A 72089-nucleotide genomic window follows, 5' to 3' on the forward strand; every position below is an offset into this window, starting at 1 on the left:
ATAATATTCTATAAAATGGAATAGAATTTTAATAATCACTAATTGTAAGTTAATATCCCGTAAAATTCTACCTATAAGAAAAGCTGATTTAAATTTAAAAAAAAATTCTCCCCTAAATTTAAATGTTTTAAATAATCAATGATTTAAATACATCCTGTGAGCTCATAATTGATACTAAATATATACTTTTAAAATAATTATATCGTCGATGAAAAAGTACATTTAGTACAATTTAAATAGTTAAATATTCTTATAATTTCTACTAATATACTTTTTCGAAAAGCTCAAAAAGATACAAGGCTATACTTGAGCCGTAAAAATATATGATTTTAAATGTTTTAATTCTTAAATCTACCTAGCACACCAATATAACAAGGTATAAATAACTTTTTTTTAGACATTTTGTAGAAAAAAAATTATACATTTATTGACCAGGTGAAACGATGATAGATACAAACAAAAAGGCATTTTATATGGCGGTAATAATTTAAAATAAATAATAATTCATATTAATATTGTCGATTTTTTTACTTTCACGTATAATTGTTACGTAATATGACAGAGGCTGTATATATCAGTCACCATAAAAAAAATTCTTTTCATTTATTTACATAAAGTGATTATATTTTTTCATAAAATTAATTTTTTCGCGAAAAGCATTATAATAGTCGCAAGAAGGCGTGGCGTAATTTTGTGCCTTTTCTCTCAAATTCGGATTTCCGTAAAATTCGGCTTGCCTCATCAAAAAAGATTCTGAAAGTATTTTGATATATCAAAAAATAATTATATAAATAAATGCTTATAAAATATGGCCATATTGTATGTTATATCCAGAGTTATTAAAGTAGCGAGCTATGGCGCTATTTTATGATAACTATTGCTAATAGCGCGCTACTATTTTTGAAAATTTAAATATAATATCATAATTAATTATAATTTTTATTATTTATAATTTAATTTTGAAATTGAAATATATTTTCAATTTGTATATTTTGAATTTGTATTATGAACCTAGATCACGTGTAAATTATTTAAAATGTCATCGAAAATGGATATCCAAATCGTTAAAAGCGAGTCAGGCGATAATGAAATGTAAGATATTCGAGAAGAAAATTTTCTTAATAACAATAATACAAATTTCCCATTTCCAAAATTTAAAAATATTTTGATATTAATATAAAAACCAAACCTGGCTATAAATTTATTTGTTTAAAATGTAAAAAAAATATACCTCAAATCAATCCAGTAGCTATAACCTTAAAAAACACCTAAAGGTAATTGTCATTTTTAAATTTTAATAGTATTTATTTTATAAAAATGTTCATACCAACAGTTAAGGAAATAGAAAAACATCTAAATAATTTTCGTATAGGCGACTCTACACCCAAAGACCAATTCAATTCAAACCAAATATTAATAATGCACATGCCAATATTTCTCAGAAACTAGCTAATAAAGTTATTGCTGATTTTATAATTGATATCAGCCAATGTCCTTGATTGATAATCCATCATTTACCATGAAGATTAAAACTCTATCCCCTGTTACAACAATTTTATGTCGCCAGACACTAATGAATAAGATAGCAAATAACTTTGAAGTGATGAAAAATAGTCTAATGTCTAGTCATCAGAGATGAAGAGGCCATAATCTAAATTTGATAGCAACAGTGGATGATAAAGGAGCCCTAAGAAATGAAGATTTTAAAAGGGTATCAAGATCCACTTTTTATAAATGTATGGAATATGCAGAACAAATCTTCTACAGGCTCAGACATATTTTAAAAAAAATTAGGCAGGTATTTATTAACTCCTCACCCCACTAAATGGAACTCAGTATACCACGCAATCAAATTAATAGCATTTTAAGATTAGTAATGAATTTTCTCTGTGATCATGTTGGAATTCAATATATTAACGATGAAGAGCATACTTTTATAAAAGAGTATACAGAAGTAATTCTAATTAATTTATTCAATTTCATATTATTTTAATTTTTTAGGCTATGTAATATGTGGCTCTTTCCCTTGAAATTTTGGCTGGTGAGGATAATATGGAGATGGGGTATTATGTTCCCACGTTAAGTATCCTAATTACAAAATTACAGAGATTGAATAATATAATTTTTGCCAGCCCCTAGTAGACTCTATGTTAAAAGGCATTGTGAGAAGTTAAATAAAATTAATTTATTCTAACTTAAAGTTAAAAGATAAAAATTTATAAAATTTTATGATTAAGATATATTTTAAATACACTAATTTTGTAACTTTTAGATTCCCCAACCTATACAATGATGATAATGTATTAGCGGCGGTTACATGTCAATATCGTAAAAATTTTAGAGCAAAATGAATTATCGCGAATGCATTATAGCGAATGTCGATTCCCGCGAGATAATATTATAAAGAATTTAATACAGCAAAAATATTATAGCGAATGTAATACCGCGAAAGTGTTATCGCGAATATATTAAAGCGAATAAATTTGCGCGAATATATTACCGCGAATGCATTATCGCAAAAATATTAAAGCGAATATATTATAACGAATGAATTATCGCGAAGGCATTATAGTGAATGCAATAAAGTAAATGTATGATCGCGAATGCTTTATTGCTAATACATTATCTTAAATGAATTACATCAGTTGCAATATAGTGAATGGAGTTTGATGAAAATTACAATTTTATAATTATAGGTCTTTAGACAAACTTAGTTGAACATGGAAATTAAGTTAAAGTTGGGTTTGGGTCTATAAACATTTTTTTTGAAAATATGGCTAAGGCTTTTGATTCAAAATATATAAAAAAGATTCTAAGCAACATAGATTTCTCTAGGATTAGGGTAAAGGAATTAAATTTTTATATTAATTGATTGTTAAATAGGCGCTTAGTTTATTTTTCAATTAAATTTGGGACAGGACAGGTTCAGGCCTAAAATTTAAAATAATAGCTAGGCTCGGGCCTAAAAATAAATAAAGATTTTGGATAGAGCTTTGGCGGAAAAAAATTAAATTTGCAAGAAGCTAAGAAAAATCTCATTTAAAACATTGAGCCAAACAGATAATTAATCCTAAGAAATCATTTATATTATTCTTAAACAAAATATGCTTTAATTAGTGAGGGATTTAGTATTTACTTGATAAGCATTTTTTGATAATAAATTTGTATAAAGTTCTCTTATTGCTTAATCAAAAAGACAAAGCCACAATTTTGAGAATAAAGTAAACTATATTAAATTTTGTCGATGTATAATTTATAGGTAAGGGTTTGAACTATCATTTAGTATTTTGTAAATTCAGATACAATTTATTTCGGACCTATGATGATTGTGACAAAAATTGATCGAACCATCACTTGTTTTCCCTGCCTACCCTGTGAATATTAGTAATCTAGTGATCTTTCTACTAAACTTGATTTTGGTAAGGCGATAGTTTTATGGGTATTGTTTTATTTTTTGTTATTATTTGCATTTAAAATCATTAGTTGAGTGAGTTTTATTAAATTTAAAAATCTGATTTTTCCAAAAATGCACTTCAATAAGTGTAGAATTACCCTTAATGTTGCGTAATCGGTTAAGCCGAGTTTTTAGAACTAAGCCTAATTAGGCTTAGCATAAAAATAGTGCTAATTAATCAAAAATTAGGCATTGGCTAAGGAGCTTGGCTAATTGTCCGTCATTAATATATCGTTACATAATAAATATATATAAAATAATTATATATAAATAATTTTAATAAATATGAATAAATAATAATTAAGGCTAGTGTTGCGTAACGCTGATGGGCGATTAGCCGAGCTCTCAATCCCCACCTTTTTTTTAATTTTTAGGCGATTTTTAGGTTAAGCCTAATTAATTTTTTTATTAAGCTAATAACACTACTTATAAATTTCAGACAATTTTATGACAAACTTATGAAGAAACTTTAATTCATATTAATTTTTTCATAAATTTTTCAAAATATTTTTAATTTAAATTAAAATTTATTCATAAGTTCAATATAAAATCTTCTGAAATTTATAGAGTGGGTATTCTACACATTTTGGAATGCATTTCCGGCAAAATCAGATTTAAAATTTAATAAAACGCGCTCAATTAATAATTTAAAATGCAAAGAATAGAACAAAATACCCATCAAGCTATCGACTTACCTTAATTAAGTTTTATTAATTTTTTATATATAGATTTTCATTATAAATTATTAAATACAATTTTTTTTGGTAAAATCAGATTTATCAAAGAAATTAAAAAAGCGCACTATAAATCAGATCAGAGACCTACAGACCTGGCCTTAAACCAGGTCCGGGTACAGGAACCAGGCCGTATTTTAATTTTTTTAAATATACTCGGGTCAAAATTTTATTTTTTTTAAAGGCTGGGCCAAAAAATTTTTTTTTTAAATACCCGGGCCGGGCCATATATTTTAAATCACTATTATTATCTATGCAAATTAAAAATTTATAATATAGGGCCTGGCCTTGCAGATTAAAATAAAGCATTAAAGCACTAAATATTGATAAAATTTTCTAAAAAAATTGACGTAAGGCTGGCTTTGTTGCTAATAGTTTTTTTTTAAACTGGTTACTCTACTAGTTAAAGCAAGGCACTAATAGAAACTGATAAAGAAGGAAACATTTTCATAATTTAACATTACTACTTCTAATTTTTCAGCGTAAAAAAATAACAATGGGAAACTCAAAAATATTATCAGTTATTTATAAGCAAGCCTCGGCCGAGAAAATGAGAATTTGATGTCAAGGTTCATAAAAATTTTGTTTTAAAAATACATTTATTACAAAAACAATGTTACCTCTAATCACCTTAAATTCGCGAAACCTTTAAAATATAATTTATCAATGAAAGTTGTCCAGATTAGCTAAAAATTTATCTATCATAAAACAAATACAAATCAGGATTTATTTGGTCAAGGAAAAACCTTTTTTCATTTTAAAAAATTTTATCATGGCCAGTTCGGCGATCACTGATCAATAATTCTATATCCAAGCCCCATGATTACTTATTTTGTTAATAATTATGATTAAAAGTTATAAAGGTTTAGTTATAGGGCCATTCCATGTCAAATCGATCACGATTCGGCCGACCTCTTTTAAAATTGTTAAAAATTTCTGAAATTAAATAGATAGATAGGTAAAAAATGAGAAAGCCGTTTATTTTAGCTCGTTAGCACACCTGGTTCTCGAGATATAGGGTCTCATAGGTACAAAAAGAGCAACTTTGGAATCTGTAAAATTTTTAAATTATATCTCAAAAACTATTTATAGTAAAAAAAATAAATAATATATCATATAATAGGTATAAAAAATTCCTAAAGGTCTATTTAAAAAAAATAAAATAATGGGGTCAATTTGAGTCTTTAACTTCCGGTTAACTTATATTGATTTACCTGTATTTTTAAGCAAAAGGGAAAGTTTGTCTTGGAAATTTTTTTTTGCTTATTTAGACACCTTTTATAAATTTGGCGATGCTATCGACTCTTCCAAAATATACATTTTACCAAAAATTGAAAATTATATAGATGGAGCTTTATGAAATTCCTGATTATGTAAAAATTTTGCTATCTTACCAATAACAGGATATTTTCATTTTTTATACTAAGCGAATTACTATTAAATATACTAAATAAACTGAGGGGCAGTGTAGGCAAATGCCCATTAGACACTTAATATAATGTAACAAATTTTCTAATAAATATCCTTTTTATAATTTTTTATTATTAGTTTTTATTAATAATATAAATATAGATAGATAATCATATTCATTGAATAATTTAAAATATATTTGAAACAAAATTTAGTTTTAGTTAGTCCAATTTAATATTTGAATGAATATCTTTAATTTAAGATATAGCTCTCGTAAAATAATTAAAATTAATCTTTTTGGGACTTAAATATTTTAACCATTTTTTATTATAAAAACAAAATCCCTTTTCCCAGGCATCGATCTACTATATTCATCATTGTTAATAAAAAGTTTTGACAATAGCAAAGGTGACGGCATCTATTGTTTTACCTGGTTTAGGATTCGGTGTAGAAAAAACCCCTTTTCTTTTATTTGATTTTAACGTTATATGATATATTTTTTTACTTTAAATAGTTATTGAGATATAAGCATTTTAAAAATTTTATAAATTCCAAAGTGGCTCTTTTTTGCACCTACGAGCTCCTATATTTCGGGAACCCGGTGTGCTAGTGAGCTAAAATAAACGGCTTTCTCATTTTTTACCTATCTAAATAATTCCAGAAATTTTTAACAATTTTAAAAGGGGTCGGCCGAAAATGTGCCTTTTTTGATCGATTTGACATGGAATGGCCCTCTAGAGATCTATGATAACTTTTTATACAGACTTGATAAATAAAGTGCCTCTTACCTACTACTATAGGTGCGTAGAGAGAGTGATACTCACAAGTGTATGGTTAAATATGACATTTATTATTTTTAAACTTCGCAATGTTAAATTTTAAAAGCTATAAAATTTATAATTTTGAAGATTACAACAGATTTAATAAGATGGAAGTCTAATCAATGCACTGTTCTCCTTCATCTAATAGTATTTAAAAATTTATATGCCTCCAGATATGGCTGTATGGGGGGAGGGGTTGTATTTTTTAAAATATCTTTGAAAAATTTAACTAATATTATATTTATAGGTAAAAATAAAACTTTTTACTATAATAATAAGAAAAAATTATCAAAATGTTTTTTTTTGCGCCGGAAAGGGTTAATCCTATAAGTAACTAGGAGCTAGTAGAATCAGGACTAGTCGAATCAATTAAATTATGCTTAAAAATATGATATAATAAATATTAATTTGCTACTAATATAGTTTTAAATTAATTTTATATGATGATCAATAGAATTAGAAAAAAATAAAAAAATTTAAACATTTTTTTGAAATTAATAAAATGTCAAATTTTGACATTTTTATATGAATTATTTATATGCAAATGATGTATTATATCAATAAAACATAGTCCATAAAAAATGGAAGAATAATAATAATAATCATCCTATGGGAGAAACCAATTGAATCTACAAGCCCCGGGTCTGAGTCTTGTTGGGGAAAAAAATTAACTTTCATAGAATCAATCTTGAAAAAAATATAAAATATTTATTAATGTATAACTCTAGGTAAATGTTTATTGCATGGTATTTTATAAATTCAAATACAACAATTATTTTCAGGCTAATGATGATTTTGGCAAAAACACCGAAGCCTTAGTGCCTACTAATGTAAGAAAGTTGATCATGAGATCAAAAATTTAGATTATTCACCGAATGACTGAAAAAAGTCGCGTTTTGAAATCTTAATAACTCTGAAACGCGTCATTCATTTTTTAAATGAAATTTTCTATTTTATTGTGTCTTAGTAATCTCATATTATTTTAAATTTTATAAAGTCGGTTTTTAGAAAGTAAAGATAAATAAATTTAATCGGACACTCATCTTTTTAAAAATTTATCCTAAATCATAAACTATAACACAAAATATTTCGGTATTATCAAACAAATCTCATTATTAAATGCACAATATAAAACTACGATAAATTAAGTATTTTATCATGAGAAGATCTGATAATGATAAAATTATATCATGAGAAGAAAAATTGGAATGAAGTTAATTTCTGAATTCTCTAGGAAAAAGTGGAATATTAGTCCAGTTCAAAAAGCTTTATAGAGACCTCAAAATACGGGTTTCATATACCGAAAAATTATCAAGTAATAGGCCACAATCTTTTGAATCTTACAACTTGAAAGAAATTGGTAAAATATGGCCATTAATTTCGCAAGATATAATCAAATTGACGTATATTGCTAGGTGTTATACAAGAAAAAAAAGGATAGATTAATTACATTAATTATAATTTAATTACATTAATTATAATTATTATTTTAATAATTTTATGGATCACAAAGTATATTTTGTGTTTTGCATTATAATTTATAATTACGAAAACAATTAAAAAAAAGGAGAGCGTGCGGCTATAGATCAACATAATTAGGATATGTCTAGCCCATTTTTAAATAAATAAAAATAAAGGAGGATCTTAAGTTATTTTAGATCAAATTTTCTAAAAAAAGACTTAACCTAATTATCAGAGACCTGCAGGCCCGGGCCGTATTTAAATTTTTTAAAATATACCTGGGCCGGGCCTGAAATTTTTTTTTTTTAATAACCCGGGCCGGTCTGTATTTTTTTTTAAAATTTATACAACATGAATTATTATATTCGTCAATTAGATATGGTTATAATGATTATATATAGTTATGATTAATATAATGTTTGGTGAAAGTTAACACTCATAGTATCTATTACATAATAAAATTATAGTTTTCCTGCCATGGAATAAATACGCAAAGGATTAAATACATTATTATATAATATATAATATATGTTATATTTTTTATTAATTAAAATGTCATTTTTATTTTTTTTATAAATACAAGTATATCCTCAAAATATTATTTTTTTTATAGTATCAATTTGTAATATACTAAATATCTGTTTAGAATAAAAAAAAATAAAATATGTAAAACGGCTCATTTTGAGCCGATTTTTAAAAACGGATAATGCAGTATTTTACCCAGAAAAATATTATGCAAGCCTGAAAATTTTGCTCATAGAAGGAGCAAAGGTCTAGACATGTAGTATCGAAATTTTGAGGCTTAGTCAATATTTTTCTGGCGAAAATATTGAGTTAGCCGTCTTTAAAAATCGGCTCAAAACGAGCCGTTTAACAACATTAGCTAATATGCTTGCTTATAATGTTAATACTCGCCGAAAAATATGATAAAATACGAAATAGATACATTTTTTCTATATACCAGGTCGAAATTTTAAAAAAATTCAGGCCGAGTCTAAAAAATTTTTTTTTAAAAAAATCCAGGCCGTGCCTGGCCCCTTAAATTTTTTTTTTTGATATCCGAGCCGGGTCGGGCCTAAAATTTTTAAACCCGGGCCGGGCCGTAAAAAATTTTTGAAAAAAATCCGGGCCGGGCCGAATCTGGGCCGGGTCGTACAAATGGTACCTCTGCAGATCTCTGCTGATTATTAAAAAAAATTGAGGATACTAAATTCCATATTTTTTTAATAAAATACGAAATTTCATAAATAGCAAAGTGTTTTAGCGTTATAAAAATTTAAAAGCGTGACGTTAAATATATATATAGAAACATCAATTAGGCTGGTTCGCTAGTTTTTTGAAAAATGTCTGAACTTGCTAAATTAGTTACAATATAATTAAAGTCTAAAGAATTTCCTTAGAGAAAAAGAGATCCGGTGGAAAAATATTATCGGCCAGGAACTTTCAAAAAGTAACAAATTTATGGTTTCCGATATATTTAAAAAATAAAAACATATTAATGATGAACTCCTTATTAGAAAGTAAGTGGAGTAGCAAAGAATTTTAATACTTTATATTAATTATATCAACCATTTGTCAAATATAAATCACTATTGCATACGTGAAGTATAATACATTCGCGATATTGAATTCACGATAATGCATTCGCGATTATACATGCTGTAATGCATTCCAATAATAATTTTGCTGTAATGCATTTGCGATAATAATTTTGCGGTGATGCATTTGCTCTAATGTATTCGCATGCTATGATGCATTCACAATAATACATTCGCGGTAATATATTATCTGTAATAAGAGTTGTTGGAGCGGCGCTACATTTTTCAAAAACTAATCCTTGAAATAAAATCTTTTTAAAAAATAAACGCTTAAACTAAAATCCCCTAAAAAACTAATCCTTAAAAATCCTTTCAAAAATAACAGCCAATCAAAGAAATGCAAGATTTCTGGAAAATTCTTTTATTTATTAATTTGAATAGATATTGGCGGAGTTGTTAAGGAGCGGCGCTTCTGGAGCGCCGCTACATTTTTTCAAAAACACCTGGAGTCCTTATAAAAATTGAGGAGTGGGAGCGGGAGCTAGCTCCTTTTAGGGCTGGAGTGGAGGAGCGCCGCTCCACCACTCCTTTAAATTTAATATATAAATAAAATTATTTAATAAATATTAATAATATTTGTTAATTAAAATTTAATAAAAATGAAATTGTATTTTATTTAAATTTATTATATTAGTTTTTCATCTAATCATTTTAAATATTAAACATCAAGTTTTCCCTTTTTATATTGAAATTTTTTGGAAAATCTTGTAAGTCATATTAATATTCATTTTATAGATATATAACAAAAAATAGTTTTAGATATTATGGATTTAGAGATCATAGATGAAGAAATCGAATTTCCATTTTCATCATACAAAAAATATTTTAAACTTCTAGATGTTAATCCAAATCAAACAAATTTAAGGGCAAAATGCCTTTTGTGTTTAAATAAAACTATTTAATTTTCAAAAGTGAGCAGCTTCAATCTAAAAAAGCATCTAATATAAAAATCTTTCTTTTAAATAAAAAATGATTTGGAAGATTTTTTTAGATTCCATGAAATTGATCACCAGGAAGATAATATATTGGACAAATATTTTTTTAAATAATGATACCAAAATTACTATTTTTGAGAAATTCCCTTATAAAAAATATCTTTATAAAATACAGTACCTAACTTTCTCTAGTGCTCCTGAGGAGCGCCTATTTAGTATTGTAAAAGAGGTCTTAGGGGAGAGGCGTGGATGTTTGTTAGATTCTAATTTAGAAAATTTATTACTTTTATATGCTAATAAAAGGTTATAAATATTTTGAAAGATCATTTAATATAAATAAACTTTTTTATAAAAAAATATGATTTTGTTTCGTATACCTTCTAAAAAATGAAAATAAAAAGAGCGATTATGGAGTGGCACTCCATTACTTGGAGTGGGAGCTAGCTCCTTTTAAAAATGTAGTAGCGGGAGTGGGGGCTAGCTTCTCTTGAGAAGGTAGGGACGAGAGCGGGAGCTACTTTTAAAAAGGAGCGTTAACAACTCTGGCTGTAATGCATTCGCGATAATGTTTTCGCGGTAATGCATTAGCGATATTGTTTTCCCTATGACGCATTTTCGCTATAATTTCTTTTCGCGGTATAGTACCTTAAAATTAGTAGCTATTAGCGCTACATTTTTTTGATGGGTAACGATAGTGGTAGCGTGCTACTTTTTTGACAATTAGCGGTAGCGGTAACGCGCTACTTTAAAAGTAGTGTTTAACAACTCTGGTTAAATCTTATTAAATCAATAACTAGGTTATTAAACGGCTCGTTTTGAGCCGATTTTTAAAAACGGCTAACTCAATATTTCATCTATAAAAATATTACGCAAGCATGAAGATTTTTTTCATGAAGGAACAAAAGACTATACATATATTATCGAAATCTCCAGGATTAGGCAATATTTTTCTAGCTAAAATATTGAGTTAGCCGTTTTAAAAAATAGGCTCAAAACGAGCCGTTTAACAACACTATCAATAACTAATGTGTTTTGAAACAAAGATTATTACTCTAAAGTAGACATAAGAAACACTGTAAATGATCATTTTTTAAAGAAAGGATTAACCAATGGCATTATATGATAGCCTAAAGTAACGATTCATTTATTTATTAAAAGTGTACACACACAGTAATCAGCCATAGCCGCCATTTTATAAATAATATTTTAAATTTATAAAAAATATACTAAGAATATAATTATTTTTAAAAAAAATGTAGTCATTTAGTCAACGTGTAGACAGAATGAACAAATTTTTTTTAAAAAATGTATTCAAATATAAATATAAACACACTTTAAAACAGGTATTTGAAAAAATGTATTTAAATTCTTATAAAAAAATTTCGAAAAAAGTATTAAATATTTTTTGGAAATCAAATTTTACATTACTAATAACCTTTTTAAAATATAAATGGACCTGTACGGGTGGCCAGCGGTAAATTAAATCGGCGGGCCTGGGGCCGTCTTTTAGCCACCGTTATCATATTTAAAATATAGATCAAATTATAAATTTCTAATATAACTTTATAAGAAGCAATAAAAAAGCATGACTGAATTCATCAACCTAATGATCGAAATAATCTTTCAGAAGGCATGCTAGTTCTGCAATACAAATAATTTTATTGTCCAGCATCGAAAGGAGGAAGCTAGATCCTCTTTTCTTTCAAAGTTTTTAGATCATCTATATCCTGCGAATGATGTCTTCCGATAAGAATATGGCATTCTTGTTCCAGGTAAAAGTGAAATCATAATTTGTGTTTGTGGTGAATTTTTACTTTGTTATTGTTTAATTTTTAGTTATGCACAGATTGCAATGCACTTTATACTTTATTATTGTTTTTAGAAGATACTTAGAAGAACATTATGCCTAATATGGTTAACCTGTAGAGAATATTCGAGATCGAGACACTCTGCTAAAAATGTTTTAAAACAATTATCTTAATATATAAAAAAATACTTAGTGGAAATGTATTCCATATATTTTATTTCTAAATTTAATTCTTCAGTTTCACTGTCAACATACAAGTAGCTCATTTTAATAAAATAGGATGAAACAGATAAGAAAGATCTTGATTTTTTTCTCTAACTCAAATCACAAATAATTAAATAAATCAATTGTAAATTTTACATTTATAATAAAAAAAAGAAAAAATATTTGTATTTTTAGCATTTAAATAAAAGTATTTGAGATACTGCCAAATTCTACATGCAGACTATAAAATAACGTCTACAGCCGACTCCTATGTATGTACTGTATACTTTTAATGCATTTTAATAAAAAATCGACACTATATTAAAATATTATTAATGCCAATTGAGTTCGATACTAATAGAATATTATAGAATAGATTACTTTGGGCCATCTGATCGTAGCACTCTTTTTCAAGCTGCACGTAATACGCTCTTTCGACCTCTTTCTCGACTTGATGCATTTTATTAACGTGTGATTCTTCGAAATTATCTTTGACGTAATATTTGACGTGCAAGTCGCTTGTTTCTCTCAAATTAACGTACCTCCTAACAAAATATTTTTTTAAAGTAAAGAAAATAAAGCATGGAAATAAAAAATATATGAATAGGCGCCCATTTATTAAACGACTTAAAAGGTGTAAAAATGAGAAAATAAATTCTCAAAAAAAGATCTAAATAAAACAATGATTTAAATGCCTCTTTTTTAACTTTAAATATGGTTTAAAAGCTTGATTATTTAAAGACTATTATTATATCAGGAATTTTTTATTACTAATTCTATATATGTTTAAGATATAAGCAGGGGCGGATTGGCGATGCCACAACCTGGGTAAATGTTTTCTAGACCTCGGCCGGGACCACTTTAATGGCTTGATATACATGTTTTTATTATTTCTTGTAAAAATGTCTGAAACTATGGGGTAAACACAATATTATAGTTATCACATTTTTAATCCCATATTTTATTTTAAGAATTGCACATATAAAATCATAAAATTGAGGTTTGTAATGGGTGTGTTATTGGCCAGCCAGGGTTAAATATTTTCAACATTGGACGGGTGGGTTAAAAATAATTTTTAAAAATGAGCGGGCGTGGGTGGTGAATTTTTAATATTTCCGTCAAAATGAGCAGAACAGACTTCAATTTATTTAAAATAATAGTTTTATTTCATAATAATGCATATTATATATATTTAATTAAAATAATTTTTAAGCATTAGGTTGGCGGGCGGGTTAAACAAAATTTATAGATAAATGGACGGACGGGCGGATAAATTTTAAAATAAGTAGGTGGGCTAAAAAATTTCAAAACAAAGAGTGGGAGGGCTTTTTGGCTAAAACCTAACCATTGCAGACCTCTAATTTAAATACATACCTATTGCAAATATTCATATAATAAAATATAAACTACACTTGTATATTAATTGCACTATAAAACTATTAATTATTGCACTAAAATCTATACTATATATCACATTGAACAGAGTATAAGACATTGTATATTACATAGTTTCCCAAATTAAATTTAACTAATGAATTAAACGAATGTATAATTTTTAGCTAATCAATCTAGCATTAACTCTCAACTATGGCACAAATAAACACATATTCGAATTCTAATTGCATCAACAATTCTTTTTCAACGGGCATCAATAAAAATACCCAATTAATAGTATCCATATTTGCCCTCAGCTTATTTTTTATAATTTTGAATTTACTAAATGTTCTTTCACAATTTACTAATATGTTAGCAAAAAATAATTAATATATGTAATTGTGTGCAGATTTGGGCAGAATATTACAATAGCGTTGCGTTACATAACATATCTCTCATTTAGAAAATAAAACCAAGAGGTTCTGTAACCATTATATTTGTTTGTGCATCTGAAGTATAACTTTTATTTTTCGTTACTTTTAAAACAAACGATTTTTTAATATAAAAATATATTTTTTATAAATAATATTAACGTTAAAATAGAATGTCTGATTGTATTGGTTAACAAAAAACATGCGAATCCATGCGAATAGGATTTCTTCAATTTCAAATATTTTCATTGTGGGATTTAGTAATGTATTGTTTTTTTATCTTAAATAATGACAGCCAATGAATTTTAGCATAGGATGATTATAGTATTTTGGTAAAAGGGCCATTCCACGTCAAATCGATCACGATTCGGCCGGCCTCTTTTAAAATTGTTAAAATTTTCTAGAATTATTTAGATAGTTAAGAAAATGAGAGAGCCGTTTATTTTAGCTAGACTCAAAGATGCAAAAAAGAGCCACTTTGGAATCTGTAAAATTTTTAAAATGCTTATATCTCAAAAACTATTTATAGTAAAATAATATATAATATATAAAAATGTAGGTAAAAAAATCTCCAAAGAGCTATCAAAAAAAAAAATTGGTGCCAATTTGAGCCGTTAACCTCCGGTTTACCTATTAGGCTTTACCTGTGTTTTTAAGCAAAAACGGGAGTTTGTTTTCGAAATTTTTTTTATTGCTTTTTATTTAGACACCTTTGCTAAATATATATGCGATATCAAAACTTTTTTGGCGACGCTATCGACTCCAAAAATTGATGAAAAAAATAGATGGCGTTTTATGAAATTACAGATTATGGTTAACATTTTGCTGCTAACTTATCAATAACTGGATATTTTTACTTTTTATACTAAAATATTTTGAATTTCTATTAAATATACTAATTAAACTGAGGAGCAGAGTGGGCAAATGCCCATTAGACACTTACTAATGTAACAAATTTCCAATAATAAATATCTTTCATATAATTTTTTAATTTTTAAGATATCTAGAATTTCATCGAATTTTTCATCATTTGATGAAGAAAATTGTATAATTTCGTTAAAACTTTTTTTTACTCTAGATATTTTTTTCTTCTAATATTTCTTTTCACATAAGCGTTTTCTTTTAATGAGAGATTCCCCATTTGATTGTAGGGATATATTAATGTTATCAATAGCCTCTTGATTAATTATATGATGGGGAGAATCAATATCTACATTGTCATTTGAAGTATAAGGAATGTTTGCTAATTTTTGTTGGCATGAAGAGCATATTAACATATCTAAATTGAATGGCAAATTTTTTTGGGTCATCCAAAGTAAAATCTTTCTTAGATTCTCGCGATAATAAGCATATCTCTGTAGATTGCAACATTTTAATATTTGGTACGTCCATCTGTGTTATAGAATAAAATTTTAATTGATCTGTACCTAGAAAATATGTTTTTGCACTCTCTAAATCCATGTTATTGGTAGACAAACGATAGAATAATAAGCTGCAGACGGGTTGAATTATTTAAAATTAATGAACGGACAAGTTAAAAATATTACGCAGAAAGAGAGATTGTTTTAAACAGTTTATTTTGTAAAATATAATCGATAATATGCTTAATAAAATATTCGTTTTTACTGCAGCTGTTATACATTATCGAGCTAATAAGTCATTCGCTATAGTAGCAAAGTAGAGATCTAAAAAATGTAAAACATTTTAAGGATGGTGGGGGGGGGAAGGCAGAACTGGGAAATTTTATCACATTTCTTATAAAAGTATCAATATTTTCATTTTCCTTAAGAATAATATTTTTCAACCATTAGCGCCATCTACTTTTTTTCAATTTTTGGTAAAAATGTAAATTTCGGAAAAGTCGATGGCGTCGCCAAGGTTTTGACATCGTATATATATTTATAAAAGGTGTCTAAATAAAAAGCAAAAAATAAATTTCGAAAACAAACTCCCCTTTTTGCTTAAAAATACAGGTGAAGCAAGATAGGTAAACCGGAAGTTAAAGACTCAAATTGGCGCCAATTTCTATTGTTTTTTATATTGTACATTTTTTTACTGTAAATAGTTTTTGAGATATAAGCATTTTAAAAATTTTACAGATTCCAAAATAGCTCTTTTTTGCACTTTTGGTATATCACGGGAACCAGGTGTGCTAGCGAGCTAAAATAAACGGCTTTCTCATTTATATATCTATCTAAATAATTCCAGAAATTTTTAACAATTTTAAAAGGGGTCGGCCGAAAATGATCGATTTGACATGGAATGGCCCAAAAACGAAGTTTGTTTTGTACTAAATATTGTGAAAAATATTATTTAGAGTTTCATTTAAAAACATTATCAATTTTTTAATATAACATTATATTAAATTACAAGATAGAATCTACAAAAATGATTTTTTTTTATTTTGGCAGTATATAAAAGATAAATTGAATCCTATATCACAACCCATCATTATAAATATATAGCATAAAGATCCAATAATATAAATATTTATTCATTACAATACATATTAGCCCGATTTATTTTAAAAAACGGGTAAGATCCAAAATAATATTATGTAAGCCTTGAGATTGGGGAACTGGAAGTCAAAACCTTTCTACAATCTATGTACAAAATCTCCAGGCCTATCCGTTTTTAAAAATAAGCCTGAGTCGAACTTTTTAGCAATTTTTGATTTGCAAATCTGAAAGATCAAACAGGAGACAAAAATAATTTTATTTGAAAAATTAGCCCTTTGTAGAATCAATGCTTTAAATTGATAATCTTTGATTTTATTAAATTTGTCAATAAAATATTAATAAATGAGTCTTTGTTTCTGTTAATTAGTCAAATGATCCTATCTTAAAATCATTTGTTATTTTGAAAGAACTTGTTAAGTTTCTTTTACTTAAAATAATATATTTTTAAAGGTTAAATTGTTATTTTTAGTTAAAGAATTAAACAGATTTTATTTTATACCGAAAGGTCAATTATATTTCTTTTTGTATTTTTTTCATTAAATGTACATATGTAAATTGATAATTAAAATAATGTATATATATAGTGGACGATTTTGTAATAAAAAAAAAGATAAAATGTTTTGAAAATAAATTTTTAAAATATAAAGTCAAAAAATAAAATAATTTGTAAATTAAACTTAAAAATTTTTAAGTTAATACAATGCCTTCCATAATTTAATAGTTTCTTTATTATACTGCTTTTTAATTTAAATTACAGATAAATGAATCAATAAAATTTTTTATCGCATTTTTTTATTTTCTTTATTTTTAATTATATAACGAAGAACTTTTTTGTAACTGTTACATGTTCTAAATAAAGATAACATAACCGTTATTTAAGTGACGATGGTAACTTAGCCTTATATTTCATAACGATAACCTTAAACTTTTATTAAGTAACATGCCCAAATCTCGTTGTGTGCTTATGAATCTCATAGATACATATTATTAAGCATTGATTACTTGGTTGGATTTACTATTATCCTGTAATATTTTAATGTTTATCAGAATTCTCACTATCACAAATTATATCATCAATATTTTCATTAACCTGACTATTAAATCTTTGTAAATACGGGCAAATTAAGACAATATGTCTTAATTCTAATTGTGAAACTTTCTTCAAGGTCAGAAACCTTAAATATTTATTTCATCAAAATTCTTCGATATTGCACATTCGTTTTAATATCTCTCTTCACGAAAAATCTTATGGTTGTTAGATTAAACTATTTATAACTTGAGCTTGTAGGGCAAAATGCTCTAAAAATATAGAGTAATCGGATCTTCGACTGTTCATCACTATACATCCTCCTTATTAGACTTATTCGAGTTTTTAGCATTTTATTTTGTATCCAGGTGTTATCTGGCAGCTTTAAATCAGGAATATTTTATTTGTCATTTTTATAGCTCTATTTCGAATGGAGGTGAAGGTTATAAAAGATATAGAAGACTTGGCATCTTCAATCATTTTCCAAGCCAATAAATCTTCTTTTTTGTTAGAAGATATAATGAAAGCTGCCCCATTATTTTAAAAAAATATAAGCAGATTAAACGCTTTAAATTTGGTTAACTTCTCAATTAATGATTTAGCCACAGATAAAGTTGGTTTTAGCCTTATAGAGGTAGGGATAAGATCCCTTTATCTACGGTCTTTATCACGTGCTCACCACCTTGTTTTACCTACTTTCTTTGGAGACTTAGCAGCCTCCATTAGCCATATAAATCATTTACGCCAAGATCAGCTGCTGTCTTGTACTCTCTATTTACAAACTAGTAGTTTGTGACCTATCTTCATTTTTTAATATTAATTGCTAATTTTAAATAGAACATCATTAATAACTTATTAACGGTTGTCTTTGACATAAAATTATTAGAGAGCTTACTCCCTTGGATTTTGATTTATCGGAAAGTTTCAGCTTGCCTTTTCTACTTTTGCTCCTGAAAATAGTCTTTTCTAAATGGTGTCGAAATATTTAATCATTTTTTTACTGTATTATATCAAGGAAATTCCCATTTTTACATTTTCAATTTCAAATTTGATAAGTGTTTCATTGTGTGATCCTCTGTATGATTTGTTTACCTAATCTCAAATATGCATATTGTTACATGGATATTATTGCATTTATTATTTTAAAGCTAAATAAATCCTATTTAAATAATAAATAAAAAATAATGTATATAAATATAAATATAAATCAAATAAAACTTGACTTTCATTTAAATGGATACGCATTTTTTTTGAAAAAAACTCATAAAATAACAATATCTAAATGATAATCCTCAAAAATTATATGAATATAATTCTAAATGCTAAAAAAAGATATGATAACTTGAACGGCCTCTTTTTTTCATTTTTATAGTGATCGGCCTCAAAAATCGAAATTTTCTCTCGTGAGCAAAATGCCCACTTGGTCTTATGGCCAGTCCACCTTTGGATATTAGACATGCCTCTAACCCTTGAGTGGTTGATGAAGTGGAAAAAAATAAAAAAGTGATTGGGAAGAGGATTGGCCAAAAAAACAAGCGGGCATTATGCCCACGAGGCAGCTAGAAGAAAAAAGAAGTCAATCAGATAAAAGAGGAGTATAGTAATTAATGTCTACTAAACTTTTTATAAAAATTGAAGGTGGTATTAATTCCAAAAAATTGTTTATTTTTATCTAAAAGTATAATCTTTGTACGTGTATAATGAAGGCCGATAAAGTTAAAAATACGTTATTTTTGCCTTTGACCCTTTATATCTCCAAAAATTTATATGTTATGGAGGTTAAATTTCGGTCTTGGTTATATTAACCTTAAAAATAATGTGGGTCAGCCGATGAATTGAGAATACTGAGGATATGAGGACTGGGGAGATTAATAATATAAAAGAAATACTAGTAATAAATTCATGATTATGTGTCAAAGCTAGAAAGCGCTGACACGTTTACACTGGCCTCTATGTTCAGTATGTATAATTTTATATGCGTAATGAGTACGATTTTATATGTGTAAATATTGACATGCTTTAGACAAAGGTATAAGAAAAAATAAAACCATGTTAAGGTCATTTATAGAAAAATCGACTAAAAATGAAATTTTTGATCACAATAAAAAAGAAGTATGAAGGTTATATAGAGTCGTAAATAATTATCAAATTTTAAAGTTCTAGCTCAAACGGATGGAGTTATGAGCTTACAAAGTAAAATACAGTTGCAATCTAGAGTATAATATCAAATTCAAATTAGTGTTACTTGATTTGAGGATTTTTAAAAACGGCTTACTCAATATTTTATCCAGGAAAATATTATGAAAGCCTGAAGATTTTGTCACACAAAGGTTTGGACATCTATTAGCGAAATCTCGAAACTTGGGCAATATTTTTCAGGTTAAAAGCCGCTTTTAAAAATCGGCTCAAATCGACGTATAATAACACTAGTCCAAATGTATGATGTCGTCGGTATAGAATTGGAGTGCTCCACTCGACATTTTCAAAATTTTTGAGTTAGAAGTGGATAATAACTTATTTATTCCCAATATATATAAAAATAAAAACTAGATTAAGAATATTAATTTTTGCCAAAGTTATTGTCAAAATTGATCAATAACTTTTTCCTATTTTATTTTAAACTTTATGTTGATTTTCTCATTTTAAATATTCAAATTTTTTGAGTTAGAGGCGGATAATAACTTATTTATTCCCAGTATATATAAAAATAAAAACTAGATTAAAAAATATTAATTTTTGCCTTTCCTATATTTTATTTTAAACTTTAATGTTGATTTTCTCATTTTAAATATTTGTGCAAGTGAAGCACTCCAATTCTAGACCGACGATATATAATTTTGTAGCCCTTAAAATTCTCTTTAAAAAAATTTTAAAAAAAATTATTTAGTGTCGATGTATATTCAGTATAACAAAAATTAGAATAAAAATATTTAAGTAAGAATTGTTATATTTGAATATTTATATATTGTAAAGGTTAATATTTTAAAAGGTTACGTTATTTGAATAATATATTATTATAACTTTCTTACATTTCATATTATCTTATGGAGGTCAGTGTAATTGCATATTAGTAGAAGTTAAATGACATAATTATAAAATACTATATATATTTAGGAAACAATTTTAAAATAAATAATCTATTGTTTTGACTAAAAAATGGCGACGAGGTAAAAAAAAAATATAAGTCGCGCGGTTTCGGTCTTCGGTCAAGTTTAATAATATATAGAAATATAAAATTTTTTCTGTTTATAAAAAAAATAATAATATATTTTAGAAATTATAGATAAAATAATTTTACAGGACTTTGAAAAAGAAGATTGTTCCATCGATGATTACATTGATTATATAAAATACATACTGAATGTGAAAATAATTCCTCAAACTGACGCCACTTTAAAAAAATTATTTATAGCTTATGGAGGAATAAACATTATAACTGATATCAAAAAATTATTCTTTCCTAGGAAAATAGAGGAGGTAGGATGGATTGACATATACAAAATTGCTACAACTGTATAAAAATGAAAGAACTATCTTGGCATCTAGAATTGAGTTCATTAGATAAGTCGCGGGCCTACTGAATCCGTAATGAGCTATTTAAAAAATATAAAGAAGCTAGCCCGAAGATGCGAATTTGAAGATAATGTAAAACTAAGAATTCGTGATCAATTAATCGCCGGACTAAAGATGTAACAACTAGATAAAGAACTACGTTTAAGATATCCTGACACTAAAGACGAAGACCAACAGTTGTAGAATTGGTTTTAGCGATGGAACGGGCTGACTTAGAAATATAATACTACTGAAATGGTATATAAAATCAAAGAGACGAATAAACATAATGATGATAATAATCGGATAAATCAACATGATAAAAATAATCGGCAGTATAATAATGATGATAAACGGCACTATCAAAAGGATAATAAAGCATATGTAAAAAGAGAACTAGTGCCAGGATATAATAACTACCACATCTGTAATCAGTTTCATGCTATTAGAAATTGTCCCGCCTACGGAAAATTGTGCAGCAAATGTAGGAAACCAAACCTATGTTGTAGAGCTAAAGAAAAGATTTACGGTACAAATTATTAAAATGGAATATGATACGGGTTCGGCAGTAACAATTATTAATGAAATAAAATCAAGGCCAAAACTTAGAAGGGCTAAAGCACCAACTAATGATAATGGTAACGTGAATATTGACAAACTATATAAAGAATTTGCTACGGTGTTTGATAATAAATTAGGATTAATAAAAAATGCCGAACCAGTAAAACTACAATTAGAAGAAAATACAAAACCAATGCACTGTCAGCTAGAAGAGTACCGTTGCCTTTAAAATTAGAAATTGAAAATGAACTGAAACGTTTGGAAGAGAGAGATTTCCAAGAAAAATATTTCTTACCCTGTCCTCACAAGGATTGATTTTGATTAAAATGTGAATTTTTGCTCTAAAAAATGAACAAAATTTTGCATAAAAGTGTTATATAATTTATACATGTAGGCCTAATATTTATCAAGTAATTACACCGAGATTGCACCTTTAATATACGTTGAGAGGCCATAACTCCGGATCCATTTAAGCTAAGAGTTTTAAAATTTTGATTTATATTAATATTTGTACAACATAATCAATGTACCAAATTTCATTAATTTAATAAAGGTCTTTAAAGAAAACCCGTCGAAGGCTGGGTAAAATAAGTAATATAAACGAGAATCCCCCCCCCCCATAAAAATGAAGCCGCTAGAAAAATTTGCCCAAGAGGCCAAAGCATGCCGCCCCCCCCCCCAGGAGGAGCATAACTCATCTTAAATTTTTGTATTAAACAAAAAAACTTATGAGAATTTTTGTAAAGAATGTCAAAAATGCCTTAAAAATATTCTATTTCATATTTTTGCTTTATAAATCTAAACAAAAATTTTATTTATTATATTTGAATATTAGAAATTTGTTTACAAATAATGTATTTTTTTTAAAAAAATTTGAAAATTAAAATGTGCGTTTTGCCTCAAAAAATTAACAAAATTTTGCATAAACATAGTTAGAATAAAATAGGCGGTTAATGAAAAAACTTGGTCAAAATATCGACAAGCTTTTTTGAGGTAATAATTTAAAAATTTAAGATGTTGATTAGTATGCCTCGTATACCACTCAATAGTTATAAAAAATTAGCGAGTATTTAATTGGGACCAAATTGATCGTTATTTATGCTAGTTTTTTTAAGGATTATATCTGGAAAATAAAAAAAATTCTCTAAAAATTACCCAACCCTTTCGAATTTGTATGACGGCTCTGATATAAAAAAATTGCTGAAGAAGGATAGAAGTATCAATACGATTATCGGAAGCATCTGAAGGAATATTGTATGGCTGGGCTAAAAAAATATTCATATATTAGAAAAATTTAATGCATAGCATAGAATTTATTATGGAGTGTAAGAAAATGTGATTTTGTTATTTTTTGTAATGGCAGCCCTTCCTAACTAGCGCAATAAAGCTTATATAAATATTTATAATTTTAAACATGCAATCAAGTGTTAAAAATTAAATAAAAAATTATTATAAATAATCGGAATCAGCGACAAATGTAATATGATTGGTATTAAATCACATTTATTGAATCTTACAATAATTTTGAAGTTAAAATTTTCTTGAAATAAAAAAAAATAACTTCTTCTCGCGATCTAGAGGGTGGTTGAGAATTTTGACCTTGTCCAGTCCTGACTCTAGTATGTGATGGACCATTACGATAAAACCCTATAAATTTCAAAATAAATGCATTTACAAATCATATAAATTTTATATTATATATTTATTAAAATAAAAAATTATAATTAACCTCTGTTTTGTAAACCGCCTCCAAAGAATAAATTGAAAATGTCTTCTCCACTCATCTCGGCTATAAACAATAATATATTAAATAAAATTGTTTGAAAATCCAAAGCTGAAAATATTACTTTCAAAAATAAAATTATAAATATATAATGCTAAAATTAAGAAATAAACAAATTATACATCTATAAAAACCCAAATCCAACAAGAAACCCCAACCCTTAGTTGGATTGGGAAATCGTTATATTTTCTTATTTTTGAGGTGGGTTAAGTCGAGATTTTTTTTCGATGGATCTGGAAATATTTTTTTTTACAATTTTAAATAGGATATTAATAATAGTGTTGTTAAAAAGCCGAATTTTATCGGCTACAACCTCGAGGTAGGTGCCGAAAATTTGGCTTAAACCTCGAGGTCGGAGCTGAAAATTTGGCTCAAGCTCAAGCCGGCTCGAGTCTAATTTTGAGCCAAAATTTATTTTATTTATATATTTTAAAAGAATATTTAAATTGTTTTAAGTTCTAACCACCATCTTTCAATCGTTTTAGTTGATTATCTATATTTACCTATTAGTTTACATTTTATTGTAAAGATCACTTTATCATTTTTAAAAACATTTGTTAGGTTAATTTATGCTTTAATAAGAATAAAAAAATAGAAAATATATAGTAAAATTTAATCAGATTAACACTATCAGAGGTGATACTCTTCTTCAAATAAAATATATAATTTTAAATAAAATTTTCTAAATTATATCTGAATAATTCACATTACTATAGAATTTGTTTATTCACTGTATTGGATTTATGTAAATTTCTATCTTCAATCAACAAGGATTTAACCATATAATATATATATTCTGTCCCTTGTGAGAAAATCCTTTAGTTGAGCCACATCAGGGGTTCCAGAACTCTTAGGTAGCTTACGTGCTTATTTTTAAGTACAAATATAAATATATTTTAAAATTCTTCCACTCAGTCTAATACTTGGTTTTGGATAATTTTATGAATAATATTTTAATTTTTAAAATAACTTATATATTTTAAGAAAATATTAAAAGCACAAAAGCATCGAAGATTAATTTTTCTTTAGTGCCGTTTCATCTATTTCTTTAATATATTTTACATAATAATTGAATCAGGTAAAGAATGCTTGTTTATAAATTATAAATATAATACGAAAGTAGCAGGGATATTACCTCAATTCATACATAATTAGTCACATAATAATAAAAATAGGAGGCGCTAATGTGAATTATTTAGATGTAATTATGAAAATTTTAATATATATTTTATTTGAATAAAAGTATCACCTCTGATAGTGTTAATCTGATTAAATTTTACTATATATTTTCTATTTTTTTATTCTTATTAAAGTATAAATTAACCTATCAAATGTTTTTAAAAATGATAAAGTGATCTTTACAATAAAATGTAAACTAATAGAGAAATATAGATAATCAACTAAAACGATTGAAAGATGGTAGTTAGAACTTAAAACAACAATTTAAAAATACCGGGCCGGTACTGAATATATAAAGCACGGATTAAATATGTTAGAGATATTTATTTTTGTCCATTTATTTAAAAAAAATTCAAAATATTTTAAAAATAACTATTATGACAATTGTCACTTATCTAGGTTACATCTTCACTAAAGTTTTAATTAAACATGTTAGAAATATTTATTTTTGTCCATTTACGTCAAAAAATTCAAAAAACTTTAAAAATAACTATTATGACAATTGTCACATAACTAGGGTACATCTTCACTAAAGTTTTAATTAAACATGTTAGAAATATTTATTTTTGTCCATTTACGTCAAAAAAATTCAAAAAACTTTAAAAATAAATTATGACAATTGTCACTTATCTAGGGTACATCTTCACTAAAGTTCTAATTAAACATGTTAGAAATATATATTTTTACCCATAAGTCAAAAAAATTCAAAAAATTTTAAAAATAACGATAATGATAATTGTCACTTATCTAGGGTACATCTTCACTAAATTTTTAATTAAACATGTTTGCAATACTTATTTTTGTCACTTAGCGTCAAAAAAATTAAATACGTTTAAAAATACCGATATAATTATCATATTTCCAAAGAACATCTTCATTTAAATTATAATCATATATTACACTCTTATGAAAAAAAATTTCAAAAATGTTAAAAAAATGAACATGACATCTATCACATTAAAATTTAACCTTAAAACGATCGTATAAAATAACATAAAAAAGTTTAATATAAATATTTAAATTATTTAGAAAAAACTACCTCATTTAACAGCCTTAAAAATTAGATAATTTTATAAAAATGATAAAAATAAATAAAAGATTTCACCTAAAAGATTGTTTATTTATAATAAAATGCAAGAGATTTAAATTCAATCAAAAATTATTTTCATAAATATTTTGAAAATCTTTAATGTTATTGTAGTCATTTTTATTTATTAAAAACATCATATCATTTTTTTCATAATATAATATAAATTTCATTTCATATAAATAAAAAATATTAAATCAAATCATATGCTTTTTTGTTGATAATAAAATATTATAAAAAAGTGATTTTACTAAAATAACACGAATTTGAGATTTTTATTATATTCTTTTAAAATATATAAATAAAATAAATTTTGGCTCAAAATTAGACTCGAGCCAACTCCTGAGCCGGCTTGAACTTGAGCCAAATTTTCAGCTCCGACCTCAAGATTTAAGCCAAATTTTCAGCTCCGACCTCGAGGTTTAAGCCAAAATTTTCGGCTCCGACCTCGAGGTTTGAGCCAATTGTTCGCCTCAAAAACTGGCTGAGTTTACGGCTAAGCCGGCTTGGTTCAGCCGTTTAACAACACTAATTAATAAATCATAATTTGAAGGTTTATTATTCTAGAATACCATTTTTTTATATTAGATTTTTGGGTCAGTTACGAATTTAGGACAATTTTATCTTAAAAGTTTGGTTACCTTTAATGAATATGTTAAAAAAACTGTGTTGAATAAATTTCGAAATATATTTTAAATATTATACATGGAATTTGTAATTTAAACAGTGAAATCAGGGAAATTTTGAAAAAAAAAAAGAATACAAATACGTTTTCAAAAAATGAATTTTAAATATAAATCTAAATATACCTAAAAATATTTCAAAAAAAGTATTTAAACAAAAATACTTTGGCTTATACTTTTTACAAGTCAATATTTAGTATACCACTCAATTTTTTTTTACCTAAAGATATTTTTACTAAAAACCATTTTTTGAAATTATCGAATATTTATAGTAGTAAAAACATTAGAAATAATATATTTATTGTTGCAGCAGTGGAATATCACACCACAAGTTGTTATGTAATAATTGCAACCAGAGTTGGGTATTACCGCAAATACTTGTCTCTAAGTTTTATATCTTGTACTCAGTATTTTCTTGATAATTTTATATAAATATATATGCATTTAAGATACATTATTCCCAATGGAATCTTGTATCTTATTCATTTTCTTGACATAAGATACAAATATTTTTTTAATATTCTTCTTGAAAAATTTAATAATATAAATATAACCTTTTTTTGTGGGTTTTTTATTTTCATTATTATTCTTTCCTATCGTCAAATTTTTAAAATTTCTTTAAAAATTATAGTACAACAAAAATTAACTTAAAAATCTACAATTTAATCAAGATAGATAAATAACAACAAAACAAAAAATGAACATCAGATTAGTGTGATATCGGATTGGTAATTAGCCGATATCAATTTAATATTAGCAAAATTGGATTGGCCTACAAAAAATGGTATCGGTATTACCCCTAGATATTTTATAAATAAAATTTTTTTAATATATTAACTAATATATTTTTTTTAAATAGAGGCCCGGGAAATATTTTGGGGACCATTTGTGAGGTCAAAAATTATATTCGAGAAGCCAGGTTTGGGGTCTATTTAAGGAGGGGGTCCTCCTGGGGCTTGGAAAGCCTAAATCATCAGAAATGTTATGGGAGGCAGTAGGTAATAAGTTGAAGGTTTCATGCAAAACGTGGAATAGCCTATAAGATTGCGTGATTACAATGCTTAAATATAAACCACATTTAAATGTGTTATCTGGAAAAAATGTAGCAACTTAGGGAGGTATAGATATTATTTACATTTATGGATGTACCGATATTTTTTATTGGATCGGTTCGATATCTCACTCATTTTAAAATATTGGTTATCGGCCAATATTATAAAATTATCCGATCCGATAAAATATGGCATTTTTAGCAAAAATAAAATGTTATAAATATTTTTAAAAAAGTTTTATCTAAAATTTATTTTTATAAATAAAATCGAAATCCATTTTTATGTTTATTTTTCTAATAATAATAATTAATTAATAAACATTCTGAACAAAGAGGTAAATCTGGCACTATCAATTCAAAGCATCAATAAAGAAATAAATGGAGAAAATTATCCATTAGAATAGTAATTCAATTTGTAGAATTACTTAAAAAGAGCATGCTAGTCATGGTGAGTATGATAAAGGTGTCCAAACTATGAAAGATGCTATGCACAATCATCTTACTAAACGTTTTTCGTATATTTATAATCAAAAAAATACTTCATAGCAACAATTTTGGATCCCCAATTTACAATCTTTTTTTCAATTCAATCAAAGACAAAAGCTACTTCCAAAATGCTTTGACAGTAATCCCTGTGAGAAAATTGAATTATCCAGCCTAGGTAAAGAATTAAATCTATTTAATAAATTTTTTAAATTTTAATTTAAACAATTTAGAAAATGATAATTAAAATATGGAGATAGAAAAAATTCCCAACATCAGCAATAGATTCAAATCATATTTAGTTTGTGAAAACTATCTCAATGAACCAGTATTCAAAGCATTAAATGATAATACCCCTGCTGATCCATTGAAATATTGGGCTGTGACTTGCCATATAAAACCAACTCTATCTAAATTTGCTCGTCAATATTAAGCAATATTGCCAAGCATCTCTTCAGAATCTGTTTTTAGTGAAGCTGGTGATATTGACAGTTATCAGCGCCTTAACCATTGATAAATTGGAAATTTTGGTATTTTTAAAAAGAAATCTTCGATATATTAATTTTAAATATTATTTCAAATTCATTATATATTTGTTTATTTATTATGTAAATAGATTAATCTTATTACTTTTTATATAAATTGATTTATCAAAAAATATTTTATATACTTTTAGAATTAGAAATCCGGCCCGAACGGGCTTCGGGCCGGGCCTAACATTTTTTAAGAAAATTCGGGCCGGGCAGGGTCGGGCTTTAATATTTTTTAAAATTAGTCTAAATTTATCAATTTTATGTTGAATTTTTTATGTAAAATAAAAATATGTGATTTTATTTATAGAAAGTAGACGCCATATAACATATATCGTTTATTTTTAGTAATTATAAGAATTAATTTCTATATTTAAATAAATTCGGGCTGGGCCGGCAAAATTTTTTAAAAAAATTTCGGGTTCGGGCCGGGCAAAACTTTATAAAAAAAATTCGGGCTGGGCCGGGCTTGAAAAATTAGGCCCGATGCAGATCACTATTTAGAATTGCAATTATGACAGCTCATTATAATATATTTAAATGACATATGTTATGGTATAGTTAAATTATAGAACTAATACCAATAAAAAGTATATTAAAAATTAAAACCATTGGTATCTATATAGAATACAAAATTAGATATGATATCGGATAGGTAATCGGCCGATATCAATTTAATATAGGGAATATCGGATCGGCCTCCTATTGGTATACCCAAACTTAAATTGATGAGTACTGTAAGTTTTAAGCCAGGTAGAAATCCCATAGACAATTATGAGGACAAAGTACATTTTATAGAAGATTAATGCCCATAATTTGTGGCTAAGAGCAGTGTTGTTAAAATAGCGCGCTACATAGCGTGCTACTTTTTTTAGAAAATAGCGATAGCGGTAGCTCGCTACTAATTTAGAAAGTTTTCAATTTTACATAATAAATACATCTAAAAATTATTAAAATATATTTTTTATTAAATCTAAAATTATAATTCTTTTATTTAATTTAATTTTGAAATTTATATTTAAAAATATACGTTATAAATCTAGTTATTAAAAATGTGTGAGATTGTTGAAGATGCGAAATTTCTTTGGAAAATGAGAAAAATATAGATTATCCTTTCCCAAAATTCAAAAAATACTTTAACCTTGAAGATAAAATTACTACTGGATATCGGGTTCGATGCAAGATGTGTCGCAAAATTTTATCCTCAAATCATACAAGCAGCTTTAATTTGAAAAAACATTTAAAGGTAATATATTAAACAAATTTTAACAATGTGTAGGCTAATCCTTAATTTTTAAAATAAATTATCAAAGACCAATCATTTTTTTTTATATATTCATAAATTTTATCTAAATTATTTAAAACATTTTAAAATAGTTATTTCAATCATTTTTATATACTTATCTCCTACATAATTTTTATTCTAAGTATTACTGTTATAATTTTAGATGTTCATACCTCAAATTATAAAGAGATTGAAAAATTTCTCAAAGGTTTTGAGGTAATGGAAGAAGATACATCCACTTCCAAATCAAATTTAATTCAAACAAAATTAAGCAATTTGGATTCATCAACACCAGGTGTATCTCAAAAATGACTGACAAAGTCATAATAAACTTTATAATAGATACTCAACCATTTTCCTTGGTGGATAATGGTTCTTTTATAAAGATGATAAACATTTCTTCTCCACGTACCAAGATATTTTGCCGGCAGACATTGATGGCAAGAATTTTGGATAACTTTAAAATGAAAGAATCTTTAATATTAAATCTATCAGATGTCTCCTACATCTGTACAACAGCAGATTGCTGGACGCACAATAGAAGGTAAAAATGTTTATTTTCTGATTTATATGATATTCATATTTTTAGAGCTTATTTAGGAGTGACCGCACATTGGATTGATCTAAAAAATCTTAAACGAAAATCTATAGCATTAGCTCTAAAAAGAATAATTGGCTATCAGACTTATGACATTCTAGCATATATTATTTCAGAAATAGAACAAGGTATGTAAGATGATTACAGATAATGGGTCTAATTTCGTGAAGGCTTTCAGGTTTTAAATTTATTATAATTATTTTATAATATGATATAAATATAGAATATTTGGTGAAGATAATAACAATACTTGTAAATGACAACGAAATGTTATTATTATTAAAGTGCAATAATAAATAAATTATATATATATATGTAACAAATTATAATCATTTTATACCAATATTTTATTTGTGGAAATAAAGTTACGTAAAAAATATTTTAAAAAAAAATCAAAATAGCTTAAAAAGTAGCTAATAGCGCGCTACTCATTTGAAAAAAATAGCGGTAGCGATAGCGAGCTATTTTTTTATAAAAAGCGGTAGCGATAGTGCGCTACTTTTAAAAGTAGCGTTTAACAACACTGGTTAAGAGGGAGTTAAATAACAAAATCCAAGTGTGCAATATTGTCTAACTTTATTAAAAGCTATATATGATAGTATGAGTAAAAGAATAGGGAAATTTTTTCCTGATGATGAATATATGGGCATTTTTGTCAACCTAATCATATCCATATTTTATGAACTTGTGATTGAGTCGAATGATTAAAAAATATATATATTCAAAATATATTATTAAGAGACGCCTAAATCTTATACGTTAAAAACTTAATTAATATGCTTCCATTTTCATCAGTTCGAGTTAAAAGGTATTCAGTTTAAGTATAAAATTGGGATGAACTGGGATGAGAATGGTCAGGTGGCTGTGTGGGGTATCTATTAGAAAGAGAAAAACAAGCAACGATTTGCGGGAAAGGATTGGTATAAAAGCAATTGAAGTAGTAATTAGAAGAAATAGACTGAGGTGGTATGGGATTGTTGAACGAAAGATGATTTGGTTAAGAGATGCATTTCGATGGAAGTAATGGGATCAAGGTCTCGAGGACATGAGAATAATGCCCCCTATATATAATGACACCCAAGACCGTAAAAAGGGATCAGAGGTAAAACTGGTACCTGGGTAACCCTGAAAAACCGCTTATAAAGAATAAGTTAATGCTCTAAAACAACCATGGCTTCATGATTATTTGAAAAATAGATTATTAAAAAAATAATAATTAATCCTCTTTAATGTAAATTAATATTTCAACTCCTCTGCCTTGCCTGTCTAATGTTAAGAATGAGCTTAAAAAATGTTAACTATGTAATCTAACTCATCGTTAAATAAGATAAAACGAAATATTTAATCAATTGTAAATATTCACTTTTATTCTAAAATGAACTTCATTAATATTCAATTCACATATACAAAGTTCAAATAATCTCTTCTCAAGATATATACTTTGTTATGTTCTTCACAAATTATTAATGCTGTGAAGTAATGTCAAAAAGTAACGTCGTTACTTTTTTTGAAGAAAAGGAACGTCATTTGTTGCCTTCTTCTTATTGTATTATAAAATTACTTTTATTTATTTTTTAATTATTAATATAAATAATTTAATCCGAATTTTAATTCATATCAACATTTGCCTTCATTTTTATTTTAAATTCTGGTTGTTAAATTTTCTGTCAAAATTAATATTCAATCAAAATTAAAAGTAAATGTTAATAATGATATTATTATTCTTATAATTTATTTTAAGAATATTATGTCCATTACTTACTTCTTCAGATGAAGATGATTTAACCCTTCCCTGGCCACAATTTGAAATATATTTTAAACCAATAAAGAAAATTAATGGTACTAAGTCTACACTTTGGAAATGTAAATTATATACCAACACAAATATTTTAACCTCAATGTCCAGCAGTTCAAACTTAAAAAAGCATTTGAAGGTAAAAAGATAAATTATTATATCATTATTTTAAATATTACTTTAATAATAGAATAATATTTTGAAAGCTTAATCATGGAATTAAAATATAAGTAGGGCTGTGTCGATATAAAATATCGGATCGGCACCGATATTTAGAATTTTCCAAAAATATCGGATCGGGCCGATACCTGTAAAAACAGATACGATCTTTTTACTTTTTTTTGTTATTTTATTTTATGTTATGTATATATTTTACATTATTATAATATTTTCTTAATAATTTTTTTTAAACAATGCAAATGCACAACATCTAAATTTTATTCTTTTTTAAAATAGATTTATAGTATTTTAAAAGTTTTTTTTATTAAAATAGAAAGGAACACCCAAAGTTTTAATTATTTAAAACTTTTTAAATAATTACGCTAATTTTATTAATTATACTTTAAATAAAAGAATATTTTTAAATATGGTATTTGAATTGTGGAAATATTTTACAAAAGACAAAGATAATTTTGCAAAATGCGTTATCTGTGGAATCATCTGAGTTTACCTTCAGTACGGCAGGGGATATAGATACTTCATATCGTAGAAGCTTATCGCCAGAAAATCTAGAAGCTCTCATATTTATTTAAAAAAATCTAATATAGTATAATTTTATATATTAAATACATTTTATAATTCATACCAACTTAAAATGGATATATTATCAAATATATGTTTTTTAAATTATAGTCTTAATTGTAGAAATAAAAAATTAAATTAAATGCATAATTTGATTTTTTGCATGAAAATTATTGATTTCTTAATTACATTTGGTCAGTATCGCATCAATTTTGGAGCAATATCGGATCGGATAGGTGAAAATATGTGGATCGGCACAGCCCTAAATATAAGCAATTAAATTATACTACAGTATTGGGCTGGAAACCAACTTTAAAAACCCAAAATTAACAAAATATTGGTGTTGGTTCAAAGTATTATATTGAGTTTTAATATCTTCTATTTCTTGTTTTAGTATTGCTATTGGTTTGACTATAAATGTTAATAAATTTAAAGAATAAAAAATAGTGATTTTAAAAAACTTTGTTATAATAAATAAATATGAAAGAGTGGTGTAGCCAGGATTTATCCAATAACAAAATTTTACAGAGAATTTCATTATAAATTTTATTTATTATTAAAATACTATATATAACATCCAATTATTTAAAGCTGTGTTGAGCACTAAGCGCTCTTGTTTGTCTGATCAAAATTTTGAAATCAATTGTTGCTAAAAATAAATAAAAAATTGTTACATAAAGATGTTATCTTATAATATATTATTTTTGTATAATTTTATTTATATTATAATTAAATATATGAATATTTTTTTTATAAAACGATCTTATATATTCTTTTTGTATAGTTTTATTTTATTATATATTGTCAGAAAAAAATAAATATTATTTTTGTATATTTAATTTTTTTAAGTAACGAGTAGCCCGTTACTTTTTCGAAAAGTCAGTAATGCGCGTTCCTTTTTGAAAAGATAACGAGTAACGGTAACGTGTTCCTTTTTTCAGATGTAACGAGTAACGGTAACGCGTTTCTTTTTTGTAGTAACGTTTACAGCACTACAAATTATTAATTTAAATGTTATTTTATAGTGACTTGGCTATTCTAATTTAATAGGTAATGATCATCTTATTTAAAGTATCCTATAATTAATATACTCTCATTTAGAAAAATATACTATCTTTTATCTTTTTGAAATTTTTTAGTATCTAAGGATTCATTTTTCTATAAGGAATCTATCTATATATAGATGACTTCTTTTTATGGACCTGCCTAACTCTGATTGCAACTATAAATAATATCACCGTTTTATAGAGCATATAATAAATTGCTGTAGGATAAAATCACTCTATTTAGGATTTTGATTTTTTTTTAGTTGAGCAGATATATCACTTTTTGATGATATTTTGATAAAATTTCCATTCAAAATTGTAAAATTACATTTAGAGGATGTTGACATTGTCATAGATCCTATCAGATATCTTATAAATATAACAATACAACATAAACTCCTTTTTTTAATTTCAAAAAAAAATTGTATTATCATTTATACTTTCAAAATAAATACTCATTCTAAAATTAAAATAGGGTTTAAAAAATGTTATGTCTCAAAATATTATAAATAGTAAATAAAAGTAGGCATGTTACTACCCAATCCTGAGTGGAATATGTTATTTTTTTGATATATTTTCTATATAATTATGAAATAATTACCTTTTTTATATTATAGTAAAATTAACACTAAAATTATATTTTGGTGTAAAATTATTTAAATAAAAGATATATATTTAACTTCATAACTTTTCAGTCAATTAAGTGAATTTATAGTTCAGATGGAAAATTAATAAAATGATTTAAAATTTTATAGCAAATTGTATATTTATAGCAGCAAAATCAAGTCTTAAAAATTAAAAAAAATGCACTATAAATGATTTAAATGTTAAAAATTCCAATCTCTACAATGTATACATAACAAAATATATTTAATGGTTGACCTTTTTTTCATACTAGCATATTATACAATATTTTATATTATAATCTTGTAATATAATTAATTATAAGGTTTTATTATTACCTTTAAAGATGTTACTCATTTTATCATAAAATTTAATAAAAAAGTTAGAATTTTATTAACTGTCAAATCCTCTGGCATAGTCATATTCAAAAAAATCTTCCTGAGCATGTCTATGAGATATTCTTTCAACTTCAGTTCCTCTTAAATCATATAATTTACGTTTTTGGGGGTCACTGAGAGTTGTGAAAGCATTGCCTATTGCTATAAAATAGTAAAAAATATTTTAAATTTTCAGATGATTTTTTAAAAGAGAGCAATATATTTTATAGTAATTTTTTATCATTGCAAATGCATAAATTCAAACATATGTACCCTTGAAGGCTTCAGCTGAACCTGGGGCCTTATTTTTATCAGGATGAAATTGAAGGGCTAATTTCTTGTAGGATTTTTTAATATCAGCTTCAGAAGCATCTCGTGATATTCCTAATATCTCATAATAATCTTTGCATCTTTTAATTCTAGTTAGGTTAATGTGCAAATATAAATAAATACACTTTGTAAAAAATATGTAACATTACTAATTCAATAAACTTAAATATGGATGATTATAAATGATATTATACACATCAATTATTTAGGATACAACACATATGAGAAGAGATATATTCTAAATTTCAAAATTGTTATTATTTAAAATTCTTAAGATATATTTCAAAATAAATTGCTAAGATAAACAACACATATATATATACTACCTTTTGATTGCATCCATTTCTTCTTTCGAATAAAATGTCCTTTCCCTGGACTGTGACCTATGTCTGGTAAATTGGTTATCACCAGAATCTTTAGGAATAAAGTTGGAATGGTTAGATTTATGGGTGTGATTGGTATTAGTGGTTTGTTTGATACGATTTATATGGTCGAACATGGCTTTTAAATAAATTATAAAATAAATTTTTTATTGTATACTTTTAATTTTATGGGAAGGATATAATTTTTCGGCTTTGTGCAAAAATTTTAGGGCTTTATCCATAATACCCTCTTTTAAATATTTTTGGGCTAACTCATAGCATCGTTCGCTCTCATCTCGATTACTATCCATTAGAGCAGTATGCCTAAAATAGGATGATATAACAGGTCACGTGTGACCGCTGTCATTAGCTGTTTAATCAATTATAGAGAAATCATGAACAATGCCTGTTATCGAATAATAAAAAACAATAACCTAATTTACAATTTTTTTTATATATTTCTGCAATATATATTCTTACTTACTTACTTTCTTTCTTTCGTTCTTTCTTTCGTTCTTTCTTTCTTTTTGTATCTATAGCATATATATAATTTAGACTTGATGTAATCTTTATTGCAACCTATTAATCCATTTATACAAATAATATTAATCTTCTATATCTGATAACAACATTATAAAATACAAAACATCTCATAAAAACATACTCATCCCGTTTAATAATCCCCACCAATCATTCACTAAATCTCCATAAAACCATATGATGTGGATTGATTATTCTTGTCTATCTCCCCCTGTTCGGTAGCTAGTCACTTTATTTCTTCGAAAACATCCTTTGCAGACGCAAACCTTAGATGGTCCCAATGACGTTAAACTTTGAACGGTCCTTGAGGATCCAGTTAACGCTTAGACGGCATCGCGGTTTACAATATTACTCCTGAACCGATCATTGTCACGAATCGTATTCACGTGGACTGTCCACAAGGCGTTAGACGTTGGGCATAATCCGTTATCGTTTAAACCACCATGAGGTCTCTGTAATCACCATTACCAATTTACTCCTTATCCCATTATTATCATTAACTGGGTAGTCATCATCACTTGTCCATGTCGATGGGTCTTATCTATAGTCTATCCACTTTTAACTAGAATCTTCTGGGCAACTATTCGGGAGTATCTTTGATGATCAACATCGATCCTTATATATAACTTGGACTTCATTTAATTCTATATTGCAATCAAATAGTCCTACATCTGATGACAACATTATTGTTGAATAATGATTTAAACTCGTCTTATTTTATTGCGTAGATTATTCTTAATTTTATTTTGTAAAAAAATACTTATTTAACTAGATCTTTTAATATGTACTTTTATTTTAATTCTCCTTTTGATTATTCAATATTTTGTAAATTAACTTTTTATAACTTAACCTTTTAGATTCTAATTTTTAGATAAAAAAATATATATTGTAAATGTTTGAAGAAAATGAATATAGATACAAAAATAATTTATTACGGTATTAATATATGTTATTTTATTTTTACAATTATTATAATAATAATAATAATTGTTGTAATATAGTTTTATTATTTATATTATACTAGTAGAAAGCACGTCAAAAATGACGAAAAATGAAATTTTTATTCATTTTTTACGATAGATGTCATGCCAGGTTCAAGCTCACAATATTAGGAAGCATCCAAGATCTTATAATTTTAAAAAAGTTTATCAAGCCCAGCTCTACCCTTAATAATTTGTAAAAGATATTCCCAAGTCAGGTGCAAGCTAATATTAATTTTGAGGTTCCAAGCCCAGTCCTACCCATTATAATTTTGAAAATTTCCTGCCTCGGATATTTCCTTTTAACATTTCAATTTTTTTAATTTTTAATTGATTTATCATCACATGAAGGGGAAATATCTGATTTACCAATTGGTCTAATATGTAAAAAAATACATATTCCTTATTAAGGAAAACTGGGAAGCCCTGGGCATACCACTTATTAGAGACAAACTTTAAAAAAAATAGGATCCTTGTGAATAGGTATAGAATCTAGTGTTGTTAAATGGTTGGTTTTTTACGACCCAGAACCCGAGCCGAAGTCGTAGATATCTGCTCAATCGTGAGCCAGGGTTGAAAAATCGACCACGACCTAACCCAATGGGCCTGTTGAGCCGACCCATTTGGTTGGCTTGTTGGGTCGGCTTGCTGGGTCGGCTTGCGTTAAAATTTGTCATAATCGTTATTTTTAAGTTTTTTCGAATTTTTTTGAAGTAAATAGGTAAAAATATATATTGTAAACATGTTAAATTAAATTTTCAGTGAAAAGTGACAATTATCATAATCGTCATTTTTAAGTTTTTTCGAATTTTTGAAGCAAATAGGTAAAAATATATGTTGTGAACATGTTAAATTAAATTTTCAGTGAATATGTACCTTAAAAAAGTGACAATTGTCATAATCGTCATCTTTAAGTTTTTTCGAATTTTTTTGAAGCAAATAGGTAAAAATAAATATTGTAAACATGTTAAATTAAATTTTCAGTGAATATGTACCTTAGAAAAGTGACAATTGTCATAATCTTCATTTTTAAGTTTTTTCGAATTTATTTGAAGCAAATAGGTGAAATATATGTTGTGAACATGTTAAATTAAATTTTTAGTGAATATGTACCTTAGAAAAGTGACAATTGTCATCATAATCGTCATTTTAAAGTTTTTTCGAATTTTTTTAAATTAAATAGATAAAAAAATATATTGTAAGGATGTTAAAAAATTTCAAATATTATAGCCGGGCATGGGCAGGCGGGAGAAAACTCGCCCAATGCTGACCTTTAATTTAAACATCTATTAGAAAAATCTAGAGGTTTAGGCAATATTTTTCTTAAAGGCTCAAATCGAGCCGTTTAACAACACTATCGCTAATATTTTTAGAATCTTAAACTGACGATTACTAGAACAATAGTTATTGCTCTTTAAATATAAGTAATATGATTTGAATCCCATATTATACCAAATATATTGACGTTCTATATTTGTAGAGCTTCATTTGCGTAAATTCAGAAAATGAGAAAAATATTAAACTTTATATGAAATATAGGAAATATATATCGATCAATTTAATTTAAAATCTTTAAAAAAATTAACAAAATTTGTTTTTTAAAATCAAAATGCAAGTGAAGCAAATATAACAGTTATAATTATGTATAAAAATTGAAAAATTTGGTTATATTTTGGACATAAAAAAATTAGGATCTTAAGGTGATTACGAAGCAAAAAAAATATAAAAACAAATCTTGATCTTTGGAATCCAATTAAAAGTTCGGATCGTTTTTTACGACATAACCGAAGATATAATTTAGAAAGTGGTTAATTTGTAAAAATTAATATTACTAAATTACTAAAAAAAACGCCGAATATTTTGCGTTTTTAAATATTAAAAACGAAAAATAACATTAACATAATATATATGGGAAATGTGTCATAAATGGCCATGTTTGAAGACTAGCCACCACCTTTTAACTATTATCTTTTCGACCGATTTCTCCCAAAATTTGTCAAATTGTGTATTTTATGATATGTACTTTACCTATTGAATAGAGCAATCCAATAAAAAAAATTTTAAATAAGCTGTTTTTAGTACTTCTTTCTGGAAAAATCTCGTTACACATTTTTTTGTTTGGTGAAAAAATTACTAATTTAGATTATTGTTATTTTATATAAATATTATCCTTAGGCATTCAGCATTATACGTACAAAAAATTATGGTTTCAAGTTTTATTTAATAGGCATATGTATTGCCTGACCAAAATTCTATATTCATATAGAAATGAAAAGCTCGCTTTAAACATATTTGGTACAAAATCAAATGATGAACAAATTAAACTGGCAAATGATGATATATTCATTAATAAAAGATAAACATTATTAATATCTACTAAATTTAATATTCCTAAGAAAACCTTAAAGGTGAAGAGTGGATTAATTGTCTGCAATTTGAAAACTGGGCTCTACTCAATGTACGAATAACAATGATTTATTTGTTTGTTATGTAAATAGTGATACGATTGTTTCATTTATAAATTATTAAAATGGTTTTCATTATTGTTAATAATTCCCTAAATAATTTAATACATCATGAATGATAAAATTATTAAAAACAGTTAAGATAATAATTCATAAATTCAAAATAAATAGTGATTAATTGAAATAAGAATTTTTAATAAAAAGATAATTAAGATATAAATTGATAAAGTATAATTATTAAATGAATATTGATAAATTTAGATGTTAATATTAATTGCATTATTAAATTTTTATATGCCTAAAAAATGAAGAAATATATAAGATAGGTTTTTTGCAATCATTTCATATAATTCTTAAATAATTTATTATGGCCAGTAAACAATGTATTGACTGGCTAGAAAAACACTGTCACAAAACTTCATCTTCTACCTCATAAACTATTAGAGAGCTTTTATTAAATTTTATTTTAAAGAATCTTATAATACCTTTTTTCAAAAAAGCTTAAATATATATTTAACAATATATGATTATTTCAGGGATGTGAACCCGGGCCCTAACCCTGAACCCTCGTATTTTGGCTGAACCCGACATTTTAAAAAGTGAAGGGTTCAGGGTATTATAAAAAAAATTTTAATTTTAAAAAATAATGTAAAAATATAAATTTTTATAATTTTTTTTTCGTAAAATCATTTATTTTATATTCGCGTTTTTCTTCCTGGACTTTTATTTTATTTAGAGATTGATACCATAAATTTAAAACTATAATTGATAAAGCAAGGGATGTTGTAAAATATTTAAGAACTCCCACAATTGTAAGAATATTAAAATCTATAAAAAGGCAAATGACAATATTAGATTGCACAACAAGTTGGTCCTCTATTTGTATGATGTTGGAGCGATTAATAAGTTTGAAAGATTTCTTTAATGATTTTATTATAGGAGCATGTGAAGCCATTTTGTCAGAAGATGATTGGAATCAAATAAAAGACCTTACTAGTATGTTGGTTCCTTTAAAAATAACTAGATTAAGATTGCAAGCAGAACAGTTATGTTTATCGGATTTTTATGGCATATGGATAAGATGTCGATTAGAGTTAGAAAGATTTACAAGTTCTTTTTCTTATGAAATATTAGAAAATATGAAAATTAGAGATACAGTATTTACAAAATAGTGTAGTATATGCTTCAATATATTTAGACCCTCGATATCAAGTTTTATTAAGTATTGAGCAAAAATAAATTGCTATAGGCCATCTTGAGGATTTATGGCATACCCAAAACTCTATTATTTACAATATATTGGAGCTACTACAATATCTACTGGTCGTAGCGATAACAATGATAATGATAGCAACATTGATGATCTGGAAATTTTATTATTAGATAGAGAAGAAAAAATGAAATTATCATCAGATAGAAAGAAGCAAAAAGATCTATTGTATCTTTAATAGAAAAGTTCTCAGAAGTTAAGAGAAATATTTACAAAATAGTGTTGAATATATCCTTACATAATAAATATATATAAAATAATTTTATATATTTAATTTTGATAAATAGGTATATAGAATAATTAAGGCTAGGCTTAGTGTTGTGTAACGTCTCCCAATCCCTACATTTTGTCTAATTAGTTTTAGGCGATAGTTGATTTTTAAGCTAATAATACTACTCATAAATGTCGGACAATTTTATACAAACTTATGGAGAGACTTTAATTTATAATAATTTTTTTATAATTTTTCAAAATATTTTTATGTAAGGCTGTGTCCTAAATATCAAAAATTGCATAAAAATTAATTCGCGCAATTTGCGCGAATTTAACGAAAAAATTAATATAAGCCATTTTTAATGGAAAATTAAAATGATGGCCTAAATGATTTTTTCGATTTTGCACAAATCACATGATTCTTAAAAGTTATACGATTCGTAAAACTTTAATCATTTTTTCCTTAAACTTTTACAATTTGAGGGATTAAATGGCGACTGAATATTTATTAATGGAAAATATTAGAAGATATAGATATTTATGAAAATCAGGTATAATTATAAATACATATAAATATTATTTTATATTTTAGGTTCAGGTGCTAATATTTTGAATAGCAAGCAACTCAAATTTATTGAGGATTATTATTGGCTAAAAGAAAATGTTGAAGATATTTGTAATAATGCAGAGGCAAGTTTTAGTTTGGATCAAATATCTTCACATGTATTATAACATGAAATTATAATTATATATTAACAATATTTTAGGATTATGAACAAAATATCCAAGATGTGGTGAATGTACAAACATCATCACAGGTATTATAACATGAAATTATAATTATATAATAACAATATTTTAGGATTATGAACAAAATATCCAAGATGTGGTGAATGTACAAACATCATCACAGGTATTATAACATGAAATGTATATAATGAACTATATATTAGGATTACGAGTTAAATACACATGATCTTTTAACTGATATTGTTAATCCTACTGATATATATGAGAAAGAAATTTTAGAGGTTAAATTAATTTTATGTATATATTATTAATTTAATTATAGTTAGACAATTCTTTTAATAAAGAAAATATTAATCCATGTAGCTCAAAGAGGAAGAATTTAGATACTCCTAAAGCTAAAAAATCTAAGAAGTATGAAGATGAAAAAATGGAGATATTTAGGGGTACATTTATATATTTAATAATTATTAATTTTTAAAATAGGTTTTGCTGCCAAACATACATCCCAAGGAGATTATCCTCATAATATTATGGGTTTTTTCAAATCATATCAAGCTCAATTCAATATTATGACTGATAAAGAAATTTTTGATTTTAAATTAAAATTTATAACAATGTTGGTTTAGTTTATACTGTATTTTTTTAATTAATTTATACATTTTTATATCTTAATTTTTAATACCATAATATGTTAAACATATTTTGTATATTTATTTATAATAAAAATTATTGAAATTTAGTCATTTGTCTTACTCATTAAATTAATTAGAAATAACTTACTTATATAATGTAATCAAAACAACACTTTTATTTGCACTTTTTATTGAATATTTATAAATAAATTATATGACTTTGACAAATGAAAACATTCATAAGAGATATAAGGTTATGAGAATTAAAAAATAAATGTATACAAAAATTTTACATATAATTATTTACATATAAGTTAAATGTTTCTCTGATATTATTAGAGCTCTCATTCCATCACTGGAACTGAGATTGGGTAAAATTTGAAATTGGATATTCTTCATGTACTGGTGTACAATCATTTCCCTCAAGATCAATAATAATATTATGCAAAAGGCAGTCAGCCTTAACTATTTGCATAGTGTTTGTAATATTTGTCTTTGCATATAATGCTATTTTCTAAAGCTCATACCAGTTGTCAAATATCTATAAATATATACAGATTATAAAAAATAAAATCATCATACATGAGTGTTATATAGAGACGTTGCTTCATACTAATAGTTTTTATGTTTAACTATAGCGGTGTCTATAGACTCCAAATTTATAAGAATGTAGTTGAATGTTTCCACATGCATGTGGAACATCTGACGAAATTTGTCAGGATAAGATGGAATACTATCAAATATTTTAAAAAGTCCTTGATCTCTAGAATTAATACATATAATATAAATAATATCATATATACCGGCCTTCTAAAAATCTATGTCTTCTTCTAGGCTCAGTCGTATCAACAAATTCATATCAAACATTTTAAAATTGAAAATAAATGTATGAATCGGGACATGTTTCGTATCTCCCAAATCTCCCATTTTAAGAAATTTTTTTTTTGATTTAGGACACAGCCTAAATTAAAATTTTAAGAAATTCGATATAAAATCTTCTAAAATTTATAGGGTTTAGCTTTTAATGTATATAGATTTTAATTATAAATTATTAAATATAAAAATTTTTTGGCGATCATATGAAATTCCCAGGGTAGATTCTCTTCAGAATAGATTTGATAAAATCAAATTTATCAAGGAAATTAAAAACACGCACTAAATTCAGATCAGAGAGCTACAGGCCTGGCCTTAAACCAGATTCAAATGCCTGGGCCGAAAATTTTATTTTTTAAAAATACATGGGCTGGGCTAAAAAAAATTTTTAAATGCCCGGGCTGGGCCATATATTTTATAAAAATCATTTTTATAAGAATTTTTTTTAAGATTTTTATTTCCTTCCATTTCGTCGATTTCAAAAAATAAAAATGTTTTAATAATATATTAAATAAAATAACAAAATTTTCGAATCTTTTCTATTCTTAAAAAAACAAGCCAGATGCCGTCATATAAATTCTCTGAACACCCTTGAATAAAAAAAAGGGAAAAAATAATCTTAAGTAGTCTATTAATAAAAGTCTACAATTTTTGAATAATAAAAGAATGTTTTATATACTTTCAAAATATTAAAATTTTTTTACTTAATATATATAATTTTTTTACTTAAAATATAATATAAAATATAATATTTTTATTACTTTTAAAATATAATAGGAGTGACTAAATTTAAATATTATGCTTACATTAAGCAAAAATTATGATAGTTATTTGAGTTAATATAAATATTTATTAAACATTTAAAAATAGAGACTTAAGAACTTATAAAATTAATAAAGCATATAGTTGCAAAATAGGCATTTTTAAAATATGTTTGTTACAAGGTTTTACAATGGATTTGATTATATAATAAATAGTTAATTTAATTTTAAATATTTTATATTAAGGAAATCATACATTATGCCAAATTTAGACGGAGAAGAAATCTAAGAATATTTAACAGATCCGGTTTCTCAAACCTCTGATGATAATATAGATTGGTGGTCTCGAAACGCTAATCGTTTTCCAAAGCTGTCGACAATGGCCAAGGATTGCTTATGCGAACAAACTACGTCCGTAGCAAGCGAACGTATTTTTTCTCGAGCTGGCGCAACCATTACTAAGAAGAGGAATAGGATGTCAGCCACAACGTTAAAACAATGCCTATGTATAAATTCATGGGATGTTAAAGCTAAAATGGCGACCAATATGGCCCCTAGTTGAAGCGAGAGATTTTAAAATATAAAATTAAAACATGGTCGCCAATAAATTTCAATCAGTTATTACAAATGAGACAGATTTTATAATTTAAATTAATATTAAATTAATAACGAATTATTATAAATTTTAAATTTAATAAAGTAAATAATATAATTTAAATATTTATTAATTAATTGTATATAAAAAAATTAAATATAGGATTGTTTGTAGTATTTAATATAATGTAATCAATATATTTAAATTTAATATAATAGTTAATATTATTAACATAGTTAGTATATATATATTGAATATAATTTAATATATATTTTATATAATTTATTTACATATATATAAAATTTAATTATAAATATTTATAAAATATTTAAAATATGTATTTAATATTAAATTAATTGATATATAAAATAATTAAATATATGATTGTTTGTAGTATTTAATATAATGTAATCAATATATTTAAATATAATATAATAGTTAATATTATTAACATAGTTAGTATAATATATTTTATATATTAATTTACTTATATATTGAATATAAAATTTAATTATATATAATATATTTAGATATATAAATATATATTGGTTTATATAATATATTGCTTTATGATTAATTGGTATATGTTAATTACTTAACTTACTAAGAAATCCCTAAATAAATTTTTTATCGTTGGATTTATACTTATTTATATAATCATCAGATTTATTCACATATTTTAATTTTGAGATTCTATTAGTATATATAAGTTACCTAACTTAGTTGGAAATCCCTGAATAAATTTTTTATTGGTGGATTTATACTTATTTATATAATCATCAGATTTCCTCACATCTTTTAATTTTTTTGAGACTCTATTAGTATATATAAGTTACCTAACTTAGTTGGAAATGAATAAATTTTTTATCTTTGGATTTATACTTATTTATATAATCATCAGATTTCCTCACATCTTTTAATTTTTTTGAGATTCTATTAGTATATATAAGTTACCTAACTTAGTTGGAAAAACCTGAATAAATTTTTTATCGTTGGATTTATACTTATTGCAATGATACACATTTATTAGCATTAAAGGATATATTTTTATTTTATTAAATAATATTTATTTCACAAAAAAATGTATAATCTTATAATACATTATTTATAAGGGTAACGTTTAGTATAAATATACGAATAACGTTAAATACAGAAAAAAAATAATTGGATAAAAAATGCGCATAAATGCATTAGAAAACGGTAATAAATAAAAAAAAAAATCACAAAAATTGTGGATAAATACAATATAAAATTAGGCCATAAATGTAAGAACGACCATAAATATTGTAATTGGCGTATACCACTTCTGTATGACCCGACTAGAATATAAATACTTAGACTAATAGCTGTTATTTTATTGACAACATGAAAATTATTGAACAATTAATATAATTACATGACGGAGGAAAAATCGTGAAAAAAAGAATATATGGCAAAAGTAGACATTGTAGTTTTAAAAAAAACTTAATAGATTTTTTTGAATATAAATATTTTGATATTTTTTCTAAATATTCCATAGGAGTATATATATATACCCACAATAAAGAAATATATTTTCCCTAATATTATCGTCTATTTTGATATTTTTCTTCTCTCTGTAACTTTCCTTCCATCATCTAATTGTAATAATTTAAGATCCATGTCCTGTTTTATAATTTTTATAGTGTCAATAAAAAGATATATGTTAGGATGAAAGTAAGGAAAATATTCTTTCAAAGATCTATGGAAACCTTCGACATGATTATTTGTCCTTTCATCCCTAACATCAAATGTATTCCACATTTGGTAGTTAAATCTTGCATTACTATTAATCCAAGTATTTTCAAAATAATCTAAAAAGTTGTATATAGAATACAACCCAAAAGAATCAGCTTGTTTAGTTCATTTATAATATATGGCACATCTCGCTCTAATAAAAATGGAAAGACATAATTGTAAGGAAAATTTTTTTTACATCATTATTTTGTATATTTATCATGGTCAGACCACATTGCTGAATGCGCCTAACGATACATTGAAAAATGGAAATAACAGCCTTTGACAAGAATGTTTGTACGCCAATTTCAAAATCAATGGTCGCATATTTTGGGGAAAAATTTAAACCTAAAGTTAAACAATAATTTTATAATAAATTAAACATATTTATATAAGTATTTTTATATTTATTAGGCAATAATATATAATACAATTAAGGTATGGTTAATTAAAATATTAATAGTATAAAATTGATAAAATAATTTATGGGAGGAATTAAAAGTTCCATCCAAAAAAATTTTCCTGCCAAACAAAGGCGTGAAAGAAGAGATCTTGTAGAAAATTTAACAATTTTTTATCATCACAACTATGAACTAAAAAATTAGTTACAGTCATGGTAATTGTGTGCTCTTGGCTTAATATAATATCACCATTTGAAAGGGGAGGGGAGGGGTCGTGTTAATTGAATAACACGTCCCATAATGGATTAGCTGATAAAAAAGTAGGTAACGTTTTGGGGTTTTGCATACTGAAAGGATCGAGTTTTCTGTCTCTCATAACATTTCTGTATGTCTTTCTAATACTGATATTTATATTTACCATAAGTTCTGTTTTAAGCATATTGATCGTGATGAGTGTATTATATATTTCTTCATCATTTTGATCAATATGCTTTTGTGTCATTATAAAATGAGTATTTAAAATTCCCCTCCCTTTACAATGTTTTATATGGCATTTATAATATATTAATTTATCATTAATGTACAAATACTTATTAGAATATAAAAAGTCATTATTATATTTTGATTTTATTAATTTATAAATTGATTTTTTAAAAAAAAAAAAATCTTGAAAATTGAATGGTGATTGATCTATTTAAAAAGAAAATAAATTTTGAATTTGCAATTAAATTGATATAATGAATATTATTCATATTGAATTTTACATGGAATTGATGCATAATTGTTTTCACTGACAACAGCTTCTTGGGTTAGAATAGGAATATCATCTTGAATAACTTTATAATTGATAGAGTAAATGTATTAATCATCTTATATTTACATGGAATTGAATTGATGCATAATTGTTTTCACTGACAACAGCTTCTTGGGTGAGAATAGGAATATCATCTTGAATAGCTTTATAATTGATATAGCAAATATATTGTATTTTACATGGTGAATAATTTGTAATATTTTGTAAATGGAAGCTTTAATAAAAAAATAAATACGTCATACGTCATAATAAGCGCAATTACCCTTTATCGCTATATGAAACAGCAGAGCTACGCTTGGGCTATCTCATCCCATCTAATTGGGTTAAGAAATTTGGGGGTAACCTATGAGATGAGCCCATCCACAGTTCTTGGGCAGGCTGCAGTTACCTGTGCGCGCAAGAGGCGAAACCACTTGCTTAAACGCCTACGGGAAATAAGAAGAGAGAGAAAAGCCCGTACCCGATTAAGTGAAATGTAAATTATAGGGAGGGGTTATGGTAAATTTTAAGTTTATGGTCTATATTGAATTTGTTTATTTAATATAAATATGATATATTTTTTAAATAAATCTGCCTTACTATTTAAGAATATTAGATTAGTGAGTTAAGTATATTTTGGATAATTATATCAAGGTTAGGTACATGAAGAGTTTTATAAACAATAAATGTATGTTTACCATGGCGGGAGGAAAGTGGTGCTTATGCTGCAGGGGGGGCTGAGAGATTTGGAGGGTGCAGGTAGCCCGATTTGATTTTTAGAAGCTTTTTTATTGAGCTTTTATTATTGTTTAGACGTATGAATTGTTCCATCGTCAGATTTAGGCTTATGATTTCTTTTATCGTTCTGTATAGCCAATATGACTTGTATTTACCGTATGTTTTATCTTCATGAGACTCGAGCCAGATTATAGCTTCATGAACTATGTTTTGTCTGAAGTTTCTGATGGTGTGACCAAAGAGTTGAATGTGCCTTTTTTTGAGAGTAGTCTCGATCGAGACGTTTTTTGAGATTCGCCATAGGCTGGCATTTGAAATTATTCTTGGATAGAAAATACCGTTGAGCTGGCGCAGACAGCGGTTTACGAAAACCTGTATTTTCTTTGTCTGAGATTTATTTATTTCCCAAGTGTCGCTGCCGTAGAGGAGGACTGGAATGACTGTGGCGTTAAAAATTCGGAGTCTCGTTTTGACTGAGATCTCTCTTGCTGTCCATAGTTTGTAATATTTCATGAAGGTTATTTTGGCGTTTTTTAGTCGGGCTTCAATTTCACCGCGGATATTTCCTTTATTATCGATAAGTACGCCAAGATATTTAAAATTGTTAACTATTTTAATTTCATTTCCCTCAAATGTTAAGTTATTTATAGACGCCTCTGGGGATGGCATAATTAAAGTTTTATTAAAGTTGATGGTTAAACCTACTTTGTTGCTATGAAAACATAGACTTGTAAGTAAGTCTATTGTCTCATCTCTTGATTTGGTGATTAAAACTAGATCATCTGCGTATGAGATGATTCTTAGGTGATTGATATTATTATTGTTTGATGATATATCAACTAGGTTCATGGTGCTCGTGGTTTCCTTTATAATTTTGTTTATGATTATATTGAACAAAATAGGTGATAGTACACAGCCTTGTTTTACACCTCTTTTAATCTTGAAGTAAGGTGAGAAAGTTTGGCCTAGCTGTAATTTGGCCCAAGAGTTATTGTAATGGTACTTCAAGATTTTAATTATGTTAAGAATTATGAATTAGGCGTTTTGTCGTATTGCCAAAAAAATCTCGAAGATTCCCAAAATTGTATTTGAAGTAATTATGAAAATTAAAGAGGTTAAAATAATATATATTTTTAAGAAAACTAAACATAATAGAGATTGTATGCTAAACTTACTGTTACTCAATTTAGCATCACCATAAAACATTTAGAAACTTGCAAACCAATCCAAAGTAAATAATTTTGATTAATATTTAATCTTAAATTATATCCTATATTACTGAATTAATGTTTGTGTATTTTTATTATAGTATCAAATGTATGTACTGCAGAATTCCAAAGTAAAATGTCAAATTAATATTTACAATAATTTTTCAAAGCTATTAATCTACAAGGTCCAGTCTTGGATAACACAGATAGTCCAGTTTTGGATAACACAAATTGTCTAAGTAAATTTTAATTATATTGGTATAACTATTTTTTAACAAAGTTATGAACCAAGAGGTCTTGGAGGAATAACAGAAATACCATTAGTCCAAGTAAATAGTATCTTTTAGATATTTATATCATTTTTAAACAAAGCTATTATTCAAAACAATTCTAACAATCAAATGGTTCAATGTAGTTTGATTAAATCAAAATACAACAAAAATATTATCTATTCTAACAAATATTTAATTCAATTTATACATCATCATGCAAAAAAAAGGAGATTGCATTTTTATATATTAATTAAAATTTTTATTATGAGATATTTGATATAAATTTTATTAATATTATATCAAAAATATATTTATAATAAAATTGTTTTGTCTATTATATATTAATAGATCTTGAGTATTGAGAGTTTGCTAAAATATTGTAAATTATCTGCAATTTATTTTTTAGTATATACTGTTCTTGTATTAATATAAATATTAATTACCATTTATTTATTTAAATTTAATTTAAAATAAAAAGCATTTTTTAATTTATTTGTCAAATCTGTTACAACGTTTCAAAATTATACAAATCTATAATCGCTTCAAATATATTTGTGGCCATTTTAGGTCATTTGACGTTTTTTCATAAATGTTCATACGAAGAGGTGGACCCTAACCAAATAATGTTAAATTGTGATATAAATTTTGTAAAGATAAATCAAAATGATTTGTAAATTTTTTCAAAAATAAATCAAAATGATTTGTAAATTTTCTCAAAGATAAATTAAAAGTATATTTGAGGTTTTACTTTGGCATCTTACACTTGCATATGAAATGGAAGCTTTAATAAAAAGGTTAATGTTAAAGGATGATATGAATTTTGTAAAGATAAATCAAAATGATCTGTAAATTTTTTAAAGATAAATTAAAAGAATATTTGAGGTTTTACTTTGGCATCCTAGAGTAAAATAATTTTTTTGAAGGCAGATTGCATCTATAATATATTAATATAATTAATATACTCGTGCATTCTTTGGACATAGTAAATAAATTGTTCTTAACAATCCAGCATCCAAGGCATGGTTTATTTGTGCATGTAAAGTAAGCAGTAAAGCTATTATAGTCTATGCTTTTTAAAGTGATTAGGCATAGCCATCTGAAACAGGTATCAGTGGATTATATTTTGTTAAAAAAAAATAGTAATAATTTTCCTTAACTAAGATTATTTAATTTCAAATAATATAGTCAAAGTATAATATTATTACAAAATACTTTTAAAGTAATAATACTTTATTGAATGTATGATATACCTTAATTTTATTTAAGATAATATTTGAAATATTAGTATTGGAGAATATGTGCAATATTTTCTATAGACTGAATGAAGTATTGATTTAAAAAAAATTGGTTACCTTTATACTTCCTATTTATATAAACTCAAATTATTATGCTGGGTTGATTATTTAAAAATGGTATTTAGCTTGTAAATCCAATTTCACCTTTTCGTAAAGCGACAAAACGTATAAAGTTAATCATAATTCGAGACTACGGGACGATACGGATAATGTGCCTTATATATTTGCATTTGTAAATTTTTACTTATAAAATATAAGAGCCTACTTGCGATAAATAATAATTTTAAATATATCATTTTTAAATTAAAATAGTTATTATTTCTAAAAAGAAAGGGGGGGGGGGGTTTATAGATAAAAAAATTTAAATTCCTAATTAGTAGTATCTCTGAAGATCTAAATGTTTTCCTAATTTTTTATATGATATTCATTCTTAAGTATGTATATTTGGATTTTGCATAAGTCATCCACACAATTACCAAAGAAAAAAAATCAATTAAAATTATAATTTATAATGATGCATTAGTGGCAGAAAGTATTTAAGGGGTTTAGCAAGGCTCGCTAACACTCGCTTTAACAATCGTGATATTTAAACAAAATATTTGTAACAGAAATTATGAAAAATAATTTAAAATTTATCAAGAATTATATCCATGATCTTAAATCAAATAATGTGTTTCAAATCAAATTTGATATAAAAAATTTATAGTCATTACATATTACTTAATATTTTTATAAGATTAGGAAAAATATATGTATCTGAATGTCTTAAATTTAAAAATGAGTTCCTTGCTCAATTTGCCCTGTATTTCCCTATTATCTACCAATCCTTTAAAAAGTTTCAAATGATATTACCACTCAAATATTTTAAACTAAGTTCAAGTTAAAAAAAAAGAATAAAATAAAATTTAATTTAACATGTTCACAACATATATTTCACCTATTTGCTTCAAATAAATTCGAAAAAACTTAAAAATGAAGATTATGACAATTGTCACTTTTCTAAGGTACATATTCACTGAAAATTTAATTTAACATGTTCACAACATATATTTTTACCTATTTGCTTCAAAAAATTTCGAAAAAACTTAAAAATGACGATTATGACAAATTTTAACGCAAGCCGACCCAAGCCGACCCATCAAGCCGACCCATCAAGCCGACCCATTAAGCCGACCCATTAAGCCGACCCAACAAGCCGACTCATTGGGTCGGCCCAATGGGTCGGCTCAGAAGACCCATTGGGTCGGGTCTGATCTATCGCTAAATGGGTTCGCTCGGGTTTAAGGTCGTTTTTTCGGCTCAAACCTTGCTGGGTTTTCGGCCATGCCGACCCGACCCAGCAATTTAACAACAGAGATTTTTATTCATTGTTTTAAGGTAGATGTCATGCCAGGTCCAAGCTCACAATATTAGGAAGCATATAATTATAAATAATTCTCAAGTTAATTTTATAAGGTAGGAATAAAGTAAAATACCATTCGGAGAGACCATATGGCAAACTTAAAAAAAAAATAGGATCCTTGTGAATAAGTATAGAATCATATAATATATAAATACCGTAATATGCATATTTTGGAATAAATATAAAATTCTAAAAATAGAAAACTTCGTTTAGTATTTTTTATTGATAGAATAAAAAGGAGTATTGTTAAAAAAGGTAGGATCCTTAAGAATAAATATATAATTTAATTGAATAAAAATAAATATTGTAATATATATTGATTTTTTGGAATAGATATAAAATTCTATATAAAATTATTTATAATAAAAATATTGTATATTTTTTTGAGCATTACACAAAATATTCAGCAGGGATAATAGAGCAATGGTGGATCCGACAAAATGGTAAGCTTTTAAAAAAGTAGGATCCTTAAAAATTGTATTAATTTAGTTAAATATTAAAAATGTACTTTGTATATTTTTCACTTAGTTAGACAAAATATTCATCAGAGATAAAAGGGCATATTGTGCAGCCCTACAAAATGGATAGCCTTAAAAATACGTAGGATGCTTAAAATAATATAAATTTATTTAAATTATAAAAAAATAATCGATTTTTTGGAATAGATATAAAATCATATATAAAATTATTTATAATAAAGATAATGTACTATGTATATTTTTTTGTGTGTTATACAAAATAAACAGCAGGGATAATAGAGTAATGGTGGATCCGACAAAATGGTAAGCTTTTAAAAAAGTAGGATCCTTAAAAATTGTTATATTAATTTAGTTAAAAATTAAAAATGTACTTTGTATATTTTTCAGTTAGTTAGACACAATATTCATAAGAGATAAAAGGGCATATTGTTCAGCCTGACAAAATGGATAGCCTTAAAAATAGGTAGGATGCTAAAATAATATAAATTTAATTAAATTATAAAAAAGTAATTGATTTTTTGGAATAGATATAAAATCATATATATAATTATTTATAATAAAAATAATGCACTATGTATATTTTTTTGTATGTTATACAAAATAATAAGCAGGGGTAATAGAGCAATGGTGGATCCGACAAAATGGTAAGCTTTTAAAAAAGTAGGATCCTTTGTATATTTTTCAGTTAGTTAGACAAAATATTCATCAGAGATAAAAAGGCATATTGTGCGGCCCGACAAAATGGATAGCTTTAAAAATACATAGGATGCTTAAATAATATACTTTGCTTAAATTATAAAATAATATCATACTAAGTAAATTTTAACAATTTATTTTTTATAATGCTTAATGATTTTTATTCTTTATTTGTACCATGATCAAGGTTATAATTATATTTTGATTTTATCAATTTATAAAATGCTTTTATAAAAAAATACTATTTAAAAATAAATTAAGATTGTTGGTAGGATCATCTGTTTGTATTCTATCCTATCCTATCCTATTATACACTGGGGAGACATCCCACAATTAAGTGGGCACTCCACCACTCCATAGAGGGTGTCTCCAGTGAAGTGATTTTTGGCAGTAATTTACCCTGCTGTCAGGGTCCGTTTAATTTAAGAGGAACGGTACCTCTCGTGAATAAGCAAAGATTTACTAACAGTAATTTACCCTACTGTCAATGCCCGTTTAATTTAAGAGAGCTTAAGGTATCTCTTGTGGATAAAGTTAGTATCTACTGAGTTGATAAAGATATATTTTAATAGTAGGGTGAGAATTAGAAATTTATATTTAGTAAGAAAAAAAAGCTGTTATTAAATATATGTATATAAGAAAGAAATAAGTAAAAGTGATATAGGTAATAGAAGTAGACTAAAAGGAAAAAATTGTTAATTTGAGAAAAGATTTTAAATTGAGAAAAATTAAGATTTGACATTTGTTAGGTAATAGAAAAAGAAAGCAGACGATTTGATAAATTGATAGAAGAGAAGGGAAAAAGCTGACAATATTGTTTAAGGTTAAAAAATAACATGATGAATGTAAAGTTATTAAGATTAAAATTAATTGTAAGGTAATTAAAAAATAAGACTAAAAAAAGGGGGGGGGGGAAAGAAGGTATAAATTATTATATTATAAAAATAATAAAAATAAATTAAAGGAATTGATAAGGTTTTGAGAAGTAGTGGTTAATAAATAATAGAGATAGGAGAAAAGAATGAGATAATAAAATTTAGTGATAAATAAATTCACTAAGGGAGGGGGAAAAATAAAGAAAGAGTTATTTATAAGGATTGGAGATTATAAAGCTCTATTTTATTCAATTCGCAAACACAAAACAAAATACAAATAATTAAAATCCCCCAAAAAACAAATAATTTATGATAATTTTCTTCTTTTGTCTCTTTTATACTATTTCTCCCTTCTGAATAACAAAGATTTGGTAATAATCTTTCCTAATAAAAAATATAAATTTTTATTATAATAATGACTTGCTAAATTAACAACAATTTGACAATTTAATTTTTTATGATAATGATGACTTGCTAAATTGACAATGAATATATAAAATTAAAAGTTATATGACGTTGAATACGCAAATTTAAAGACAAATGTATATATACATACAAGATACAACAATCATCTCCTTGTATTTTATACCAAATATATTCTCCTACATCCATAGTTCTATTATGGATGTAATTATATTATCTTTATCTTTCTTTTCTTCTAACGGTTTTAATAAGTCCAATCTAAATCAAATGTCACGATTAAACATTCTTTTAGAAGTTCCAGTTGTAGCATTTAATGTGTTTCTATAATTAAATATGAATTTATCAAGTGAAGTATCTAAATCACTCTTTATATTTCTTTTCATCTTAAACTTTTTAACCATCGACAAAAAAAAGGGTCCAGGTCCGGGTTCGGGTACAGAAATAAAATTTAAAAAGACCCGGGTCCAGGGTCCGGGTTCAGGGAACATAATATTAATGATTCAAAATAAGATTTTTTTTCATTCATTTATTTATTATATTTCAATATATACATATTCATAATTTACAAATGAAAAATTTTAAAATTAAATAATTTATATTTTAATATTTTATTCAATCGCACAATCATAATATCTTTTAAAATATCATCCTTGAGATTTCCATGTAAATTATACAATATATATTTCACAGATGAAAATTCACGTATACCCTTACCTAAAATAGATAGATATCTTTATAAAATTATTGTACTTACGATGCCGGTACGGCCATGAAGATTCTAGATAAGATATATAATTCTGGATATATTGAAGGATTTTTTTCCAAGAATTTTAAAATATTTATATCCTTATTTATTTTCTTAACTTCTGAGAACTTTACTATTAAAGTTCGAATAGGCATTTTTTGATCCTCCTTTCTATCTGATGATAATTTGATTTTTTTTTCTCTATTTAAAAGTAAAATTTAAATATCATCAATGTTGCTATCATTATTATTATCACTACTAACAGTAGGTATTGTCGTAACCTCCAATATATTGTAAATTTGAGTATGCCATAAATCCTTAAGGTGGTCTTTAGCCATTTGTTTTTGCTCAATATTCAATAAAACCTGATATCGAGGGTCTAAATATATAGAAGCGTATAAACACTATTTTGCAAATATGTTGCTCACGAATTTTCATGTTTTCTAATATTTCGTATAAAAAGAAGTGTAAATTTTTCTAAATCTAATCGTCATCTAATCCATATGCCATAAAAATTAAATAAACATAATTGTTCTGATTGTAATCTTAATATTGTTATTTTTAAAGGAACTAATACACTAGTAAGGTATTTTATTCGGCAACAATTCCGATTTAATGACTTCACATGCTCCTACAATAAAATAATTACAGAAATCTTTCAAACTTAATAATCGTTCTAGCATCATACAAATTGAGGACGAACGTGTTGTGCATTATCATTTAAATTAAAATATTATTACACAATTCACTTTAAAAATAATCAACGTATTTCTATAACATAGCATATTAAAAAATTTACATAATAAAATATTATTATCTACACTAATGATATCAATCTCTAAATAAAATGGAAGCCCAGGAAGAAAATTGAAAGAAAAACGCGAAGATAAAATAAATGATTCCACAAAAAAAGTTAATATAATTTTAAAAAATTTATATTATTTTTTAAAAAAATATTTGTATTTTTAAAAATTTTTATGACACCTAGAACCCTTGGACCCAGTGGCCCCTACAACGGGATCGGGGGGGGGGGTCCGAAGCAACTGCTTCTAAAAATTTGTGTGGAAGTACTTTTTTTTAAAAAAAATTTTTTAATATTTTTTTTTGTTAAATTTTTAAAAAAATTTTTTTTTTTTAATTTAATTCTTTTTTTGTTTTGCTACATCCATCCACAATCAAGTGATCTCTAGTTTATGAATATAATAATAAGACCCCCTACCCCACTTATTATTTAATTTAATATGTTTGACGTAAATTTTGGTCAATGTTTAGAAAATTAGGTTGTTATCCAAGATTTCTTGTCATAAAATTATTTTTCCAATTTCAAAATATGCTCAAAAATATTAACCAAAAATATACAAATGCCAAATTAAAAATTACACATCTCATAATATAAGAGATGATAAATGGACAGACCACATTAGAAAAATGGTGGGCTTAATTTTAACGATATAAGGAAAAGCTTTGTAGTAGCTTTTTTCCATATTACAATTTATAATACCCCAGAAAGAATGTGTGGACAATAACCGTTCTATTATATAATACGATGTCTAGGTTATTTAATATCTCGTAACCAAGCCTTCTGGGGAATAGGCAACAAGAAGGCAATATGATGGGTCTTAATAAACTAATTGCAGATTCTGAACCTGTTGTCAAAATGTATTTACAACAAAATGAAGAAAGAAGTAGGGAGAAAAAAATTAGGGATTAAAATCTAAATTATATTCAAATCTATTATCATATAATAACATAAATATTCTCATTGAAACCATGAAAAATATGATTATAAAAATAATTCAAAAGGAGATTGAATATAACAAGTGCTTAGTAAGATTTATTGAAAATAGCATATATTGTACAGGAAATACAACTGGTCTCGATATTAAAAATAATATAATATCCAAACTTGGCTCCATGAATTTACCCCTCGAATTCCTAGTAGGGCAAAACTATGATGGCGCCTCAAACATGAGTGGAAGAATCAATGGAGTGCAGGCTTTGATTAGCGCGGAGGCGTCAAAGGCAGCTTTTATTTGGTGCTATTGTCATCGATTAAATTTAATCATTGTTCAATCATGCCAATCAATTAAAGAACTCAGAAATGTTTTAGAAATATTAGATGAGATTTTTTTATATTTTAATGGCGTTAAATGATATGAGGTGCCCAAAGCATGTAAGAGTAATGTAATGACAAAATAGCAACGATTTCTACGCATCAAAAATACCACTCAGTAATATTATCTTATTTGTTTAAATTTAAAATGTTTATTTTATATTTATAGAAGCTGGCTATCATCATACAAAGTAATTGTAAATTTTTTCATACTTTATGATGCTTTGAGGGCAGCTTTGACAAATTTAAAGGATTCTGAAGATCCTGCCACTTCCACTATGGCTAGTGCTATAGTCTTTAGAATAGAAGAATTTTATTTTATTTTATCACTTTGTGTTTTGGGTAAAATATTGCCGATAACAGCTTGGCTTGTACAAAATTACAAACCATTTCGAAGGATATATGTTTGCAATAAATCAAATTTAATTGGCAAAAGATTGTCTGATTAATTTGAGAAATATAATTTAAATTATTGTCTTTTATTATTTTTTAATCCTAATTGATAATAACACTTAATTTTTGTATGTTTTTTCAAAAGCACAAAATTTTATGAAGGAGAGAATCTAACTTTTCATTTTGATAGTTCTAGACTTCAAACATTCCAATCCAAAAAAGGAGAGGTATATACTTTCATCATTTTTATTTTAGCTTTAAAACCAGTGTTTTATGCTGCACTTGATTTTTTATTTGATTATTATGCAGTTTAATGAAAGATTTAATGATGAATCAATGAAATTTTTAAATCAAACATAATTTTTTACACCAAAGGGAATGGCGGAAAAGTCCATTGTTAAAGATGATATCGAGGATATGTGAATTTTATCATTTAAATTCAAGTCAAATTTTTGAAGAAATGTTGAAGTTTCGAAATATTTATAAGATGGCTAAAACAGGGGAGTAAATTACTCGTGACCTAGAGGTTAAAGAATCTAAAATAGATTCTGAGAATTGTGAATTTATTTAAATAAATTATTTATACTAATACATTATTTAGCTTCTTCTTCTGATGATGATGATAATTCTGAGACTTATGATTCAGACTGGACAAACTATTCTTTTATTTTACCTTATCGTCTACTTTTAAATTTTTCTGCTTTCCCTAATCAATTTTATATAAATATTTATTAACCATTCCTACTACCTCATGTACTGCCGAAAGGGTCATGAGTAAAATTAAATTAATTAAAACAAGATTTCGTAGCACCATCATGAAAGATCCATTTCTCAATAATTTAACCAGTTTATCAATGGGAAAAAATTTATTTAAACAATTAAATATTGATGAAATTATAAATTCTTTCGCTTTCTCTTCCGATTTATCTAAATTATTAATTTAAAAAAAATATTTTTAAAGTTATATTTTTTTACATTTTATTTATATTATGTATTAAAGATTGATGCATTAAAAATAATTTTTAATTATGGGTGTCAAAAAATAATTAACTATCGAGGGGGTGGGTACTTTTCAGGGGGGTATTGCTTCCATCCCTCAGAAAGTGTAGGGGCCACTGCTTGGACCCTTCACTTTTAAAAAGGGTCAGGTCCGGGTTCAGGTTCAGCCTTAATACAAGGGTTCAGGAGGGTTCAGGGTCCGGGTTCGCACACCTAGAACCCTTGGACCCTCCACAAGGGTCCGGGTTCGGGTTCAGCCAAAATACAAGGGTTCAGGAGGGTTCAGGATCCGGGTTCGGGTTTACATCCCTGCTTCCATCTGACCATTAGACTTTTGGGGGTATGCGGACATAAGTACATGTTTTATGTCGTAATAGTTTCAAAATTTATCTAAAAGATTACTTGTGAAGTTAGTACCATTATCAGTGACTATATTTTCAGGTATTCAAAATAGCGAAATGGTTTTAAAAATTTCTTTTAATGTAATTTCAGTTGTAATGTTTTTGACAAGAACAATAATTGGGAATTTACTATAGGCATGGACTATTATCAATCAATTCTTTGTGAAAAACGGACCCGCATAATCTATGTGCATCCTTTCAAATGGTTTAGTTGCCGAAACCCATGGTTTTGTATTTTTTAGGATTGTCAAATATATATTACAGTCATCACAACTTTTAACTTCCATCTCGTTATTCATACCGGACCACCACATGCAGGCGCGTACGCAGAAATTTGGTCTTGTTGGGGGGGGGAAATATAATTTTTAAGAAATATCCTTGAGCATAAATTTATTAGGACTAATAACTTTTCTAATACACAATTTTAAATTAATGTGAAATATAAAAAAATTATATATATAAACCGGCATATAAAAAACTATAAAATAAATGTGAATTATAAAATATAAAGTAAATATAATCACCATATGAATTACTTAAATGACCCAAAATAGAAATTTGAATTTTTTGAGCCTTTAAAATTTATATATAAAGTATAAAAAATTTAAATTTTGGAAGTATAAATTAATACACAAAATGTTTCTTAGGAATAATTGTATTTTGTATGTTATAATTTACTATGTAAAATCCATTCTTCGTTGGGATTATGTTAATTTTTTAATTATCTCATCCTTACGGCGTTAAATGCCTATGAATATTCAAAAGATCCAAATTATTCAATCTACTTTCAGAAGTTGTACTTTTTAGGTATGTTTTTCAGAGACTTGCAGGCCCGACCTCCGGGCCGGACCGTAGTTTAATTTTTTTTAATATATTCTGGCCGGACCCGAAATTTTTAAAAAAAAACACACTGGCTGGGCCTGAAAATTTTTTTTAAAAAAATATCCGAGCCGGGCTGTATATTTTAAAACCAAATATTTGAAATCGCCATTATTAGCTATAAAAGTAAAAAATAAATATAATTTATTTTAAAAAAATTCAGGCTGGGCCTGAAAATTTATTTTTAAAAAAACCCAGGCCGGGCCGAAAAAAATTTTGAAAAAAAATCCAGGCCGCCCTGCAAATGATACTTCTGCAGGACTCTGTTATTCTTCAAAAAGAGAATGTTCTCTCATTAGTTTACAAATGGGAAGAGTTGCTAATATATATAACCATTTTAATACATTAGGAATATAATTAATCTAAAATGTGTTTGAAATAATGGCATCCAAAGCATTTTTTAGGACTATATCAACCATAGTTAAACTTTTAATCATAGTTATTCAGCTAATAAGGTATCATAAGATATTTTAACATCTTCATGATAAAAAACTAACAAATATTCATTTTTTTTCTATCACCATCTGAAAAAGGTTGGGAAGGCTTTGTGGAAGTAATATCTGCAGATTTAAGTACTGCATGATGAATTAAAAACCATTCATTTATTTGGGTTATAAATACATCTAAGAGAGGGGACATTTGTTTTATAATTCTTCTACTGATCCTATATAATGTTTTGAAGATGAGCTCGCCTTGCTGCAAGTCGAGGGAGACAAATATTAAACTCGTATAGCTCTGCTTTTGACTCAACAATATCATATAAAATATGAAATTCTTCATCAACATTAGCTCTAATTTCCTTGAGTTCTAATAAAATGCTCTCCGCTATTCTCATCTTCTTAATCAAGTCAATGTCATGTTTTTGAAAAGTATTACATAAAATAGTTGTATAATTAAATAATAGATTCTAATGAGAAAAAAAATTTGGAATAAGTATTGAATCCAATAATTTTATTGTTTCTGAGAAAATATTTCTTTCAAGCCATTATGATATTTAAAAGCATTAATAATCGGCTCTTCTAACTCCATAAAAGCTGTTACTGCTTGATGGCGGAGACTCGATCTCGTTGGACAAGTTTGCAATTTCTTTCTCCCTGGACAAGGAGTTTCAGAGATAATTATTATTTGACTAGAAATTTAGATAAATATTACGCTACTAAAAATTTGAAAAAAATAGGTAAATATTACGCCAAGGAAAACTTAAAATCGAAATTAATTGATAAAATAACTTAGTAGATGAATGTGATAAATAAATGTAATTAAATATATATATGAGATAGGAATAGATATTAACAAATATAAATTAATATAAACAATAATATTTTTGAAAAATATAATCCGGCATCTGCATTTTTTGGCTGGGGGGGGGGGAGGGGTTATCCACCTGACACCCCCCCCCCGCTGCGTCCGCGCCTGACCATATATAATCTTTAGTTAAGGATTTCCGCTCTCAAACCTTCATGTATTGTTTGCAGCAGTTTTTTTCTCATACTTAATGGAATTATGATTTTGTTGTTTTTGTAAAGACAATCTTTAATAATACTTAGTTCCCATTCAATGCTTCTATATATTTCATTTTTTATAGGCTCGTTATTCTTTATATCATTTATGTCTTGCGATATTTCTCTTTTTAAGTTTCGTCACATATTTTGTTAAAGTTAATAGGTATGTCCCCAAACATTAATTGTAATATTTTCAACAACTTCATCATTATCTTTTTGTGGTAATCTTGAGAGACCATCAGGAACAACATTATATTTTTTAGCTTTATACTTTATATTGACATCGTAACCTCCTAAAGTTATGTTCCATTTCTGTAGTCTTGAGGGTGCTGTTGTCCTTAAGTCCTTTAAAATATGAACCATAGATTTATGGACAGTGATAATTGTATAATTAAGTATTCCTGGATCCTCTTGATGGCGAACATAATAGCAAGAGTCTCATGCTCAAATTCATTTCAGATTTTAGTAAAGTTCTTGAAGCAAAAACTATTGGTTTTTCTTGCCATCTTTTTCAGTGTGAAAAAGTACAACTTCCAAACAACATTTAGATGCATTACTAACAATTCCGATTGGCAATTCAGGGTTAAAATAAGTCAATGTTGGAGGAAAACTAATCAATGCCTTTATATCATTAAAACTTCTAAAGTGTTTTCCATACCCATTTTTCTTTGTTGACAATTTTGTATAATGGATAAGCAATATTTGCAAAGTAGAAATTTTATATAGTAGCCAGCCATTCCCAAAAATGTTGATAGTTCAACAGCTGATTTTGGTTCTGGCATGTTTATTATTGCTTTGATCTTGTCATGGTTGGGATGTATCTCATTTCAATGTCATGACCCAGAAAACGAATTTCACTTTGAAAAATAAGCTTTTGGCAAAATTAGGTAATAAACCATATAACAAGATTCTTTGTTTTATGTTGTTTAAATGAGTTTCATCGTTATTTTCAGTTATAAGTAAATCATCGATGTAAAATATGACATCTTTCATATCACCAAACATTTGATTCATAATTTGTAGAAAAATTGCCTTTAGCCTAAAAGGAAGTCTAGTAAATTGGTAGTATCCCCTGTGTGTGGATATTGTCGAAAGATTTCTGCAACTTATCAATGGGAATCTGTAGAAACACGTTTTTAAATTTAATCTTGGTAGATTAAGTGGATATTTAAAATTTTCTAGAGCTGGATTTATTTCTTTAACCGGCTTGATGATTTTTTCTTATATCAATCTATTGAGTTCTATACCCATAACATCATTTTTTGCATATATACGCCTTGGTGGTATAATCTTAGGTTGGACGTCTCTCCTTAAATACAGCTTGACATTTTCTTTGATAATTGGTCTGTTTGTCATTTTGGATGCGCAATTTTTGATCAGTTTTTTAGTTTCATCATCATAACTTGTGTCAATTTTTGCTATGAACTTATTCAAGATAATTTTGAAAGCGTTGATCCATGAACGTCCTAATAGTCCATTTTTTCTTAATTCACCGCTTGTAATTTTTTTGTGATGTCATCATAATTTACGTTGATCTGAATTGTACCATTTACTTTGATTTGATTACCATCATAAGCTGTTAATTGTAGCTTGGATTTTTGAATTTCTGATATGCCAATATTTTTAGATATGTCACGAGATATAATAGTAAATCTTGATCTTGTATCAATTTGCATTGTGGTAGTAATATTATTTAATTTCAGAGTAGCCATAAAGCACTGCCATTATCATTGTAAGTGTTCTCAGTCAAGTTGTTAACATTAAAATCATTATCATTGTTGTCGTTGGCGGAGTCCACTTTGTCTTCAACAATTTTTTCGATGTTTATATTGTAATTATTGTTGTTATATCGCGGAATTACTGTTATAACCTCTAAAATTTTATAATTTCTATTCCTAGCATTATAATTATTGTTATATATGTTATCATAATTTTGTCTAAAATTGTTTTTGAAATTATCGAAGATGTAAGTAGTGATATTAAGGTGGACGATAAAGCTGTTGAGAAGGCGTTGATTTGTACATTAATATGGGGTTAAAGGTAGTACTACTACGTGGAAAGAGATACAAGAATATACTTTGAAAGATAGGAAATTGGCTTTGGTGAAAATGGTTAACAGGGAAAAAACCTTGGGATGATAAAGGAAAGTATAAAAATATAAGGGGAATTTATAATAATTGATGATTGTCTCATGAGAGGGAGAAGTAGAGCTATCACATCCCGACGATTAATAGAAAGGGTTTTAAATATGTTATATGCGGGTCATCAAGGAAGAGCCAGAATGAAGCAATATGGAAGGGAATATGTATGGTGGCCTGGGATGAATTGAGTAATTAATAACTTGGGTAAAAGTTGTGAAATTTGCAATGTCTGGTCCAGTATGCCCCGGAAGGAAAAAGAGTGTATATGGCTGAAAGCTAGAGGGCCGTAGGAAAGAGTACATGTTGATTTTTTTAATGGGAAGAAGAAGAAATTTATTCTGAGTGTGGATGCATTTTCTAAGGGGATTGAGTTTGAAGAGGTGCATGGTTTAATCTCGGGAATAGTTATTAGACATTGTAAGAAAATGTTTTCGAGGTTTGGGATTCCAAAAATTATGGTGTCTGATGGAGGGCCGGGCCTTTGTAATTGCCGTATTCAAGAATTTTTGTTTTAAAATAAAGACATGTAATGGCGTCACCGTATCATCCTTGCTCGAATGGCGCTGAACGGATGGTAGCGATTGTAAAGAATTGGTTAAAAAAAATAAAGAAAGTAAAGGATAGGATAGGAGAGTTGTGGGTAGCGCATTTGTATTACAAAAGTGAGGTGGGAAGGGATGGCAGGTCCTCGGCAGAGAAAATGATGGGAAGAAAGATTAATATGTTTTTGGATATGTTGAAACAAGTTTCAGCGTTGTTGGAAAATGAAAGTAACGCTGAGTTGTAATATGAGATTAATCAATTAGTATGGGTTCAGGTGTATGGAATTGGTAAAAAATTGGAGAAAGGAGTGGTTATAAGGAATATGGGAAATATAATACTTAGGGTTAGATTGGAGGATAATAGTGAGGTCATAAGGCATCTAGATCATGAGAGCAAGAAGGGTATAAAAGTGTAACGGGAAAAATTGTATAAAAAATAACGGGAAAAATTGTATAAGAAATGAAGGAAAAAAGATGGAAAGATTGATGAGAAATGTATATAATAATTATCTGAGTTAGAGGTCTGCATTGGGCGGGTTTTTTGCCCGCCCTCCCACAACACTCCTAGGTCCGCTCATACTTTGAATGGGCATGGGTTTTTTAAAATATTTTTACCATTGGGAGTGTGGCGGGTGGGTTAAAAAAAATTTTAATGGGAGGGGGGCGTGGGTGGGTAAATTTTTGATATTTTTACGAAATGAGCAAAACAAGACTTTAAAAAATAATAGTTTTATTTCATAATATTGCATATATTCGATATGTTTAATTAAAAATACATTTAAATAAGAAAATAAAGAGCCAAACCAGCCATTAAAATAATTTTTAAACATTAGGCGAGTGGGCGGGTTAAACAAAATTTAATAAATGTGCCAACGACGGGTAAATTTTTTAAAAAAAATTATAAATGAGAGGGTGGACGGGTTAAATAATTTTAAAATTAACGAGACCGTGGGCTTTTTGGCTAAAACCCACCCGTTGCAGACCTTAATCTGAGTTATGAAAAATAAGTTGAAATTAAAAAAAATGGAAATTGTGAAAAACAACGGAAAATTGAAGCGGAAAGGTCAGAAAAACAAAAGTACTTCGGGGTTACATTTCAGTTCATTTTGATATTTTATGTTATATTGTGACAATTTATATAGGAAGTTAAGGAGTAGAGAATATATATATAAAAATAGGGAATATAATTGAGGTTAAATAATCAAAAGAATAAATTAAGTAAGATATGGGGGTCATATTAAAACTCAAAATAAGTTCAGTATTATTACGAGTATTGATATTTTATGTATTTTATTGTGATAATGTGGTGTGGGAAAGTTAAATGATAGAAATCTATATAAGTTGTGAATTTAATTAATTAAATAAAAATCTCAAGAGAATAAACTGATACGATTATGAATTGTTATGGTTATAATTGAAATTAAATGTTTATTATGTTGTGGATTGTAATAAAGTGGTTAATGATAGGTATTACCTTAAGGTAGTACCTATTAAATTTGTATTTTGATTATTTTTCATTTGAAGAGGTACTATCAAATTTATTATTATATATATTTAAAAAATAGTGAATTTTGAAAATTCTCTGTGGCCTAATTAACAAGAGCATCGCTTACCAATCAGATATTTTTGAGTTCGAATCCCAGAAATGATCATATTTTTTTTCTTAATCCAACTTGGTGGTTCCGTCCTTGGGGAGGTGCTATATAGGAGGCCCGACTCGATAACGTGATTCTGTTATAATATATGTTAAATAATAAGGGTCTTATTACATTATAATAAATTTTGGTCGGTATTTAGCAAATTAGGTTGGTATTTAACAAATTGCTATAAGTTGACTTGTTAGTATCTATCCTTAACCTAATAGTGATATTACATTAATAAATTAAAAAAAATAAAATAACACATGGGTTAAGGTTGAAATGTTGTAACATCAGGCGTACGCAGGATTTTGGTCTGGGGAAGGGGGGATAATAAAAATTTTTAAGAAATATTATTGTTTTTTAAAAATATCAAGCATAAATTTATTAGGACTAATAACTATTTCTAATACACAATTTTAAATTAATGTGAATTATAAAAAAATTATATGTTAAGAATCACTTAAATGACCCAAAATAGGAATTTGAATTTTTTGAGCTTTAAAATTTATATATAAAGTATAAAAAATTTAAATGTTAGAAATATAAATTAATACACAAAAAGCTTAGGGAATAATTGTATTTTGTATGTTATATATTTACAATGTAAAATCCGGGATTGAGCTATTTTTTCAATTATCTCATCCTTGCTTGTTGTCAAATGCCTATGAATATTCAAAAGATCCAAACCTTTCAATCTACTTTCAAAAGTTGTACATCTTGGTATGTTTTTCAGAGATCTGCAGGCCCGGCCCCCGGGCCGGACCGTATTGCCGTGTCCGAAATTTTAAAAAAAAACACCAGGGCTGAGCCGGAATTTTTTAAAAAAAACATCTAGGCCGGGCCTGAAAATTTTTTTTAAAAAAATATCCGGGCCGGACTGTATATTTTAAAACAGCCTATATTTGAAATCGTTATTATTAGCTATAAAAATCAAAAGTAAATGTAATTTATTTTAAAAAAATCCGGGTCGGGCCTGAAAATTTTATTTAAAAAAGACCGAGCCGGGCCTGAAAATTGAGCTTAGCCGTAAAAATCTTTAAAAAAATCCGGGTCGTGCCCTGCAAATGGTACCTCTGAAGGGCTCTGTTATTCTTCTTAAAAAAAAGAATGTTCTCTCACTAGTTTACTATTGGGAAGAGTTGCTAATATATATAAACCCTTTTAATACATTGGGAATATAATCTAAAATGTGTTTGAAATAATGCAGAGCATCCATTACATTTTTTGGGACTGTATCAACCATAGTTAATCTTAAAAACATAGTTATTCAGCTAATAAGGCATCATAAGATACTATCTTCATGATAAAAATCCAACAAATTTTTTTTTTCTATCACCATCTGAAAAAGGTTGGGAAGGCTTTTATGAAAATAATATTTGCAGATTGGTAAGTGCTGCATAATGAATTAAAAACCATTCATTTATTTGGTTTATAAATGTATTTGTATCTAAGATATGCTCTTCTACTGATCCTATATTAATGTTTTAACTATGAGCTTGCCTTGCTGCAAGTCGAGTGAGACAAATATTAAACACGTATAGCTCTGCTTTTGACTTAACAATAACATATAAAATATGAAATTCTTCATAAACATTAGCCCTAATTTCCTTGAATTCTATTAAAATGCTTTCCGCTATTCTCATCTTCTTAATCAAGTCATCATGTTTTTGAAAAGTAATACATAAAATAATTGTACATTCTAATGAGGAAAAAAATTTGGAATAAGCATTGAATCCAATAATTTTCTTGCTTCTAAGGAAAAATTTCTTTCAGGCCATTGTGATATATCAGTAATAGCTAGACATGTGCGCCGCCGGTCAAATGCGCCGCCGCCGATGATTTTGACCACGCCGACGCCGCGCGCCAAAAAATTGTCGGCGCTCAACAAGCCGCCGCCGAAATATTTTTTATTATTTATTTTATATATTATTTATGAATATAAGAAAAATATTAAATATTTTTTGAATTATTAAAAAATGCGATTTTATTTTTTAAAATTAATAAATATTATTTGCTATAAATTTGATTTGTAACAATCCTTATTCGCTCACTTTGGGCAGGTTTGTGACCAACGTGCTAGATAAAATAAGATTAGGCATTAAATTTGAAAAGGTAAATCTATATTTTATTCTTTTATTTTGATTCAAATAATTTACAACTCGTTATATAAAATTTTTTTATCATAATAGAATTTTTTTTTAATGATTTTTATTTTGTTGCCATTATAACATATATAAAAATACCAGGACTAAAACAATTATAATGGATGCAGCATTGCAATACCCTGTAACAAAATATAGTATATCCTTGCAAGCAAAACCTTCTTTTGCATGGAAACATTTTGGATTCTTAATATTAAAAACTGACACAAATAATAAGAGAACCAGTGTTGCTACAGATAAAGTCTTTTGTAATATATGCTTGCAAATAGCACTTGATAAAGATGGTGAGGATGAAAATAATTCTTCATTTTCAGAGTAAATTTTTTGATTATTTTATAAATATTAGTAAATTTTTTAAATCCAATCAAATCTTTTTCAAAAAATATCAGCACATCAAATATAATAAAACATTTACTTGACAAACATGATTTATCATGTAAAGAAGAAATATCTAAACAAAATTTAAAGTAATTTTTCAAACCCATTGTAAAAGAAAAGATACAACTGACCCTATAAAAGATAAAAAATGGATTCTGGTAAGGAATTATGTTCTCATGTGTTGTAAGGATTTAATGCCATTCTCTTCTATAAATAATACTGGAATGCAAGATTTTCTAAAGGTTATTTGTAAAATCATTATAATTTTTTATAGGGCAATCTTAATTTTTATTTGTTAAGATATTTAATTATTTTATAACATCCCACATTTAGAATTTTTTATGGCATAATATTTTATTATTAACTTTTTATTATGTAGAAATATGGCATTATTTCAGATGCCAAAGAATTACCTGACAGAACTACACTTAGCCGGAGTGGATTAGATGATGTTTATTTATCAATGAGAGCATACATATGCCAACAAATTAATGTAGGTCCTAAATTTTGTGCTATAACTTTTGATATGTGGACAGACAAATATAGACGGCGAAATTATATCACCTTTACTTTTCACGAAATAGATAATAATTTTAATATTGTATTTTGTACATTGGCGACACATCATGTCACCCAAAAACATACCGCTGAAACTATTCTTTCCGAAATATAAAAAGTTGAAAATGAATTTGATTTAGGGTCCAAGAAAATTCAAATGGTTACGGATGCAGGACCCATTCTAAAGAAAAGTGTTCGTCTAGGAGAATATGACCATCATTTATGTTTGGGGCATGGATTACATAATCTAGTGACAGTCGATGGAATAAAAAAAGTTAATAAAATTGAAAATCTCATTAAAAAAGTTAGAGAAGTTATAGTTGCCTTAAGATTCAAAACAGCGGATTTTGAAAATATAAACGATATAGAAAATAGAAAATAGAAAATGTTTTGGATCGATATCATATACATCGGATATTTTCGATTTGGATGATAATGATCCTTTTTATGAAGATCGTTTGGGGTATGATGATGATAGTGAAAATCAAAAATCATATGAGAAAAAACATAAAACCTTAAAATTAAATGTGCCTACACGTTGGCATAGTATTTTAATAATGCTGGAAAGTGTGACTGGCAATAACAAAAATCCTATAAATATTCTATTAAATAGAATGGAGAAACCGGATCTCAAATTATTTAACTCCCATTGGGACTTGGTGTATGAACTTTTAAATTTTCTTAAAACCTTCAAACAAACTGTTGAATTTTTATCTGTCCAAAAAGGAGTTACTATAAATTTAGCCTTATTATTTCGTAGTGAAATTAAAAATCATTTAATTGTAAAAGAAAATGATAGTCCACCCATAGCATCCCTTAAACAAAATATGCTTACTAAATTTGATCATAGATTTCAAATAACCGATCTTCAGGTAGTATTTTAAAATACATAAATTATTTTTTATACATTATTCTTTCTTTTATTTTTTTTACTTAGGTGTTAGGAGCACTTTTGGATCCTCGTTTTCAATCAATAAACATAGTAAATGAATATTTAAAGGAAAAAAATATTACTCCGGTTGAATTTTTATAAACACGCTACCTCTCTACGGTCTTACACGGACGAATTAAACGAATGTAAAACGACGGAAGTTGCTTCAAAACTCGATTATCTTAAGTCATTGGCTACGAAGCATTCATCTATTCAAAACAATAACCTGGAACAACAACACTATTTAACTAGTTTAGAAAAAGAGTGTTATTCATTATTTTCGCCTTATAATTTGGAGATAAAAGATGTCTTAGATTTTTGGAAGATAAGAGCATTGGATCTTCCTAAACTTTCAATATTAGCTAGAAAGGTCCTGTGCGTTCCAGCTACAAGCACACCCAGCGAGCGTGTATTTTCTATAGGGCTCACTCTGAACTCTAAAAGATCATTATTATGTCCTTTAAATCTTAATAAAATAATATTTATTCATGATAATTATAACTTAATAAAATCATTTAAACATAATAAAGTATAAATTTTATTTTAAAAGTGTTTCCAATGAATTTATAAATTTACTTAAAAAAATTTAAGTTAGAAAATAATTTGACGCCGCCGCGCCGCCGCCGATTTTTGTGGTGGCGTCTAAATTGATTCGCCGCCGCCAGCCGATCATTTTAAAAAAAGAAACGCCGCCGTCGAAAATGCTGTCGGCGCACATGTCTAGTAATAGCAAATAATCGGCTCTTCTAACTCAATAAAAGCTGTTACTGCTTGATGGCGGAGACTCTATCTCGTAGGACAAGGTTGCAATTTCTTTCTCCCTGTTGGACAATTTCAGAATAATTATTATTTGACTAGAAATTTAAAAATGGTAGATAAATATTACGCTACTAAAAATTTGAAAATAATAAGATAATATTACGCCGGAGAACTTGAAATCGAAATTAATTGATAAACTTAGTGATGAATGTGTTAATAAATGTAATTAAATATATATTTAATATGAGATAGGAATAAATATTAACAAATATAAATTAATATAGTACTGTGTAAATTTAATTCAAAACATTTCCATATTTATTAATTTATTTGAAAATAAAATTATTTGACTTGTAAAAAGTTGTTAAAATAACCTATTTATATATTCTTATTTACAAGTTAAAATTTTTATTTACAAACGAATTAAAAAATATTGAAATGTTTTAAATTAAATCTGCACAACACTCTAAACAAAAATATTTTTGAAAAATATATCCGCATCTGCATTTTTTGGCTTTGGGGGGGGGGGGGATTTGTCCCCCTGCTCTCCCCCCGTTGCGTACGCCAATGTGTAACAAGCATTATATAGTAAAAGTGGCAAAAAAAATGAAGGGGTCGGTAAATTGGTGTTTAAAAGAAAAGTAATTATTTATGGTAAATTGGTAAAATAGGAAATAGTAAAGATTAAAAATAGGAAAAAATTATTAGGTCGTAAAAATTGTAAGAAGAAAAAGGAAGAAAAAAGGTC

At 26.5% G+C, this 72089-nt stretch overlaps 1 protein-coding gene and 2 long non-coding RNA genes across 3 annotated transcripts; 1 reads left to right on the forward strand and 2 right to left on the reverse strand.

Annotated features, from left to right (window-relative positions):
* Positions 1-451: 451 nt before the first annotated feature.
* On the reverse strand, positions 452-36121 carry LOC135928078 (dnaJ homolog subfamily B member 12-like). The gene is made up of 9 exons (XM_065464413.1): positions 35961-36121; positions 35747-35921; positions 35364-35509; positions 35112-35252; positions 23558-23617; positions 23390-23475; positions 22984-23093; positions 12806-12969; positions 452-753 (listed from the first exon to the last, which is right to left on the reverse strand). Exons 1-9 carry the CDS (start codon positions 36091-36093, stop codon positions 608-610), a joined length of 1161 nt encoding a protein of 386 aa, XP_065320485.1. The 5' UTR covers positions 36094-36121; the 3' UTR covers positions 452-607.
* A 5616-nt stretch (positions 36122-41737) lies between these two features.
* LOC135928493 (uncharacterized) lies at positions 41738-42624 on the forward strand. Its single transcript, XR_010572354.1, has 7 exons — positions 41738-41801; positions 41843-41973; positions 42018-42068; positions 42113-42163; positions 42204-42281; positions 42323-42443; positions 42484-42624. It is a non-coding gene; the product is annotated as an uncharacterized LOC135928493 (long non-coding RNA).
* A 295-nt stretch (positions 42625-42919) lies between these two features.
* LOC135928496 (uncharacterized) lies at positions 42920-43580 on the reverse strand. The gene is made up of 3 exons (XR_010572355.1): positions 43436-43580; positions 43215-43395; positions 42920-43173 (listed from the first exon to the last, which is right to left on the reverse strand). It is a non-coding gene; the product is annotated as an uncharacterized LOC135928496 (long non-coding RNA).
* Positions 43581-72089: the final 28509 nt, after the last annotated feature.

Source organism: Gordionus sp. m RMFG-2023, chromosome 4 (assembly GCF_954871325.1).
Source record: "Gordionus sp. m RMFG-2023 chromosome 4, tfGorSpeb1-WG-v2, whole genome shotgun sequence".
NCBI classification, from domain to species: domain Eukaryota; kingdom Metazoa; phylum Nematomorpha; class Gordioida; order Chordodea; family Parachordodidae; genus Gordionus; species Gordionus sp. m RMFG-2023.

Bases quoted from the DNA above. Each gene is read 5' to 3' on its own strand.
- LOC135928078 (XM_065464413.1), bottom strand. From the start codon at position 36,093: ATGGATAGTAATCGAGATGAGAGCGAACGATGCTATGAGTTAGCCCAA. The intron at 23,618-35,111 runs GTTAATAAAATT...TATTGTTTATAG, and splicing joins CTATGCCAGAGGATTTGACA to CCGAGATGAGTGGAGAAGAC. The intron at 754-12,805 runs GTAATCTATTCT...AAATACTTTCAG, and splicing joins CTACGATCAGATGGCCCAAA to AATCTTTTTTGATGAGGCAA.